The following is a 69,826-nucleotide window of genomic DNA, read 5'->3' as shown; positions in this document are numbered from 1 at the left end:
AGGGTTCTGCAAACTTGCAGCTCATCTCTGTTTGTGCTGGTTGAGATATTAGTTTCTCCCATTTTCCAAATCCTGTTGAAGGTTTTGTGGCTTTAAGCTGCTGAATTGAGCCCAATGGCATTCTAGTGCCTAAACACAGGTCAGATGCAAGTTGCAAAAAAGCTAGACAATATTTTAGCAATTATAATAAATATGTATTATTTTATATATCTTTGTTAGCTAAAATTAGAATTATTTTTATTGTTTATTCTGCTTAGACTTTAAGTCATTTTTTTTTCGAGATTTGTTTTCCAAAATATTGATTAATGTTTGCACCAAGTGACATACTGTAAACCTGGTGGAATAAAGATAATATAACACCCAGTTCATCAATCTGGCTTTATATATGTTGTCAATGCTCAAAACAAGAAAATATGAAACTTTATTTTTATTATTATAATTTTTTGCTCTTATAAGAATAATGTTTCACAATAAAAATGTGCTTTGCAACTTAGTCAAGTTTCCATACTTTAACAGATAAAATAATGATGTCTTGTTGGCAGTAGACCTGTAGTTCATGAGAAAGGTAAACAGCCATACAGTGCTCTGTATAGAACACCCGGCAAGACAAGATAGTATGTTTTAAAGTGGCAGGACAGGAAGAGTGAATGTGTACCAAGAAGTGTAAAGACGCCACAAAGGAGAAAGGAATACCATGGGTGCTTGTGTGTTCATGCGTACACGTGTGTCCTTGGGTTGTGCATTGAAGGATGATGGCGAGAGTGTTGTGTTTCACCGTTTTTTGCCATGATGCACTGCTTTATTATTCTGCACAAGGGGCACTTCACATGCGGAATGGGTTCTCTTTGATATCGACAGCAGCTTGAGGGAGAGAGTGCACTCAAAAACAGGCGAGGGCGAATTTATTCTGGGGGGAGAGAAAAACAGATAGTTGTGTACTTCCCTGGCAGCGGTTTCCGCACATATATACGAAGAGCCAATCGCTTTGATGCTCCAGCGGTGACACTCCACACGCTAATGAAATATGGTAATTACAGCCACATGAAAGCCCCCCTAGACACAGTTGGGGGAAATATGACTTTATCCAAAGATATCCACTGTGATTAATTTTCTTTTCATAAACATATTTTTATGTTGTTTACTTGCTACAAAGCATTGTGTGGCATCAGTTGATCCCAGAAAGTAGCAAAGGGTTAACGTCCTGTGATTAAAGACCCTATTGTTCCCATTTTGCTAGAAAATGCTTGAAAAAGCAGAAGGATGTGGAAAAAGTGTGGGGCGCTAACTGTGCTGCTTTAACTCAGACATGACTCTTTGCAGAAACTAAAATGTTTTCTTAATTAGAAATTCACCCAGTCTGGAGTCTTAAACTCAACAGGTCAAAACAGGCTCCAACAAACACCTCAAATCTCAAGTTAGTGGAAAAACATGTCAGGGTGAAAGATTTAAATTAAAGCAGTCAGTTGATCATTTAAATGCTAGATATGTATGCAGTTTGCTTGTATTTCACGCTTAAGCTTCAAAACACTTAAGAAGAAGGACCAAAGCTTAATCAGCCACTTAGAGATTGTAAATTGGAACGGTAAATTACCAATTAATAAGGAGAATGCCAGTTTGGTATGTCTGCAAGAGAAACACTGATGCACCACACTCAGGTAACTTGGTAATATATTGTAAATAAGCTTTAAAATATGTTGTATTTTATTGCTGTAGCATAATTTCCTATTGAAAATTTTAGTAGCTTTTCAGTAAATATTTTTAGTGCAGGAGAAGTTCCATGTTAGAGAAAAAAGTTTGTTTTTTTAGCTATATTAATGGGTGGAACAATTGTTCGTTTTCCTAAAAATCTCTTTAAAATAGATATAAGTAAGGTATTTTTTCAATTTAATCTTTACTTTTGAGTTGATCTGAATGTTTGAAAATTTCTAATTGGTATATGACTTTATGGCTAGGAGGTATAAATATGATGTGACACGGCCTGAACGACAATCCATATTTATCTATGGTATCTCTGCATGAATAAGTCACCATACTAACATTGAGACATTATCTACGTGCAAAGTGGAAAAAGCCTTTCCTGTTCTACCATCACAAACATAAACATGAGGAGTTTAGCAAACTCCTCATGCGTTGGTAAGATGAGACTAAAAGGCAATGCACATCAATGGCGTCAGAGTCGCATCAAATAATATGTTTCAATTATTATTTCTGAAACAACACAAACCGACCGCATGAGGTTGGAGTCCGACATTCAAAGGTAGCAATCATTTTTAGACCTGTGCTATTCGTTAACGTCCTCGCTGCTGAATAGAACAGAAACGCAAAAAGGAGTAAATTTCTGGGAGGAAGACATGAATGCTGAGAATGACATGAGCTAAGATGATCATTTATAAGGCTTAGATTTAAATATGTCTTTCCCCTGATCCGACACTGGTGGTGGAGCGAGGAAGCCAGGAGTAGATGTGAAGGAAGATGGTGGAGGTGGGGTGGAGGAGGGATGAGCTCAGCTGACAAGCGAAGATGAACACGGTAGAAGCTCCTTTAAAAGCAAGGCGTCGGAAGGTGATTGGATGGAGAATCAGACGGACAGGATGCTGATTGGAAGGCTGGTAGACGCACCAAAGAGTCACTGGAAGGTGGAGGCAGTGAAGGTGAGTCTTTCATTCTGAATTTTCGTCAAAACTCCATTTGGCAAAAAACTACAAATACAGTGGGGAGAACAAGTATTTGATACACTGCTGATGTAGAAGTCTTTAATTTTTATCATAGCTACTCTTCAACTGTAAATGATGTAATCTACAACAAAAATCCAGAAAATCAACATTGTGTGATTTTAAAGTTATTAATTTGCATTTTATTGCATAAGTATTTGATACATCAGAAAAACAAAACTTAATATTTGGTACAGAAACCTTTGTTTGCAATTACAGATATAAGACATTTCCTGTAGTTCTTGAAGAGGTTTGTATACAACAAAAATCCAGAAAATCACATGATTTTTAAGTAATTAATTTGCATTTTATTGAATGACATAAGTATTTGATCATCTAACATCCAACCTCTCCACAATGGCAGAGACCAGAGAGCTGTGTTAGGACATCAGGGATAAAATAGTAGACAATCATAAGGCTGGGATGGGCTGCAGGAAAATAGCCAAGCAGCTTGGTGAGAAGGCAACGACTGTTGCCGCAATGTTAAGAAAATGGAAGACGTTCACAATGTGATTTTTTGGATTCTTTTTTCAGATTGTGTCACTCACAGTTGAAGAGTACCTATGATAAAAAATTAAAGACTTTTGCATGCTTTGCAAGTGGGAAACCTGCAAAATTGGCAGTGTATCAAATACTTCTCCCAATTGTATGTTCTGACGCTTCCAATGCATGTTAAAGGCACAAAGAGGCTCTACAGATGTGTGTTGCCCTTAAGACTAATCTTTTCTGCAACAAGCAATCCAGGTGGGTTTGATATGAAATAAAAGATGAATATGTAGAATAGCACCTAATGCACACTGTTAAGTATGGTGGAGTAGCTGTGATGCTTTGGGTTTTTCTGCCAGAGCACCTGGGAACCTTATTATAGTACATGGCATCATGGACTCTTTAAATATTAGTACATTTTAAATAAAAATAGGATGGTTTCTGAAAGTCAATTTAAAATGGCTCAACTCCTTTAAACGGGATTTGGAGAAATTAACTAAGCAATGGTTCACCAAATACAACCTCTACCTCCTGCCATGGACTTATCAGTCCCCAGACCCAGATTCTGTAGAAAACTTGTGGGAAAACCTGAAAACGAGATAACATAGGAAGGAGCTCTGGTTGATGCAGAAAGATTGTGTAAACAGGAATGGTCAAATATCTCTTTCTGTATGCTCCACCCCTGTGAAAAGTAGAGATCTCTATTTTGTTGATGATGTTACTGTGGTCACTGATACATTTATTTTAGAGTTTTTTACACATTTACCTGCTGGTGCCATCCAGTGTGTCTGGATAAAACAGGGATAGAAGCAGAGCACATCATCACTTCAACAATGATTATGATGTTTGCAGGTCTGAATCATTAATGGCAAGGTTCCCAGCAATATAAGATATATCAGAGATTTTTTTCTGCATTTTTGAATTAAAAACAAAGTCTTCTTGATGCAGATGGATAAAATAAAGCCTTTTGCAAACCTGAGTGAAATGTGTTACATAACTCTGCAGAAAAACCATTTCTGTATTATTTTAAGCAGTATTTTTCAGGCTGTGATTGAACAAAAATGGGGACATGACCCTGATGCAAATCACATCACCAACATGGGATGTAGGGAGATGGCAGTGGAAGTGAAAATACAAGGGGTGGAGGAAGTGTGTTTGACCATCAGTGTTTAATCACAGTCAGACGGTGTAGCAGTCCCTCCATCCCACACACATGCACTCACACACTTTTGCTCCACTGACCATGGCTGTCCCGAGGGATGAAGATGGAGGTCATGGAGAAGGTGGAGGTCAAATGGGCCTTGATAAATCCTCCTAATAGGTTGCTGTGTGTCTTTGTGTGTGTTTGAAAAAGGGCTGACGGGCTAACTCGGGGCTAAAAGCTAAGCGAACAAACACACACACACACGCACAGGGTCAAACACACTGTATGCATGCATGCGCAGTCTTTAAGGTCAGAGCACAGGTTCAGAATGTTAAATGGGGAGGCTGGGTACATCAAATATTTTCCTACCCATCATTGTCTGCAAACCACCTGAAATCCTGAACTCTCATTTGTGTGTGAGAGTGTGTGTGCTGGTTTAGTTTATGAATCTGTGCACACTGAAACAGACAGATGTGCAGACATAGAGGCAGACAGACACACAGACAGGGTGTGTGTCAGTGGGCGCCAGTCAGACAGATGGAGTTTCGGGTGCAGACTGCAGCTACAGAGATAGGAGCTCACTCCCATTGCGTTTCCAACACACGCTGCTCGTTTTATCGCTCCCCTCTAGGTGTATCCAGGTAACTCCAAGGCCAGGCCGGTCTTAAAACCCTGACAGTCAAGGTAACAGGTAATTGCAGAATGGTACTCGTAAAACTGCGTGTTTGCTAACAGCTGGGCTCCGCCCACCGTGGTTTAAGCACCAAACTTGGGGAGACAGCAAACAACATTGCACATTGTGCCATAATTGATCATTTAAACTGTTTTTCACCCCTCTTTCCTCTTCCTTCGCATTCTGATTTGTTTTCACCTATTAGAATTTGTCTTACATTATCGTGGTTTGCGATTACTTTTGTCTTTTTTCTATCCCTCCTTCTTTCTCCTTCAGTGCCTATATTTCTACAATTTTACGAGCAACTCTGGCACCCTCCCTCTTTTAATGTTTGATTCTAGGTGATAAGGCAGGACAGAGAGATGAGTCTGATTGCACCATTTAATGTGGTCAAAGGTCAGAGGCTGTACGCTGGGAGCAGAGCACAAAGAAAGGAGTTTAGTCAGTGAATCCCAGTTGAAAGTGGAGCATGAGCAACTTTTAAACCGTCATCATGTCTGCACACAAGCCAAGAAAACGTAAGCAACTGTCCCTATCAGTCTGAAAAGTCATTACCTGACAATCTAACAAGATACAGATCAAGAGTTTGTATATATCTACTGTCACATGTACTTACCCTCTGAACGACGATAAGATTGCTGCTTCTCTTTGTAAACAGGTCATTAAATACAGTTCAGAGCACGAACCTAAAGACCCACACACATCGCCTTAAAAAAACATTCACAACCCTTGAATTTTTTCAGTTTGTCACCTTACAACCGCAAACTTCAGTGTATTTGAGTAGGATTTTATGCTGTAGACCAACACAAAGTAGTACAAATAATAACAATAATAAGTGCAAAAAATTATAGATGATTTTCAAAATTCCTTTCAGAAAGAAATTTCTGAATAGCATGACATGGATTCATACACAATTCCCAAATCAACCATTTTCAGAACCATCTTATGTTGCAGTTAAAGTCTTTGAAGATTCAAGTCATTCATGTCTCTACCAGCTTTGTACATCCAGACACTGAGGTTTTTTGCTTTTTCACCTTTGCAAAATAGCTGCGGCTCATTTAGATTGGATGGTGAGTTTCTGTGACATCAGTTGTCAAGTATTGCTGCAGATTTTGAATTGAAGTTAGACTTGGACTTTGACTAGATCGTTCTAACATTGCTTTGATCTAAACCATTCCATTATAGTTTTCCTTTTGGAGGGTGAACCGCCACCTGGCTAAAGCTTTTTGCAGCCTTTTTGCAGCCTCTAACAGCTTTTCCCTCTATTTATCTCTTCTATTTATCTCCTCTATATTTTTATCAGCTCTGATCAGTTTGCTTGTCCTTGTTGAAGAAAAGCAACTTCACAGCATAATGTGCTAACCACAGTGCATTCATGGCACTGTATGTTGACTTGCACCATACTCTTCCCATTTTCAGATGATGGGTTTTATTTAGGGGTATGAGAGTATAGGAAAGCTGAATATAAAGGCATGCCACACTTTTCAGATTTTGATTTGTGTAAAAGCTTGAAAACTAAGAGCCTTTACTACCCACTTTATAATTCTGCCCTAATTTCTGCTGTTCTCTCACATACATTTCCAGTAAAATACACCTAAGTTTGTCGTTTGTGGTGCGGCAAAGTGTAAGAAAGTTTAAAAGGAGTGAATACTTTTTCAAGTAGCTGTAAATGTATGTGAACTGCAGCTCAATGGATTCAGTGGACATACAAAATGCTAAAAACAAAACCTTACACACATGCATATTGTACAGTTTACTGTCAAACAAAGTCACAGTTCATCTCCTCTCTCTTCAACAATCTCTTGTTTGTTTCAGACCACAAACAAACAACACACTTCCCCACAACCGTGGTCATTGACACAGACTGAAACTCAATCGTCCTCATGCTCTTCACTCCACCCTCTCCTGCTCTATCCTAAACACCCCCCAACCATTCTTCTCCCTCTTGCTCCCAGTTCTCATCTGATTTCACTCCCTGCTATGATCTGGCTATTATAAATTCATTGTGTGCTGTTGTGGCTGATTGAAGTGATGGGCTGATTCCTCAGGGCTTCCTGCCTGATGGAGGGTGCTATAGCAAATAGCCCAATGGGTCTGTTTAGATAACACTGACCTCTCGCAAACCACTGCCACATCTGCTGTAAGGGGGTGCTCTGTGGGAATCGCTGTCACAGTGAGTGAAAGGAAGGAGAGTGAAACAGACGAATTGGATCAATTGAAAAAATTAATAAAGGTTGAGTTAAAGGAAGACAAAAAAAAATGAGAGGTGGGGGAGGTCACAGAGGAAAGGAGATCTTGGGTGGACAACAATTTGAGACGTATTGTAACTCCCACCTGTCCTCTCAAAGAACAAAAGTGTTAGTCATCATCAGGGCGAATTGTAAAGGGAGACAAGGGGCCGCTGCTTCGTTGGGCCGCCTGATCTGCATTCTGCCCATGGGTTACCAGGGTAACGAGTACAGAAGACAGAGGGGTGAGGAGGGCGAGGGGGGCGCATGGAGAGGGCGCTCACCCTTTCCTTGGAAATGGATATTTGCGCCTTTGTTCTGCAGGGGTTATGATTGTGTTGATTAACAAAAATAAAAATTGTTTAAACAGCCCACCCTCCCCCTGCTGGCCTCTGATATCATGAGGCTGACCAGACTTCACCTGGCCAGCATATCAGCATTCAGAAACCTGTACCCATTAGAAACAGGTTAGATAAAGGAACACACATAATAATCACAGATGAAAAAAGCTCAGTGTTGGAAGCTTGGCATAATGCTTAAAAGAGGAGGCAATCAGCTCAGTTTTCTTCCTCTGACAACCAATCTGCTTTCATCTAACTGTTCAGGCCTCTAAAGCAACAGGCGGCCCCCAAGAGTACGGGGAATGTTACACAAATCGGGTTTAAAACTGTAAATTGTTTTGTACAAGTGATACAGCAGTGGAAAATGTGCAAAACAAAACTTGTGATTCTTGATATTTTAATTGTATACATAAATGAGTGCATTCAGACTGTAGAGACTTTTTTCTAGGTAAAATATTACGTTGCTGAACAGGTTGGATGTTATTATACATATGTAAGGTTAGTTTGTCCTTGCTTAAGCCAAATAGCATACAAACCTTAAAAAAAAATGTTGACTTACCAAAAATTTTTGGGGATGTTTTTTAAAAGATGGAAACCCACTAGCAATTCGTTAGATCATTTTCATCCTCTACTCAGTCCGTATCAACTTCTGGGCTCTAGATACCAAAAGAATGTATATTTGATGTCCTTTAAACTTTCCCATCACAAATTATGTGAACTAAATGTGATTCAAGCAGCCCAGATTTAACTATTGTGTGCATAGTATTACATTTTAGTTGCATTTCTACGTTGTAATTTGTTTATAGCATAAAGGTTGGAACACAGGTGATTAGTATTAGTTGAGTTGTGGTTAAAAGGCTGCCAATTCACATTCTGTTTAGGGCCCCATGCAACCTTGTTCCGGCTTTGAAAACAGAACTCACATACTAAATGAGCAATTAAAAATAATGATCAGAAATTACAGGGTACAAGATTATAGTACATCTTTGAAAGCAAACGGCCATAAAACATCCTTGTAACTCTCTCATGTGACAAAATGTTTTACAGTCACACTATTAAAAAACATTGACAAAGCCTGGACCACACAGAGCGGTGTTAGCAACTGTACGCTCTCTTTCTTGCCTGACACAGCATTTAAAATTGGACACTCCTCGCTTTGAGGAACGCTGCTGCCCCCTAAGATAATGTTGTTCTTTAATTAAGCTATCTATGCTGTGCAGCTTAAAGACGCAAAGGAGAAAATGGGCAGTCACCTTGGCCGCATGGGTGGATCTCTGGTATATGAATACATGCTAACAATGTATTGCAAATAAGCTGAGAGAAATGTTGCTGTTTCCTATGAGCTAAAACACATCATAGGCTTAGACAAGGGATTTATTTCAACTTAGTAATGCATTTAGCTATATATCTGAGTCTAGCCTGACTGTAGCAGTTTGTCTGCAGTGGGACTGGATATTTGTCCTAATAGTTTATTTCATGCATTGTGTAAAAACACTGTTACACCAGAAAGCATTTAAGAATCTATAATCTTCTAATTTGGACTAACATTGTAAATAAAGAAGTAAAGCAATGTAAATGTTCTAAATAAACTACCGTGTGACATTTATTCATTCAAGATCATGCTGATCTTCCGTACCAAGCAGATTTGTCCACTCTGGTGCACAAACCAGCCCGATCCACATTGACAAACAGACATAGCTGCTCTAAAGCTTTATGAAGCCCTAAGCAGAATTTTATCTGGGGGCCTAACTATTGTTAACCTCACCGCAGTGCTCCTGTGTCTCCTTTTCTCCACTTGATTTACGGGTAACTAACAAGCCAACAATGAATTAAATTGACAGAATGCAATTTGCTTCAGAGTCATATCAGTCATTTCACATTAGTTAAAAAATAATCCTTGAGATAAATTGTTTATTTTAAATGGGTCTTGTTCATATTTAACTTTCGACTGTCAATCTATGAAGCTTTCCTGAGTTAAATAATAACAAAACTGGACTATTATAGTACACATGTATTTTTGTGCTGATATTTTTTTCCACTGGGGATATAGTTAGTAGTTTTTCTTTAAAGATGAAAATTCATAACATTTGATAGTGAACTGAAATATAGCATCCAGGTATGTATTCTTTCCACAAACAAATGTATGTGAACAATAAAAACACAGCTGGTTAATGAAGTATTGACTTCCAAAGCAAGATTTCAGAAAAATACAAAGTTTTTCTAAAAACCTTGAAGAAAAAACTCAGAAGAAAAGAAAAAAAAATCCTTGACTTGTATTTGGGTCGATGACATCACAAGATGCACAAGACTTTAGATGCTCTGCTGGTATTAGTAAACCCTATGGCAGACTTTTGACTTATGACAGATTATGGACATGCATTATGTAGCATTTTCTATTATTAAATAGCAAATAGAAATATTAGCATTTTCAAATATAAGTGTCAGAGCTGGTGAGATTATATAAGGCATTAGAAGAAAATAAGTCAACTTTGTTTTAATATAGCAGCTTTTCAAAGATACAATCCTAAAGTTTTTAACAAAGGCAAAGCAAGAAAATTAAAACATGATTAAAAGGATAAACAAATAATGGATTATTACAAATGATTAAAACAAATGATTACAATAATACTTAAAATACATCTAAAAAGGGAAAGTACATTTGAAAAAACATGTCTTCAGCTGCTTTTTAAATTAGTCCAGATTCTTAAAATATAGTAAAAACAAAGGAAGCTCATTCCACAGTGGTGTTGCAACAGCCTGGAAAGAGCGATCCCTTGAGCTATATACCTGATTCTTCGGCCAACGAGTTGATTTTGGTTTGAGGACCTGAAGGCTTGAGTTGGACTATGTGGGTTAAACAATTCGGTAATATAGGAGGAAATTTAACCACGCATGACCCTAAAGGTTGAAGTCAGACTTTTATAATGAATTCTAAAGTGAACTTGTAACCAATGAAAAGTCATTAAAACAGAAGTAATATGAACTGATCAAGTTGTGAAGGAGTTCGGCATCATCATCGGTTGCTTCAGCTCTGCCATTCATGACAGAATCCATCATAGCTACTGGATCATCTGAGTAAACTCTAGCTTAAACACATAAGACTGAACACATTGCATTACATAGCATGAATATGTCTCTGATTGAACTTGTAAGTGAGGAAATTTCAAAATGTATAACGCACATCTGTAATTTCTTGTTTAAACTCTTTTATTTCTGGATAATGTGAAAAAGACAATACCCCTGTAGGAGATAAACTCCAATGAACCAATTACAGACCGTTTTTTTCTATTGCCACAAAGAAAAACTTTGATAAAGGTTTAGAATCTTTTTTTAGAAAAACTATTTTTTCAGCGAAAATCATTTCGGTTTTAGATTTAAGACAGTCAACAGCACTGGCAATACTAGAAGCCATTGAACAAATAACCGCTATTGACAATAAAGAAAAAAAAAACTTGCTATTGGAATGTTTGTTGACATTAAAAAAGCTTTTGATACAATGAATCATGATTTATGGATAAAACAAAACCTAGAACTGTATTATATTGGGGGGATGTTCTGCAATGGTTTAAAAGTTAATTGACAAACAGACAACCATATATAGTGTTGAGAGCTGTGTTCAAAATATTTGGACATTGCTTGTGGGGTTCCTCAGGGGCTGTTGCTGGGTCCCAAGTTCTTTATATTGCATGTGAATGACTTACATTAAATCAGAAGTAATGAAACTGGTATTTTTTGCCAATGACACAAGCATTTTCTGCAATGGATATGATATAGAAAATTTACTGAATTATGTAACTAAAGAAATAAGCTAACTAAAAATGTGGTTAATTGGGAACTCAGTCTACAGATAAATGGGGGGAATGTTGAAAGAGAGTATGCAAATCAATTTATTGGTGTCATTATTGATGATTAACTCAACTGGAAACCTCACATTATATATATTCAAAATAACATTTGCTGATCTATTTGACTCTGCACATTAGTCGCCAGATTCCACCACCACCTCAACCCTCCAAGAGCTAAGTGGGCATACAATATGGATGAATAGATTGATGGAGAAAATATGACTGCTGCTCCTGTATTTCCTTCTGCAGGCACAAGGAGGAGGTGTGAAAGAGGGTAGATGAATCCAAGCTGCAATTCCTCTGCAATGCCCCTCAAAGCACCTGCATCTGCAACACAGAAACATGTCAGAAAGATCTATCAAAGTCTAGATAAAACCAAAAAAGTTAGGTTAAACTCAATCAAGTCCTGACATTGACTTCTTCAACTCTTAGCCTTCATAATGAACCTGCTTAATGTAGTCTGTAATGTATGTTAATGCAATTTATATCATCATTCATAAATATTAATACAAATCAGAGATTTAAAAAGCACTATATCTGGTATTTTCCACCACACTTAAGGGTTCAACCAGTGGCAAAAAGTATGCTCAAAAAATTAATCGGGTGAAGTGGATTCAAGCGGCAGGGCTGAGAGAAAAACGTTATTTAGGATTCAAGATTTTCCATTTGGCCACCTGAAAGAGACTTAACGCCAATTGTTCCGCTGGTCATCTCACAGGATAGAATGCAAATGCGGGGGTCCATATAGGGCCTGGTGCAGGGAAAGCCATTGATTTGAGATGAATACAGTGGCTACTCTCAAGCTCTTCACGGTTATTAGGACTAATGGAGAAACATAAAATAGTGAGCGAGAGAAGCAGAGATCTGGCACAAATACTCTAAATAGCTGGCTACTTCACAGGCCTCTTGGAGAGTTTGGCTTGCAATTTGCATTCCTTTGTGCGACAACTTGTAATCCTCCCCTCAGCATGCCAAGAAACACACAACAGATTTATTGTCCCAGCCAACAAATCGTTTAGGTCATCCCGAACCTATTACTGCCTAATGCAGAGGGAGACCCAGCCCCCCCCAGACTCCACAACCCACCCGATCCTCCACATCATCTCCACCACCGATCGGAGACTTTTGCAAACACAGCCCCCTTTGCACAGCTGGGGCCCCCGATGCTCCATCGCTTTGTTGGGGCCCCCAGCAATCCATTCAGACTCCATATCTACTTCTGGAGCAGAGCAACGAGTTCTGTGCAAGTCTGCTTGGGAGGTTGGGAGGGACTGAGAGCGGTTGAGGCTCGGATAGTTTGCAGCGCTTTTAAGACATGAGGTTTTCACCGCTGCAGGCCCACACAGGCTGCGCGGATATTTCACAAGACACGACAAAAAATAAGTGCAAGTTTGTCGCTTTAAAATAACTTAAAATCAGAGACCCTATCTTCACTAACATTGGATATCTAGGCTAAATAAGAAACAAACAAAAAAACGCAAATCCAGCTGAGTATAATTATATAATTTTTTGCAAACACTGTTGTCTACATCCAGATATTGTGACTGTTTTTCATATGATTGTTTATATTATCACTGTGCAACAATTTCCCAATTTTAAAGTGTGGCCAGGAGCTTAAGTAAATCATGAAGCTTCATATTGTTTTTGGATAAGATGTCCCAAGCGTGACAGTTAGGCGGTCCTGTCATTATGTTTGATGGAGCACAACCACATCCTCTGTGTGTCAGCAGGAAAACCCAGAAACACTGTATTTTTGTCTGCCTGGGTGTCAGGATGTTTTATTGATCTTTTTTCGGATAGATAGATAGATAGATAGATAGATAGATAGATAGATAGATAGATAGATAGATAGATAGATAGATAGATAGATAGATAGATAGATAGATAGATAGATAGATAGATAGACAGACAGACAGACAGACAGACAGACAGACAGACAGACAGATAGATAGATAGATAGATAGATAGATAGATAGATAGATAGATAGATAGATAGATAGATAGATAGATAGATAGATAGATAGATAGATAGATAGATAGATAGATAGATAGATAGATAGATAGATAGATAGATAGATAGATAGATAGATAGATAGATAGATAGATAGATAGATAGATAGATAGATAGATAGATAGATAGATAGATAGATAGATAGATAGATAGATAGATAGATAGATAGATAGATAGATAGATAGACAGATGTAATTTAGACTGAGACTAAATCAGAGATGGTGAAAGCCTGAGAGGCGTCACAGAAGGAGACTGCAGCCCATCTGTGTGTGTCGGCCCCACTCTGCAGGACTCAAACAAGGGGTCAGCGCACAGAGAAGCAGAGAGACTAGGGGTGGGAGGTGATCACCCCCTAGTCATCTTCCCACTAACACAACGGGGCTTTGATTCGTTTGTTTGGACTCACACACTCGAGTCTAATCGTTGTTTTTCTTTTTTAGCTTACTCCCACAAGGCGCACATGCATTACGCAGGACAAGCAGCATATGGCATCTGTACTCCTTGCAAACCACACCAGACGCAGTGTGCGCATGCAGGACTTTCACTGTATGCAGAGAAGCGGTGCTCCGCGCTTGTGGCCCAACAAGCGTCACTCTTTCTCCACATACGGAGATCAACAAGGCCATAATTAAAACGCATGGGATTTCTGTTTGAGCGCCAGTTCCAAATAATTCCCATCTGCAAAAATAAATGAAAGTATCTGCAAAATGGTGCAATTTCAAAGGCAAAACTTGATTTTTTAAATTAAAATAAATAAAATTGTTTAAATTTTTTTCCTCATTGTGTCATCAGTTTGATTTGGTAGCCATAGAGAGCAGATGATCTGATGTGAGTTGTGTGCTCTGCTGCACCAAATAACACACACTTGTTAGTAATATAATCCAATCTATCCAATACAATTGGGCCTGACAACATCTAGTATCCATGTCCAAGTTCTGTCATTGATTCTTTCTTGTTCTTCTTCTATTCAGATTTTTTCTTTCTAAATGCCATCCATTCTAATACATTGGAACATTATGCAGTTGAACGAAGGGGTTAAGAAAATGATTCTTCATCCCTGGACCACGTGACGGGATGAAAGCTGCATAATGCAGTTAAAGCGGATACACATGTTCACCATTTCCACACACTTTGAAGAAGCTGTTGTACAGTGAAGGATGACATTAATTACCTAGAAAAACAAGGGAACATTTTAATTTATTTATGTATTTATTTATTAACATTAATTTGTTATTGTTTTATAGTAAAAATATAGATAATTTTTATAAACATGCCCTTCATAAATGTAAATATACTACTACTTCTAATAATATTAATAATATGTATTATTATTATTATTATTATTATTATTATTATTATTAATAATAATAATAATAATAATAATAGTAGTAAATATTTAAGCTGATTTAAAAAATCATAAATACTTTCTAAACATAAAAATGAAAACAAATAATACATAAATGTTTCCTGTAATTAAAAATAATAACAATAGGTTTTGCACCATAAATAATCCGGGAAGCTGAATTTGCATTGTTTGATAACTAGGATTAATGGATCAATCAGTCATATGTATTTGATTTGGAATCTGTATGATTCAGTTAAATTTACTTTTTTTTGTAAAGTGCCTTTTGACGATAGGTGTTATGATTTGGCGCTATATAATAAAACTGAATTGATTTGAAAAAAATACGGAATCCAATCCTACCAAAAAAAGAAAGTGAAAAGCGCTGCATAGCTGACACGTTTTACAGGGTCTTCGCATCCCAGCAGAACCAGTTACATGTCGCTGCAGCTGCACTCCTGTTGCAGTGGCGCGCTGGTATTAATTTATTTTGTCAAATTGAATTTTCTCTCGGAGTGTGTCAAGGCCAATAGAGGCGAATAACGGGGGGATGTTTGCAGTGCTTGGCAGAGAAAGCAGGCGACTCCTCAAGACTGCAGTGTCCCGCCGTTCAAAGACAACTTTCATGATTTTATTACATTTTGAAGTATCATTTATTTTCCCCTGAGCTTTGCAGATTTTTTTGCACAGGAGCCCCTGTATGTATGGACCAGAACATATTGCGAGAAAATAATCAGATTTCAAAACTGCTCATGGAATTAATCTCATTTGGTTTTGTAGAGCATTTTTAGAAAGAAAATTTTATGCAAAATATTACAACAGTAGATTGCAAACAAAGGACCACATTTAAATGCGATTAAAGAGGTCACAAATATGAGAAATCTAGAGGTCACAGCAAGAGCGCCTCGTTAAGAAGAATAAAGGGCCCCAATTAAATACAGCCACCTTAGGCAAACCATGAATTTTGTGTGAATACATTTTCTGGCCGCACAGCTCTCTGCACATATGCCCTTGGTTAGGTTGTCTCCTTCTGCGATTCCCACAGAATCGCTGGTAACCCTATCTGGCGACAATCTATTCCTTGCCAGGAGCTTATTGAATGTATGAATTATTCAATTGTTTGGAACACACCTTACAGGACTCATTTGTTTCTGTCATTAGCGGAGGAAGTTCGGATGTGGCCACATTTGAAATTAGTTGGAAAATAAATGACATCAAAAATCGAAACATATAGATTAATTACACAGTGTTTATTTTAGTTAATTTTTATGATTATAGCTTACAGCTAATGAAAACCCAAGGTTTCTCAGAAGATGCCCATGTACTACAGTATAATGCTTCAATACTTCAGTTAAGGCTCCTTTTAAATTACTGCATTAGTATAGCATGGAGATGATCTGCTTATGGCTTTGCTGAGACGTTATGGAAACCCGGGTTGCTATTTGTCTTTAGCAATGCTAAGATGTTTCTGACGTTGTCTTTGGTTGAGAAATGACTTGACTCAAGGAACAAGATAATTGCAGACCATTTGCTGGTGGATATTGACTACATTTCAAGCCCTATGAATTTGACCAAAACTCTTCAATAGGCTTTGCTTCACAATCTTCCTAAGGGTGCAGTAATCCCTGCTGCTTGTGCACTTTTTTAGACCCCATTTTTCCCTCCAATCAACTTTCCATTAATAAGATGGATACAGCACTTAGGTTGCAAATGATTGTCTGCTAGACAGCAGTATTTTCCATGACTGCTGACCATAACATGGCCTTAACATAACATTTCTGCATTAAAACTTCTTTTTAAAATTCAGTCTTATTTAATATTCAAATTTTCTTAGAAACTGAATTATGTGTTTTCACAATCAGAACCATTAATAAGAAAAAAACACTTTCTCTGTGTAATGAAGCTACATAATATATATGTTTTACTTTTTGAAGTAAATTACCAAAACAATTAACCTTATGCAAATACTTTATTTTGTTGAGATACACCTGTAAAAGCCAATTGAGTGCTTTAGCAGAGCAGGCGGCTTGTCATGGTTGACAAAGTCCAACCAATTTAAGGACAGTCATCCTGCTTCACCATTCTGTAGCACTTGCATCCCCTCCTGTCTCTCTCCTCTAACCTCCTCCTTCTCTTCCTTTGGGGGCCTGTGATCAAAGCTGGCCTCTCTGCCACAGCTGCCCATCAGGGGGCTCCTCACCCTCACCTACAACAACACTGCCTGCTGGGCTTCTCTCTCTGATGCACACAGCCAGAAACATACAGGGGCAATCGCTGGAACCCACACACAGGTTCACACACACTTCAGGCCTCCCAGAGTACTCCTCCCTTTCATAATACCATTAATCTGTAAGGTGAATGCAGATGAAACCCTAAGCGCAGTGCAGATTAAGCTGTAAACTCAAGATACCACATATATATTTTGAGGGATGAGAGGCTACAATCGTGCGTGTGTCATCATGCCAAGGTTTGCACGAGGCTTCACAAATTCATACCATGTTTTCAAAAACCAAAAAGTAGAAGTGCAACACTGTATGGGCAACCCTTTGCATGAGCAAACACATGATGCAGTGGCAGCAGCATTTTGTACATACCGGCAACAGAGTAAACAAGCTCCACAGCTATGCATGTGCAGCACTGTATTAGGTTCCACCTGTAGGCTTTTATCTGATGGCCTGGTACCTAAGTTACTTCCTCTTCTGTGCTTGACCTCACCACTCCTCTCATTTGGCATCTGTGCTCCCAATTACACACACGGCAAACACTTTGGCATACTTCTAAGAGGCACTAAAAGCATTCTGGTGCAGAATCCTTAACGGCTTTCTTTTGCTCCTTATGCCAGTTTGTTGACTCCTTCTGTCTTTTGATGAAACAAGCTGAGGGTTTCACTTTGAAAATCCACCGCTCCACTCCAGAACTGGAAGTAATCCTGTTGAAACATCTGGAGATGACTCAGGCTGCGTATCAGATGCAGATCACATGTGATTCATTATCCTGAGGTTGGACTGTCCCGGGCAAATTGGACTTTGTATATTTTCAGACAGTCCCATACATATACATAGGACTTGGGTGTGATGACACATCGGCCCGATGAAAGTGTTTCCAGTGTTTCCTGTCCTAGTTCAAAGGGTTGATGGGAAACCTTCACCGGTCATGTGACACAGGAAGCACCTTGGGCCTACCCTCTCCACTCTCACCTGTGCCCCCAACCCTTCCATCACCCTGTTATCCCAATCCCCCCTCAGATAGCGGGGTCAGTTACCTAATTAAGTACCCATTAAAGCATTATCTACTTCCTGAACGTGGTGAGGTAGCACTGGAGTGGGACATGGATTAGGTGGCACTTTTTATGGCCTACAAAATAGTAGAAGAAGAGAACAGACCACTGCGGTGAGACAGGATGACTTCAGCGTATTTAAAGAGCCATTACTTCACAGTTGAAGCTTATAGGGAAATAAAACAGATTTTTCCAACCATTGCTCTGTGTGTTCAGCAAAATGCTCCAAGTCTTGAGCCAAATATGACTTAAAACTTGCAATTTCAAAACACATCCTATTATTGCAAACTTGATTCATTGTAAAACAAAAAAAATAACTTTAAACTTATAAAACTCGTTCCATCTTTTTATGGTCTTATAATCTTTTGGTGAAGATTTACAGATTAATCCAGACAAAATTTAGGCAAAAAGTCAAAAAAATCATAGAATCTGTGTTTCTTTGGTTAACTTTATGATAGTTTGTGTGCTAAACATAAGGAATGCACTCCATGACCTAAAGTTTTTTAGTGCTCCAATTTTTACATATTTCCATGAAATGAAAAGATACAAGGCCATGACAAAAGGTTTGGTAACTTTTGTTCCCATCTTTCATAACTATTTGACAAATAATCATGCCTCTAAAGTCCATGTAGCTGGCAATTTGATTTGTTTAGCTAATTTATTATGCTTTATAAGCCATGCCAAACTTTTTAATTAATTCATTATTCTTTTTAACACTGGAATGTGCTATGAGCTACAACACAAGCCTAAAGCAGTACTGTTCAATTTCCCCATAATAATTCTTTATCCTTACCTTCTCCCAGTTGTTCTGTTTGAACTTTATTTCATAATTCTGCAGATTTCTCTTGATGTTCATTTGTCGGCATCTGTTGCTGAAATATTTAATTTTGGGGTGAGGCACTGGGAGAGGTTTTCTACAGACAAGTTTTGTATCTTCAAACAGGAAAATGGCTGATCTTCCAGGTAAAATGAAAGCAGATGATTTGATTTTCCTTATAGTCAGTTTATTGACTGATTGTTCTTCAACAGAAAAGTATGTAGTGTATGAATTTTGTCTCTGACTTAATTTATTTAGGAGATACATTACTTTACTTCGTACTCGTACTTGTACTCGTCATCTTCCGCTTTCTCCGGGACCGGGTCACGGGGCAGCAGACTTAGCAGAGACGCCCAGACGTCCCCCTCCCCAGATACCTCCTCCAGCTCCTCCGGGGGGAGCCCAAGGCGTTCCCAGGCCAGCCGAGACACATAGTCCCTCCAGCGTGTCCTGGGCCATCCCCTGGGCCTCCTTCCGGTGGGACGTGCCTGGAACACCTCCCAAGGAAGGCGTCCAGGAGGCATCCGGTATAGATGCCCGAGACACCTCAACTGGCTCCTCTCGATGTAGAGGAGCAGCGGCTCTACTCCGAGCCCCTCCCCGATGGCCGAGCTCCTTACCCTATCTCTAAGGGAGTGCCCAGCCACCCTACGGACGACGGTAATTTCAGCCGCTTGTATCCGGGATCTCGTTCTTTCGGTCATGACCCAAAGTTCATGGCCATAGGTGAGGGTAGGAACGAAGACCGACCGGTAAATTGAGAGCTTCGCTTTTTGGCTCAGCTCTCTCTTCACCACAACGGACCGGCACAGCGCCCCCATTACTGCGGCAGCTGCACCGATCCGTCTGTCAATCTCCCGCTCCATTCTTAACCCCACTTGTGAATAAGACCCCGAGATATTTAAACTCCTCCACTTGAGGCAGGAACTCCCCTCCAACCTGAAGAGGACAAGCCACCCTTTTCCGTTCGAGAACCATGGCCTCGGACTTGGAGGTGCTGATCCTCATCCCAGCCGCTTAACACTCGGCTGCGAACTGCCCCAGCGCAGGCTGTAGGTCTTGGCTAGAGGGGGCCAACAGGACCATGTCTTCTGCAAAAAGAAGAGACGAAATCCACTGGTCCCCAAACCAGACCCCCTCCGGCCCTTGGCTGCGCCTAGAACTCCTGTCCATAATAGTTATGAACAGGACCGGTGACAAAGGGCAGCCCTGCCGGAGTCCAACATGCACCAGGAACAGGTCCGACTTAGTGCCGGCAATGCGAAACGAACACCTGCTCCGCTTGTACAGAGACCGGATGGCCCCTAGTAAAGGGCCCCCGATTCCATACTCCTGGAGCACCCCCCACAGGGCATCACGAGGGACACAGTCGAATGCTTTCTCCAGGTTCACAAACCACATGTGGACTGGTCGGGCAAACTCCCATGAACCCTCGAGTACCCTGTAGAGGGTATAGAGCTGGTCCAGTGTACCACGGCCGGGACGAAAACCCCACTGCTCCTTCTGAAGCCGAGGTTCGACTATCAGCCGGACTCTCCTCTCCAATACCCTGGCGTAGGCCTTACCAGAGAGGCTGAGGATTGTGATCCCCTGTAGTTGGAACACACCCTCCGGTCACCCTTCTTATGAAGGGGGACCACCACCCCAGTCTGCCAGTCCAGAGGCACTGTCCCCGACCGCCACGCAATGTTGAAGAGGCGTGTCAATCATGACAGCCCCACAACATCCAGAGACTTGAGGTTCTCAGGGCGGATCTTATCCACCCCGAAGCCCTGCCACCGCGGAGCTTTTTAACCACCTCGGTGACTTCAGCCTAGGTGATGAAAGAGTCCAACCCCGAGTCCCCAGCCTTTGTTTCCACTAGGGAATGCGTGATGGCAGGATTGAGGAGATCCTCGAAGTACTCTTCCACTGCCCGATAATGTCCCCAGTCGAGGTCAGCAGCTCCCCACCCCCTCTGTAAACAGTGTTGGCGAAGCACTGCTTCCCACTCCTGAGGACGGTTTGCCAGAATCGCTTCGGGGCCAACCGGTAGTCCTTCTTCATGGCCTCACCAAACTCCTTCCAGGCCCGAGTTTTTGCCTCTGCCACTGCCCGGGCCGCGGCACGCTTGGCCTCACGGTACCCGTCAGCCGCCTCAGGGGTCCCACAAGCCAACCACAGCCGATAGGACTCCTTCTTCAGCTTGACAGTGTCCCTTACTGCTGGTGTTCACCACCGGGTTCGGGGATTGCCGCTGCGACAGGCACTACAAACATTACAGCCGCAGCTACGCGCGGCAGCATCGACAATAGATGCAGAGAACATGGTCCACTTGGACTCTATGTCTCTAACATCACTCGGAATCTGGTCAAAGCTCTCCCAGAGGTCAGAGTTGAATACATCCCTGGCCAAGGGCTCCGCCAGACGTTCCCAGCAGACCCTCACTATGCGCTTACGCCTGCCAAGTCTGTCCGGCTTTCTCCTCCTCCAGTGGATCCAACTCACCACCAGGTGGTGATCAGTGGACAGCTCAGCCCCTCTCTTCACCCGAGTGTCCAAAACATGCGGTTGAAGGTCTGATGATACGACAACAATGTCAATCATTGACCACCTGCCTAGGGTGTCCTGGTGCCAAGTGCACAGATGGACACCCTTATGTTTGAACATGGTGTTCATTATGGACAATCCGTGACTAGCACAGAAGTCCAATAACAAAACACCACTCAGATCGGGGAGGCCATTCCTCCTGATCACGCCTCTACAGGTGTCACTGTCATTTTCCACGTGGGCGTTGAAGTCCCCCAGCAGAATAATGGAGTCCCCGGGAGGGGCACTATCCAGCACCCCGACAGGGACGCCAAGAAGGCCGGGTACTCTGCACTACCACTCGGCCCTTAGGCCGAAATGACAGTCAGAGACCTGTCCCCAACCTGAAGGTGCAGGGATGCGACCCTCTCATCCACTGGGGTAAACCCCAACACGAGACTGAGGTGAGGCTGAGTTGGGGGGCAACAATCAAACCCACCCCAGCCCGCCGGCTCTCCCCATGGGCCACTCCAGAGTAGAAGAGAGTCCAGCCCCTCATGAGGAGATTTTTTCCTGAACCCACGCCGTGCGTGGAGGCAAGCCCGACTATTTCTAGTCAATATCTCTCGACCTCCCGCACAAGCTCAGGCTCCTTCCCCCCCAGCGAAGTAACATTCCATGTCCCTAGAGCCAGCCTAAGCATCCGGGGATCGGGCCGCCCAGGTTTCCACATTCGTCCGCCGCCCAATCCTCTTTGCACTGGTCTCTCATGGTTCCCTCTGCAGGTGGTGGGCCCACTGGGGGATGGCCTCGCGTGTCTCGTTCGGGCTTGGTCCGCCCGGGTCCAACGAGGAGCAACCCACCCACCAGGCGCTCTCCGACGAGTCCCGACCACAGGCCTGGCTCCAGGGTGGGACCTTGGCTCCGCCGTACCAGGCGATGTCACATTCCTTGATTTAGTAGTCGTCATGAGGGGTTCTTGAACCGCTCTTTGTCTGACCCGTCTCCTAGAACCTGTTTGCCATGGGAGACCCTACCAGGGGCATTTAAGCCCCAGACAACATAGCCTCTACGATCATTCGAGCACTCAAACCAATCCACCACGTTAAGGTGGCGGTTCAAGGAGACTTAATTTATTTAGGAGATACATTACTTTACTTCTAGCCTGTTAAAGTATACCAAATACTTTTTTTCACTTCAAGTCTGTCTGCGTTCTACCTCATAGGACATATATTGTAAAAGCTCTGACTCTGAGTAGTTTTCTTTCTGATATATTTCTCAGGCTTGAATGTGGACTGCATGGTTAAAGTTGTCAGGTGAACTGAGAACTGATGAGGTAAGAGGATAAGAGACCAGAAAATTCTCCTGAGGGTTGAATAAGGATTAATAATCTGAGTAGTATTAAAGCTCTATATTCCTTGTATTGACAAAAGCAGATATTTTACAATTAAAACAAAATACAGTCTGCATTTATGCTTTACTTCTAATAATCAATGCAGTGAATTTTATGTTCTGGTTTTGTCTTTTTCTGGCCTTTGATGGTACGCCTGATCCACTGCTTGTGTTTAGCTGTGTCTCTTTTCTTGTTAAAGCCATAGGTATTTTTGCCATAAACTATGTACTCTCCTAGATTTTCTTTCCCAGGTACTCCTGCCCCAGCTTTTGTGTTTAGCTGTTTTACTTTCTTTGATAAAGCTATTGATGGAGATAATAATGCCAATAACATTTACTTTTTTTCTTTCCCATAGAAAATGCTGGTGGCTCAGTGTTTAACAGTTTAGTTGTGTTTATTTACTCAACAAAGTCATTAATTAATGTATTGCTGCCATTCATTCTGTACCCTCTGATTTCATTTTTGATAAAAAGTACTGCTGGCACAGTAACCCTGTATTTAGTTGTGTTTCCTCAAAAACTATGATGGAGGCATTGAAGCCATTGAATATATGTACTCCCTTTGCTGCTGTTAATATGTCCACTTTTTTTTGTTTTTCGAGAAAGCATTCCTGGCACAGGGTTTTCTGTGTTTAGCTGTGTTTCTTTCTTGAAAAAGCACTTCATGAAGTTAATGCAGCCATTAACTTAGAGATCCTCTGTTTCTGTTTTCCAAGGAAATACTCCATGTTCATTGCCTTTATGTGTAACTGTGTTTCTTTCCTCGATATGAACCCACTGATGGAGGCATTGCTGCCATTAACTCTATATACGCAATTTTCCTTGTCCTGGCCCAGTGCTTCTATGTTTTCTTCAATATGTCTCCTCCATCCCTTTTAACCACAAATTCTACCGGATTATAATTTGGATGTTATTGGACAGTATGGTGGATCTTATCACATGGTAAGTGGATCTGAATCTAAATGTATGATGAGATTGCACTTGAGTTAACTAGCAATGGAATGATGATTTATTGTTTTGAATTTGGATAGAATTTTACTCTTGTTAGTTAGATAAAAAAAGGACCTTAATTTAATGTAAACTTAATCAAACTGAACTGAATAAATTACAATAAGGAATCACTTACTTTTACTTCTGATTATTGAAAACAGTCACCATGTGGTTGTTTTTAACTTTTCATTTAAAGAAAATCTATACTGTTGATTGACTCTTTGCAAAAATAAGACTCAATCCTTTATTGTTCATCTCAACTGTCAACCTTCGTCCTCTCTGTTATAGTATGTGTAACTGTTGGCTCAACACACTTCTTACAGGACCAGTTACTGACTTTTTTTCTCCCCTTCAACAGGCAGTGTCCCCAGCTCCCCCTCACTCTGCTTACTCGGGCTGGTTGCCACCTCCCTTTCAGCAGGTTCACAAAGAGTTCTGGGCCTTTTAGCTGGCCGAGTGATGCCTCCATCAAGAAATCACCTCACCGTGACAAAGTGCAGAGCGTACCGTCAGAATCACTGTAGCCACACAGAGCAAGGCAGCAAAATGTGGATGGCTCTTAGATCTTTATTAAGAGGTAGTAAAAAATTAGGATGTGGCTTTTTGGTGGAACACATGAGAAAAACAAAATCAAATGAACGACAAATGAAACATATCAGTGGTAAAATATTGTCAGAGATCATGAAAACTAAATGATGCAGTTCAAGTCAAATGAGCAGGTTAGGATTGGAGGTGTAATCTTTCTCACATTCTCTACAGTTTATAGAGACAGGGGGATAATTGATGAGCGACAAAAGTTTTCATAAGCTCTGTGGCTTTCAAGGCATTCAAACAAGTGTTATGTGAGACAAGAGGAGAGGGAAACAGACACCATGGGAGTGAAGTCTGCGAGGAGGAGTGACACAGTAAGAGTGAAGACAAGGAGTTGAGTGGAACCTCCACAAGAACACAAGACAAAGACTTAACCCAGAATCTCCAACTGTTACACATTATTATCATTTTGCAAACAAAGATATTTCTGCAATGCACAGAAATGCACATATATATTTATAAATACAGACACATGGAGAATCCATGGAATGCTGACAGGAACTGCAGCTTATGTGCCCTTTGAGTTGAGACAGAATCTGAGGAATGGTACAAGGAGGAATTTCAGATCTCTAAAGCCATCTTTCACTTTCCTCCTAGTGAAGGAATTTAAGCTCTTACCATTTTTGTGAAAGCAGAGCACTTAACATCTGAGTCTTATCCATCAAGTAACACTGCTCATGTGTTATTGTGAATCAATACCTCGACTCTACTGAAAACAAATGTAAATGCTTCTGTTCTGCAAGACACAGGCCATGGGTTAACAGTTAAACCTGCAGTCTTTTTAGTGAAATATTACTCCAGCCCTGCTCTCCCTCCATCTTTCATTCTTTTCCTCTAATCTCTCCTTCGCTAAATGTTTCTGTTGGAACCGAGCTCCCCTGCCTGTGTGCATCAACAAACACAAGAGGAGAAACCAGCAACTGTATTAACAGATGGCCAGAGTCAATAAAACACACACAAATCAAGCGCCGGACACATCTGTTGGACGTAGAGGCCGACTTATCTTTCTGTGTGGCTCAACGGGAGTGATGGAATCACAGCAGCTCAGCCAGATTAGAGGTGAACGGGGCAGATCACCCAGGGGAACCCCTAGGAGCTTTGTAATGGATTACAGCATGGAGAGAAAGCACGACTAAGGCTCGGAAGGGGGGACGACATACGATTTAGTCAGATAAAGAAAGTAGCATTAAAGGAGCAGGAAGTAAATGTAACATCATGCATCTCTAACTGCTTTGGGGGTTCTGGTTTAGGTTGCTGCTTTAACTTGGATGTTTGGATGAGTAGATGTAAATTTGCACCATCTCCTTTGGCATTTTCATTGACATCCAAGCCAATACACAACACGTGTGATTGAATTCTAAGCAGCATATTAAGCATAAAGTCTTGTTGGGGTAACTCACTAATTTAAATCTTATCTGATCTAATTATAAAACTAGTCACATGCTTATAATTTCTGAATAACAAAAAGAGAGACCAGTGTCCTTTCAATAATTTCCAACCAGGTTGCTTTTAATTCAGATAAAATTGCCCATCTTTAAACATCCTTTAAGATACAACTTCAATTACCGTGAGTTGTTTGGTGGCTTATTTGGGACATCTTACCAACTGTGTGAATCAGGAAGGAATATTTGCTGTTGGTTTATGAGAAAAAGTGGAAAGAACAGATCTAAAAACAAACAAATCTTTTTTACACATTTGGAAATGCTTGTATTGTATCTATATTAAAATATATATTTCTTTTATGCTATTGTACTTGATTTATTCACTTACTATATTAAGAACAAGCATGGGCTGGTTTTAGGAAATAGGGTAATCAGAGTTTTTAAAAGGTGGTTTAAAAACCACAGACATTTTCCATCATACCTTTCCTAAAATCTTAGCAGATGACAGACAGACGGATAGACAAACAGAAAGACCCCCCTCCCCCACCTGTTGCTGCACTCTGTTGGTAAGATGACTGAGAGAAGCCTACACTTTGCTTTCGCTTACAAGAAAGTCTCATTAATATTTTTTATCACTTGGACAGTGATTGTCTTAATTTATTGTTGTGTGCAAACATTGACAGGATTTAGAACTTTATATTTAGAGAAGCGAATGTAATCAGTTAGATTTTTAATATAATCATACTACAAATACGTCTGCCCTTATTAGGAAATTAAACAGTACCACTATGATCTAATTAGAAATAAGGTATCAAATAACCTATGGACAGCTGTAGCTGGGGATATGTAACAGCATGGTTGACTTAATTTGTTCAAAAAAATAAAAAACATAACAAGAAGTGTATTCTGATGAGCCTGCTGAAAAATAATAAACGCTGGAGAAACAAAAGCACCAAACATCAAACAGATGTCATCTGATGAGGTCAGTAAGCATCCGAGCTCAGTTAATTCCCAACAAATTAACTAATCCAGATGTTGCACTCTCAGTGTAAACACAGTGTCCTGCAGAATCATAAAACAAATAACCATGAAAAAGGTTTAAAGTTTCAAACAGAGTCTAACCCCCAGACCGAGACTCTTGCAGAGGGAAAAAATGAAAAAGGAAAGGAAAAAAAGCAAAAGCAAATCCACAACACACACTCCCACTTTGCTGCCTTTTTGAAACAGGAAAATATAAATATGGTAATATTTAGCACGTGTTTTAAAACAGATCGGTTTTCTCAAGCAGGGAGAAGCTGAGAAAAAAGGAGCAAGAGAGGTTCAGACGAAAAGGAATGGAGATGAAAAAAAGTGGCCCACACACGTTAGAAGGCCTCCCCACATTTGTGTGTGTGTGTGTGTGTGTGTGTGTGTGTGTGTTTTCCAGCCTGTGCGATGTGGACCGGCGGCAGCTTCACACTTTCCACCCAGTTCTCCGGCTCGCTGGTGATGGCCTCAACATGCTGCAAAACGCCAAACTGGATCTGTCACACTATGAGTCTAGAGAGTCAACAACAACTTAACAATAAGAAAACACCACTCCAACGGGTCACATCATCCATCTGTACGGCACAGCCATTCTTCATGAACAGGAAAAATGAGAGAAGGAGGATAAAGGAGGAGGGGGTAAAGAGAAAGAGAAAGGGAGACAGCAGAGGGAGGAGGAGCAGAAATGGAAACATGCTAGACATATGGATGTGTTTAAGGACCACCAGGGAAGGGAAGCTCGCGCATTTTCGCATAAACCCTGATAAACTCCAAATATGTAATTACATGGGATTTAGGGCTTGTCTGTTGCCGATTCATTCAGGAATTTCTGGTTACGTCTCTCGGAGAGTTCGCCTTAGCGGGGCTCTTTATCGTTCTCGAGTGGTGGATCTGCATGGCTTTTGCAACAGCCCAGCCTTCTACTTACCCTAAGACCTTCTCGGGGTTAGAGTGCCATTGTCTCCCACCCACACCCACACCTATTTAACAAGGCGGTGTGCAAAAGAAGAAAGCAGTGAAAAGAAACACCTCCTACATAAAAAAAGGCAAATGAGTGGGATTCTTGTAAAATACCTGCAGCATGTTTAAAGATTTCATCACATAGCAATATTTATGGTTCTTCTAGTCCTTGTCAGTGTTTGTAGCCAATTTGTTGAGCTCCAATAAATAGACTGGCCTATTTATCAGCAGACCACATGGCAGCCATTTATGGCACCTAACAAGAGGCAGATGTGTTTTGTATATGTTTTCACATGCAGGTTTGACGCGCTGACAGGCCGAGACAGATAGCCGGGATGCACAACCTCTGTCCCGACTGCAGGATGGGCCGTAAACATCAGCTCTGATTAGACCGTGGAGAACACAAACAGGCCTCTCTGACCATCCTGGAACCTTGTTTGTCTTCCCATGACAAAGATCTTTGATTCATAAACAGGGTACGTCACTTTGACTGCGGGCAAGACATGCATGCACGGAGCAACTTTGCAGCACTCCTGCTGCCTGTGAGGCCTGTGCGTGTGTGTGTGTATAAAGTCTATTTCTGAGTGTAAACACAATGTGTAACTACCCTAACTGTGTGTACATTTAAAAGTGTCTTTTTCTTTGTACTTCCTCATATTTTGTGTGTGTGTAAGTGTGTGTCTGCATGTCTGAATGTTGCCAATTACCCCAGCTATAAATACAAAGATCCCCATCCGTCACAGAGTTTCTGGGTGGCTGCAGAGCCGCCATAATTGGTTTCAGATGGTCACCAAGATCTTTCTCCTTCTGCTGCAGCACCATCACTATGGCTGTGTGTGAGAGAAAGCCGCAGGGGAGAGGGAGGTGGGGAGAAGGACCAAAAAAAAAAAGATGAGTGACAGAAGTGAATAAATACAGAGCGAGCACAGGAATAAACAAGGAGACACTAAATGTTTCTTTTGTTCTGGAATGTTGGTCAGCCAGTGAGTGGTGAGCAGGGATGGAGAGAAGTTAACTTGTTAACTTAGTAAGCACTCATGGAGTTTTAAGCACTGTTTGCATTTTGACGCAATACATAGGAATCAAATGAGATTTTAAAGACAGGATATTTGGACAAGACCTGATATGTTTTTAATCCATCAAAAATAAAAGTGGAACTGCAAAAGCAAATTAGTTTTGCATGACATTAACATGAAAATTTCATTATAGTTCACACCGGAAAATTCCATAATCACTTCATAGCACTTATAACTTAGCTTTAAGAATACAACAGCTTGTTCATCTAACTGAGATTCCTGAAATGTGTTACTTAATGGTGTTTACATCATGTAATGCCACTTGGCAACTTAGTTAAAATCAGCTTAAGTGATGTCCAGTCCCAGAGGGAGTGTGATCAATGCACATATTAACAATAAATTAGCTGGCTATGGGGCTATTGACTACTTAAGCAGAAGGCACAGTCAGATTCAGTGACAGCTGGTTAGGGGGTCAGCTTAAAAGGTTGGATCAAAGAGGAGCAGACAACAGAAACCATAAATTATTCCCCTAAAATCAAAGCTTTATCGACAGCAGAACTAGCCTAACAAGATGGTCTCATGAGAAAAAGAGGGAGTGTACCACCTAGCTGCACCCAAAATGAAATCACATTACACCATCTAATAAAAGCTTTTTTTATCTGTTGGAGATTTCCAAATTAATCCCAATAAATATTTATTCATATGCATCATATTTTGCATTTATTGGTCATAACTTGTTACACACATATAGGGGAATAAACTGGCCATTTTAGATACGGGTTTTTGACTGAATTGCAAATTTTGACATTTTGATTTTTCAGGGTAAATGCAATAAATAAATCAAGGATGAGTTCTTCTATACTGATACTAAATTGTCTAAAAAATGTTACTTAACCAGACTGCAGGTGCTTAGAGCCACCCAAACCAACAGGGGGACCCCAAGAGTGCAGAAATTGTTGCAATCATCATAGATCTCAAACTTTCTCCAAATTTGTTTGTTGACATTTTGCTTTGCTTTGCTTGTTTGCTTTGAGGGTAGCTATATTGAAATACTTTATATCATTTGAAATTCAAATTTTAAAGAATTATATTTCAAATATGGACAAAGAATAATAGTAATAGTTTAATAGCCATGTTAAAATAGTTGGAGTTGAATGCTATGTGTTCTGCTATTTGTGTAGGACTTTTGGCAAACACCTCTCAATGAATAAATGCCAATATTCTGTGGTTGCTTTTAAGTCCAGAAAATAAATTTGGCTTCTTCTTCCAGATTCAACCAAAACTGCATTTAAACACTGATAGTTGTGGCTGGTGGGTAAGGGGCTTAACAGGAAGCGGGCTTCTGCATTGAATGTTGCTTCAGGCCCCATATAAGCTTAGGCTGGCCCTGCCCTGCAACAGACCAAATTCTGAAAAAAGTGTTATACAAGCAAAAGGTATTTAACACACACCTCTTAAGCATGCAGCTGATAAACTATTGAATATATCACAACAAAATTGTCATTCTTTGGATATGCTTTATGATTTAACTCTTATTTGTGAAATTAGTTATAAGTAAAGGATATGTTATTTGCAAATTCCTTTTTGGGAAAGTTTAATGATGGACCTTTGTTATATCTTTCTAAATACTATGCACTTTACATCTAAATTGGTACTAAATTGGTAACATGCATACAAAAATTTCAAAAAGTGCTCAAAGACTCCATTATCTTCTTACTTAAACCCATTTCCAGAGCGCAGCATCTGATCTGCTGTAAACTACCTGTATCCCTCCGTGGGAAAGAAGTGGAGATGCATGTTTTCCTATCTTTGGCTCGTGTTTACGATGGAGGCGGCTCACCAGTTTATTACAGAAGTTACTAGTTGGCGAACCCGACTGAGGCTGCGGACCCACAGGAATCCTCCGGCGCTATAAATCCATTACATCCCCTCTCATCACAGCGCGAGCCTCGTCACGGCAAGGCGCGGACATGTAACTGGGGCGCGTGCAGTTTCTCACAGTGGGTGTCAGCGTGCCCCCACGCGCACAATTCGCACTGAAGCCATTACCGGCTTGCTGTGGCTTGAATTGCCCAATTTAACTCACAAAAACAACATCATGGGGAGGGGACAAGTCACGCTCTTTAACTAAATGCTGGGAAATAGTGTAAGCATTCATCATATTCTTTACTTAGGAAGCCTGAATATTATAGAGAACAACTAACAGTCCTGCTTAAGTAGTTCGAGTTAAGGTGTGCAGATTTATTCGTATAGCCTCATATTAGTCAGAGGCGACGTTTGGCTTGTTTAGGGGTGCCCAGGTACTTCTGAATCCCATCTCAGCTTCTCTCAAAATACAAGAACGTATCATCAGGATTTGTGGAGGATGCCTAACGACTTAAAGTAAATGGCAACAGACCCAAATAAACCAGTGAAATCAGGGGTAAGATCCTTCTCTTATTAGTATTTCTTAATTGGAAGCAAAATGTGTGCTGAAATCATGTCATGCTCTAATTTTGTTAGCTGGCTTTTATTTTGAAAGCAAGCAGTTTAGTCTTTCCGTTGTGGTGTACACCAATATGCAAGATATCCCAGGAAAAGTTAGAAAACGCTTAAAGGAATAAAAATATATACAGAAGTATTGATGTAGCATGACATAAAGGTTTAATTATTTATTATATTAATTCACTACAATATTTAGATTGTAGTGAATTATTGGTTTTCTAAAAACTCAGCTGATATTTCCAGACTAAACAAAAAATGCAACAGGATCAGGCACACATGAAAGCTCCTGTTGTTTTTGCAAATATTCTAAACTTGTGTCATTTTCAAAATAAGACTGCTAGAAAATACATCAGCTATAATTGTATGACAGTCTACTATTGTAATCATGTACAAAAATGTTTTACACCGTTATCAAATATATTTTGAATACTTAAGTACATGCAGGCCAAATTTGCAATGGCCTTCTACAATAAGTGGAACTTTATTTATAAGTAACTTTACTTATGGGACCATTTAGGAAAAATAAGTGATCATCCCTAAGTTTAGTCCATGTTAAATGTTAATGTTCCTTAATGTAGCAATTGTATTGAAGGAGTTGGCCTATTAACAGTAAGGCAACTACTTTATTTTGTTAAAACTGTTAAACATTAGACTGCATTATGTTTCTTAGGCTCCTTCTATGAAGATGATTTACAAAAACCTTTGAAACCTCATGAATAGCTAACTAAAACAGTGGGACAGAAAATACCATCACATTATGGAATACCATTACATTTGATTAACAGACTTGCAAGCCTTTGGTTGACAGTATAGTTTTTTCCAAAGCAGAGGGGTGACTCGGTCTTGTGTTGTGAGCCAGAAGAAGGGAGGCTAGATTTTAGGTTAAGGTAAACCAGTGTTAAAACATCTTTAATTTTTTTGTCTTTTACTTTTATTCAGGGGCCATTTTAAGCTTACCTGGTCTTACGCCTGTTTAAAAATAAACAAACAAAAGAAACAACTGATTTATGTGATGTTGACTGAGCTGTAAACAGTTTTCTCAGATAGTTGATTCTTTTGGTTAATTTGGGTAATACCCAGAGTACCTAACCAACTATATTTATCGGAATATCAAATGTGAAGAGTCTAGTGGTCTTTGGATCATGTGCTCCCTTACCGCCAAAACACCAGCAGCCCATTTAATGAGAGCCAAAACATACAACATTTTATTAATCATACATAATATTAGCTATAATTACCCTGAAAAGCACTGTGATTGAACTTTCTTAATTTACATGATCTTATATTTAGGAACTAATGTTTGATTCTCTCAACCACTATTTTCCTTTACCCTCAGCTTGGTTGCCCATAGACAAAATACACAAAGCCCATTCTGCAAAACAAACCTAACATGTAAAGTGATTCAGAGCTTAAAAAGATTGATCTGGTTATAGATCTAGACTGAAGGATAAACAGAACAAAGGTTTTGATAAAACTAGAAATCCCTTTTCTTAATAAATATTTCACAAATTACAAACTGTTCTAAAGCATCCACTATTAGTGTGGCATAATGCTGTCCAAGTTTGATCCGTCTTTAAATTTTGCAATCCGGACTCCAAAAAGAATGCCATAATAACCCATTAATTTTGATCTGAATGGCAAGCCAAATTTGCGGCATTCGCTACATAGCCAAATTTACAAAGAAAATGGTGAATAAGAGACAAAACCCGAAGTTGCTTGAAGCAAATTTCCAGCATTTTAAGAAATTTAGTATTTTGGTTCCATTAAATCATTGAATTTTACCACATATTCCCGTATTCACAAAAATTGTCAGAGTCCTCTTAGATAGCCTAAAAATTCTTGGAAAGGACTCCTAGCTTAAGAGTGATTAACTTTGGTGACTCTGAGCAAGGAGATGACAAAAATTCCAGTCTTAGTGAGGAGGTGTGGTTGACCCGGTTGCTAGGTATGATGCTGTCTCCTGATAGCTGAGATTGGTCATTTTAAAGAAACAAACAAAAATGCGCTCCTAGTAATCAATGGAGAGAAATTAACCAACAATAGAATTTAGACTTGATTCACAAATGTGTAAATCATGATGAAAACTCAGCAATATTAAATTCATTGTCACACAGCATCAGCATGTTTGAACGTAGCTTCTTTGCACACTTGTCATTATTTTGATTTGCTTATTATCATGTTTACTCACCATGCTGGTCGTTTTCATACTGCATCTATATCATGAATTCATTTCATATTATTAAAATTCAGCATTTTACTATCATTGTCTTCTTGTATGATGAAGTTTAGTTTAGAACAAACAGGCCTTTCCAAGCAGATCAATGCGTCGTTCCCTCTGCTTTCAGCACCAGCCTGGAATGTGAGAAGCTCTGGTTCCTGCTGCATTTAGAAACTAGAAGATAGCAGCACACCAGAGAACGTCTCCACAGACAAGGAGTGTTGTAGATGACCATATTTAGGCTGAGGCTACTGACATCATCATGTACAACACAGCAAATACTTTTTCACCTCATTTACATCCTCCTTCTATGTATATAATGCTTAGATTATTGTACTGTATCCAATTTTTTCTAAATTTATTTTATGAAAGCATTTTACATTCTGTAAATATTCAAATAATTCTGTACTATATTGTTTGTAATTTTGTTCACTTTTTATCTTTATTTATCTTTCCCAACATTACCTTTGAGTTAAGGGATGGAAAGAGCATTTGGATCTCAAAGGATTCAGCAGTTTTTGGTTTGCGGCAGTTGGAGAGCAGGCAGGCAGGTGACTACTGAGAATGCCGGAGCTGCAGGGGACGGCCGTGGAAGGAGTTCCAGAAGGTTCTGTCACCAGAAGACTTGCTTCATTTAAGCAGGTTTGGATAGAAGCCAACATAAATATTTCAACCTGGAAACACAGAAGAAACAAGTAAATGCACAAACAGACTTAGAACATTTTCTAGGAATACAGTATTGACTTGAGAGCTACTATTCTGCAGCTTTTAGATGCATCCCTGCTTCAACACACCTGAATCAAATGAATGACCCATTACCAGGCCTCTGCCAAGCTTGATGGCATGCCAAAGAGGTCCTTCAGCCATTTGATTTAACTGTGTTGGAGCGGGGCTGTATCTAAAAGTTGCAGGGCAGTAGTTCTCGAGAACTGGGGTTGGAGACCCCTGTTTTAGATGCTTCTTTGCTTCAGCACACCTGATTTCCATTGATAGCTGATTAACAGGCTTTGCTGAACTGAAATGATCTAAATCAGGTGTGTTAGGAAACATCTAAAACATGCAAGTCAGTGTGCCTTGAGGACTGACTTCGGACACCCCTGTCAATCTAAACTGAATAGGAATGAGTTAAATCAAGCCTAATTGTCAGTCATTTTCTACCACTTATTCCATAGTGGGTCACGGGGGAGCTGGTGCCTATCTCCAGCAGTCTACAGGCGAGAGGCAGGGTACACCCTGGACAGGTCGCCAGTCCATCGCAGGGCAACACACAAACAACCATGCACACACTCATTCATACACCTAAGGGCAATTTAGAGTGACTAATTAACCTAACAGGCATGTCTTTGGATGGAAGCCAGAGTACTCGGTGAGAAACCACGCATGCGCAGGAGTTTGCAGAAAGACCCCCGGCCAGGAATTGAACCCAGGACCTTTTTGCTGCAAGGTAACAGTGCTACCAACTGCACCACCATGCAGCCAAGCCTAATTGTATTTAACTGAAATATATAAGCATATATAAGCATGCTTAAGATGTGCATAAGATGTACATAACTACATCTTAACCATACACTGACCCTACAGGGGATGGATGGATTTATTTTCTGTTCGGTCAGAATAATCACTCTGGATAAGCCTAGAAGCCCGACATGAACTAACATAAACACAACTTAATTTTATTTCAAGGTAAACACAGCCATTATTACCTTTAAATTGATCAACACTGTACCAGTCTGGCTGTGGGCTAAGAGAGCTTTCTTTCAGGAGACCTATAACTGAAAGTATTCTTTTACAAGGAGCAAGAGCAAAGTGAGGTCCAATTGAGTCCAAGGCTGTTTTACAGTATTATTCTATTTCCTATAATATAATATGACACACTCTTATTTTTTATTGCTCAGCTGGAAGGCAATGTGAAACAGGATGCTAAAATAACAAAGCCCACATTTTTGCCTGAGCAAATTTATTGCAATTCAAAACATTTAACAGGATCAGAGCTCCATTTTAAAATAGGAAAGAGAGTTGTTTCTATAATACAGTGGAGCCCTGAACTTAATTTATATAGAAGTCTATAAATCTCTGTGGCATTTTCAACAGTGTCAGCTGAATCTTGTTTTTCATGGTACACTCTACACTGTCAGCAAGTGACACATCTGTGTCAGAGGGGATTAGGGCACTGGGGCCTTACATATCCAGTCTTCTAGTGAATATTTTGATATTTTACATTTGAGAACTGAATGGGATGGAGTTAAGGACTTGACAATAGATGGTGAGAGTTCATGCAAAGTAGAGGGCAATAGTAGCAAAACGAGCAAGGAAGATTTTGTTGGAAATGGAGAGGTGGTTTGGAAAGTGAAAGGAGGAAGGCAGGGAGGTGAAGGAGAGGGCAGTAGACACTCATCAGTAGGAGAGCTTGGAGGGAAACGGAGGCCACGGCTTGGAGAGCAGGCCCTTGTGTAAATGGAGATGTACCTAAACCTTTGCTAACCTGGATCGCCCAAGATTAAATATTTATATATGCTATTGTGTGACAGAGCACTGGGCTGAGTAGAGCCTTAATTTGTTTTTCTCCGGGGTAAATTAATTCCCTCCCCATCATCAGTGGAGTGAACCAGCAGTGATTACTGCACGGTCTCCTGGAACAAGCACTTGAAAGATTTCAGTGGTCAAAGTCCACCTTACAATTATACTTCCTGTGCTCCATACATTTCCATAGATTAAAGGTGAGACAGAAACACTTGAAGCAAATGAACATTGATTTATTGTCGCTTTGAAGCTCCCACTTTGTTTCAATTTTTTTCTCAACCATCAGCCCTTTCTTTCTGAACACCCATCATATTTTCATCCAGCGTGCTGGTCACCAAAACAAGAGCTTCAACAAGGTGCGAGCAGTTGATTGTGTATCTCTGAGATGTAAGTGGCAACACTGTTTAAAGTTTATATTTACATGGAGGAATGCACATTGTTAATAACTGTGTATATGTACACAGTACATTGTGGATCTTCGTAAAAGATCAAACAGGCCAAATATGAGTATGCTAACCATATGTAAAATGCAGAGTCAAAGGACACACAGTGTGAACAACATTTGAGCCCTGGACAGATTGACACTGATTGTGATGCTATTACAGGCAAATAGCAACACTTGGTCGGCCGTTGACAGGGCATAATCATGTGTGACTAACAGCGATGAAGAGAGAGCTACAAAGGGAAGGCGAGATGGTGGAGGTGCAGGCTCTTTGTCTCCCCTGCCATCTTTCCTGTCTCTGAGTAGCCTGGAGGGGCAAGCAGAACAGGAGATGATAAGAAGATAGAAGCCACTCAAAGTTCAAGGCAAATATGCACTTTCATCTGTTTCAAGACAATCATGTTGAGTTCTACATGTACATTATTGCAAACTATCAATCCTTGCTTCCTTCACAAGGAGCCAAAGGCAGGGTGAAGTTAAGAGGTGGTGGCACAACTAACTCTTGAATAATACTTTTTGCTCATAACCTTGGTGGTTCTGACTAGAGAACAAGTTCTTAGAAATAAGTACATTAAGTGCTAAATTCATTTTATTGTTTTCATCGTATAATTTTATTTACATTTGCAGTCTCAGATAGTTTAATGAGAGTAAACTTTTTTTTTTCCTTTTTACAAACTCAACTTGGCTGCACGGTGGCGCAGTTGGTAGCACTGTTGCCTTGCAGCAAGAAGGTCCTGGGTTTGATTCCCAGCCCAGGGTCTTTCTGCAGGGAGTTTGCATGTTCTCCCCGTGCATGCGTGGGTTCTCACTGGGTACTCTGGCTTCCTCCCACAGTCCAAAGACATGCCTGTTAGGTTAATTGGTAACTCTAAATTGCCCTTAGGTGTATGAATGAATGTGTGCATGGTTGTTTGTGTGTTGCCCTGCGATGGACTGGCGACCTGTCTAGGGTGTACCCTGCCTCTTGCCCATAGACTACTGGAGATAGGCACCAGCTCCTCCGTGACCCACTATGGAATAAGCGGTAGAAAATGACTGACAAACTCAACTTTTTAATTTTCCTTAGGCTTTTGGTTACATTAATTTGCATGTCTGAAGAAATATATACAAAAACATCATCCTTGAGGATCCTTGAGGATGTTATGTAACTAACTCTATGTGCTCTCTTTCAGACTCTAACCTTGAAAACTGACTCAGAGTTTATCTGTTCTTTCTTTCTAGGTGAAACGACGAAAGGAGCTACATCCAATAACATTTACTTTTCCTTCCCATAGAAAGTACTCCTGGATCCGTGCTTCTTTGTTCTCTTTGTGTCTCTGCTCTGTTCTCTCAAATCCCCAGTCGGTTGTGGCAGATGACCGCTCACACTGAGCCTGGTTCTGCTGGAGGTTTCTTCCTGTTAAAAGGGAGTTTTTCCTCTCCACTGTCGCTACATGCATGCTCAGTATGAGGGATTGCTGCAAAGTCAACGCCAGTGACTGTCCACTGTTGCTACATGCTCATCTAGGAGGAGGGAATGCTGCAAGTCACTGACTGGATGCAATCTGCTGGGTTTCCTTAGATAGAAAAACGTTTTATCCAATTTGAATAAATAGCTAACTCCGACTGCACTGTTTAATTGTTAGTATTAATTGGAATGTATGTACCTTACTGTTGTGAAGTGCCTTGAGACAATATGTGTTGTGAATTGGTGCTATATAAATAAACTGAATTGAATTGAATCACCTAACTCAGGCAACAGTGGATACTGTTTTATGATAGCAGTCTCTATAATTAATGTGAGTTCAAAGGCTTATTTAGGGACTTGCATTATACAGATCTGCATGCTACCAAGACATGTAAAATCATTCTGTGGTGGTCCTAGTCTATCTGTAATTTGCCTGAATGAATAACTGCTTAGGATAAAACAAATATTTGGATAGCATTCAGGTAGACATTGCAATTTGTTCTCTGGTTCTGACCAGTATTTTTTTTTTATGCAGAACAACTTTCTTTATTTCTTTGTTTTAAATAACTGTGGCACAACCTGGAAGCAGGTGAATGGAAACTAAAAATCTCACTTTTCTACACATAATCAGTCTGTGTTTTACCTGTTAAGGTTTTTATGTTACAATAATATAAAGGTCTGTCACACTCTAAACGTGCTCTAAACCTAAAGTAAGTTTTACACAACCACGTTGTGTTGCCCTAAAAAGTCACTATAAGACAATGCTACACATAAAGAATGAAGTTGTTGCTGCAAAAAAATAATATATGTCAAATTATCCAAGAAGAAGATTTGAAGAAAGGGATTATTGATTGATATAACTAGAACTGTGAAATTCAGCAGTCTTTTTTTAGTGACAGAGGATTCAGAGAAAATCAAATCACATTTTCTTACCCGTGAAACATTGTGCTCACGAACAACACTGACAGCTGCCTCAAGGGTTGGGTTGCTGACTCCCCTAAGGCTTTCTGTCATTGCCGTAATTGTGATGCGTCCTTGTCTCTAAACCTTGGGCTGACCCTTCCCTTGAAGCAGAAATTCTGCAAAGGATTTCAGTGTATTCTAGTCCCTGAGCAAAGGAGCAAATTTGAAATAGAGAATGTTTTTTGTTCTTTTTATGGGTGCAAAACCAACTTATACAGGTCCTTCTCAAAATATTAGCATATTGTGATAAAGTTCATTATTTTCCATAATGTAATGATGCAAATTTAACATTCATATATTTTAGATTCATCGCACACTAACTGAAATATTTCAGGTCTTTTATTGTCTTAATACGGATGATTTTGGCATACAGCTCATGAAAACCCAAAATTCCTATCTCACAAAATTAGCATATCATTAAAAGGGTCTCTAAACGAGCTATGAACCTAATCATCTGAATCAACGAGTTAACTCTAAACACCTGCAAAAGATTCCTGAGGCCTTTAAAACTCCCAGCCTGGTTCATCACTCAAAACCCCAATCATGGGTAAGACTGCCGACCTGACTGCTGTCCAGAAGGCCACTATTGACACCCTCAAGCAAGAGGGTAAGACACAGAAAGAAATTTCTGAACGAATAGGCTGTTCCCAGAGTGCTGTATCAAGGCACCTCAGTGGGAAGTCTGTGGGAAGGAAAAATGTGGCAGAAAACGCTGCACAACGAGAAGAGGTGACCGGACCCTGAGGAAGTTTGTGGAGAAGGGCCGATTCCAGACCTTGGGGGACCTGCGGAAGCAGTGGACTGAGTCTGGAGTAGAAACATCCAGAGCCACCGTGCACAGGCGTGTGCGGGAAATGGGCTACAGGTGGCGCATTCCCCAGACCTGGGCTACAGAGAAGCAGCACTGGACTGTTGCTCAGTTGTCCAAAGTACATTTTTCGGATGAAAGCAAATTCTGCATGTCATTCGGAAATCAAGGTGCCAGAGTCTGGAGGAAGACTGGGGAGAAGGAAATGCCAAAATGCCAGAAGTCCAGTGTCAAGTACCCACAGTCAGTGATGGTCTGGGGTGCCGTGTCAGCTGCTGGTGTTGGTCCACTGTGTTTTATCAAGGGCAGGGTCAATGCAGCTAGCTATCAGGAGATTTTGGAGCACTTCATGCTTCAATCTGCTGAAAAGCTTTATGGAGATGAAGATTTCATTTTTCAGCACAAACTGGCACCTGCTCACAGTGCCAAAACCACTGGTAAATGGTTTACTGACCATGGTATCACTGTGCTCAATTGGCCTGCCAACTCTCCTGACCTGAACCCCATAGAGAATCTGTGGGATATTGTGAAGAGAACGTTGAGAGACTCAAGACCCAACACTCTGGATGAGCTAAAGGCCGCTATCGAAGCATCCTGGGCCTCCATAAGACCTCAGCAGTGCCACAGGCTGATTGCCTCCATGCCACGCCGCATTGAAGCAGTCATTTCTGTAAAAGGATTCCCGACCAAGTATTGAGTGCATAACTGTACATGATTATTTGAAGGTTGACGTTTTTGTATTAAAAACACTTTTCTTTTATTGGTCGGATGAAATATGCTAATTTTGTGAGATAGGAATTTTGGGTTATCATGAGCTGTATGCCAAAATCATCCGTATTAAGACAATAAAAGACCTGAAATATTTCAGTTAGTGTGCAATGAATCTAAAATATATGAATGTTAAATTTTCATCATGACATTATGGAAAATAATGAACTTTATCACAATATGCTAATATTTTGATAAGGACCTGTATATATCAATTATCTATGTAATGAAAAACATACAGATTGTGTTTCATTAATATTTCAAACTTTTAAGACTTTTAGAGTTTTCTTGACACATACTGTATATATATATATATATATATATATATATATATATATATATATATATATATTTGATCAAATATGCCTTTTACTGTGATCAACACAATGTAGTTTTTTTACTCCGTGACGACTTGTACACAATATCTCTAATTATTTTGGCGGTGTTTAACTCCTGGGATGAGTTTTTTGACAAGTTTGTGTTTATATGTGCATGTACATAAGATCGCCAAGACCGCTTTCTCTTGAACAGCAAAAAGACTGAACTAGGGAATAATTTAAGGTGGCACAGGTCCAACACCCATAGCTGGCATACAGAGTATCTTCATGTGTTTAAATTTTAAATCTATAATTTTATGACTACAAATGATTTAACACTTCATATTTATTTTTGTTTTGCTGTCTGTTTACCCCACCTTTGCTAGGTTTAGCTACCTAAACACCTTGGTTAAGTTTTAGCAATTAAATATGTGATTAAATTGAGCCATTATGTGGTAAGGTTATCATGTACATAATCTTTGTTTTTGACACAAAATGTGACTATCTCATAACACCAAAACATTGTAGACTGCTTTCAGTCTTACTCAGGTATAACACAAAAAAAAATTTATTTGTTTGTTACCACCCAAAATGAGTGCTGAGGAAATTGAAATTAGGACAAAAAGTAAGAAGTGACTGATGATTTTCAGGTAGACTCTTGCTTGCCTTTAGACCCCCTAAAACTTGTTGATAAACACGAACTGTTGAAACACACTTCCTTAACCAGAATGATAGACAGAAACATTAAAGTGTAGAGCTCTTCTCCAGGCACTGGACAATTTTAATAAGATGTTCTAAGATTTTTTCCCTTATAAAGTTTAATGTGGTGTGGTATGTGTTTTTATTTCCTTTTCGACAAACTGAGAAAGAGAGAGCATTATAATAGATGCGCACAAACAAAAACAGTTCTTGAGTAATTCACATATTTCCTCTATTTTACAGATATATATTTGAGTGTCCCCTTTACAATGTGAATGTTATGATTTTTAGGTTTTGGGTTTTTTGGGTTTCTTTTGAGTCTCTGTTTTCATAATTAGTTTATGTTCTCCAGGTGTTGCCCTATTAGTTCCTTTCCTTTTCGTTTGGTTTCTTAATTTATTCTTGTGTTCTGTTCTTTCCACGTTGAATTATTTCTGTTAGATCTCTGTTAGAGTTTTGCCCTTGGTTGGACAATAAAACTGAAACACCTGGTTTTAGACCACAATAATTTATTAGTATGGTGTAGGGCCTCCTTTTGCAGCCAATACAGCGTCAATCCGTCTTGGGAATGAAATATACAAGTCCTGCACAGTGGTCAGAGGGATTTTAAGCCATTCTTCTTGCAGGATAGTGGCCAGGTCACTACGTGATACTGGTGGAGGAAAATGTTTCCTGACTCGCTCCTCCAAAACACCCCAAAGTGGCTCAATAATATTTAGATCTGGTGACTGTGCAGGCCATGGGAGATGTTCAACTTCACTTTCATGTTCATCAAACCAATCTTTCACCAGTCTTGCTGTGTGTATTGGTGCACCGCCTTCAGGATACAATGTTTGAACCATTGGATGCACATGGTCCTCAAGAATGGTTCGGTAGTCCTTGGCAGTGACGTGTCCATCTAGCACAAGTATTGGGCCAAGGGAATGCCATGATATGGCAGCCCAAGCCATCACTGATCCACCCCCATGCTTCACTGTGGGCATGCAACAGTCTGGGTGGTACGCTTCTTTGGGGCTTCTCCACACCGTAACTCTCCCGGATGTGGGGAAAACAGTAAAGGTGGACTCATCAGAGAACAATACATGTTTCACATTGTCCACAGCCCAATATTTGCGCTCCTTGCACCATTGAAACCGACGTTTGGCATGAGTGACCAAAAGTTTGGCTATAGCAGCCCGGCCGTGTATATTGACCCTGTGGAGCTCCCGACGGACAGTTCTGGTGGAAACAGGAGAGTTGAGGTGCACATTTAATTCTGCCGTGATTTGGGCAGCCGTGGTTTTATGTTTTTTGGATACAATCCAGGTTAGCACCCAAACATCCCTTTCAGACAGCTTCCTCTTGCGTCCACAGTTAATCCTGTTGGATGTGGTTCGTCCTTCTTGGTGGTATGCTGACATTATCCTGGATACCGTGGCTCTTGATACATCACAAAGACTTGCTGTCTTGGTCACAGATGCGCCAGCAAGACGTGCACCAACAATTTGTCCTCTTTTGAACTCTGGTATGTCACCCATAATGTTGAGTGCATTTCAATATTTTGAGCAAAACTGTGCTCTTACCCTGCTAATTGAACCTTCACACTCTGCTCTTACTGGTGCAATGTGCAATCAATGAAGACTCGCTACAAGGCTGGTCCAATGTAGCCATGAACCCTCCCACACTAAAATGACTGGTGTTTCAGTTTCATGGTCCAACCCCTGTAGTTTCTTTTTGTGTCAGTTCAGCTCCATCCATGTCATGTTAGTCTCCTACCTCAGTCTACCTGCTTACCTTCTGCCTCAGCTACTCCACATTATCTCCTGATTAACCCACCTGCTTTAGGCATCATTCTCCACACCTCCCTTAGTATCTAAGATCCCCAGGGTTCATAGTTCATTGCTGGATTCTTCTGTCACCATGCCCGTCCTCTGCCCGTGTTGTCCAGTTCTCCTTGTGGTCCCCTGTAAGTTTTTGCTTTTTCTTTATTAATAAATTGTCACCATGCTCACCCCACTCTCCTGCCTGCGCTCGGGTGCACAGAATGTTAAAAACATTTCCGGTAAGAGAAACTGTTTAATATCAGTAAGGTAAAAAGCAAAATATTAAAGACATTTAAGTGATTGGTATTTTCTTTATTTATATCCATACTTATACATTTGTGTTTTGCATAAACAGCTTTGATATTTTTTAAACGGGCATTGTTTCAAGCAGGTAGAAAGACTTATTGGACTTGTCATTAGCTTCACCCTCATGGACCAACTAATCTGGATTTATAACACATGACGATGCCAAGAAAGTTATGTTCTGCATGAAATGTATTTACTACTTCTATGCTTTTCTGTGTCAAGGTTATTTTTTACTATGACTACTTTGACAACAAAGACTAAAAATCATGAAAAATTTAGGAGATTGTTCTCAGTTTGGGCAGCATGGGTTGCATTTGGGTTGCAACTATAATATTGTAGAAAGAAGATCCTGGGTTCACCTCCTGATGTCAGACCTTGTGTTATGCTTCTTATGTTATTCCTGTTCTCTCTGGGTACTCCAGCTTCCTCCCACAGTCCAAAAACATGCATGTGAGATTAATTGGCCACATCATATGAGTGAATGTATTTGCATGGATGTCCTGTCATTTGGCAACTTGTCCAGGTTATAACTCGCCTCGTATCGGCGCCAGCAACCAGATGGATGTTCACCTTTTTAAAACACTAAAGTATGGTAACATTAAATAATTGCTACTTTAGAATAACCTTGCTTTGTTGAAACATTCTCAATGTATTCATACACACACTGTGTGTCTACTTCACATGCTGTAAATTACAACGCTGAATATAATTGATTCCACAAAGCAAATTATCCCCTTTCACACTTCATATGTGGTGGTCATATTGATGTAGCCCTGGTAATATTTTTTATTGTGGTTTACACATTAAAGCTAACAGAAAATGTAATTTTATTCAGTTATTTCACTAAAAAGTAAAAGTTATTTCTCTAAAAGTTAGATGTTGTTTGTAATTGAATTATTTGTAAATCTGTTTGGAATAAAAAAAGAAGGTGTTTTTACTCTGGACCAGTCTTCTTCAAGCAGCTACTCTCTAATGCCTGTTGAACATAGTAAAAAAACTATTACTGATATTGTTGCAATATTCAAGCCTACAAGGGAAGATTTCAGACAGGTTGAGGATTTCACTGTAAGGTTCACTTTTCTTCCATACAGACACTTTTCACCAATGGCTTGTAGATGGATGAGCACAGTGAAAATATTTATTGAAAAATACCTTATAAGCTGTAAAAAAAAAGAGACCATAGCGATGGACACCAACAGAAATAAAGGATTATTGAACTTTATAGATATCAAAACATACACCAACATAAAAAACTACAGAAGAAGACAATTATGTCAAAGGAGTCCAAGACCAGACGTAGGAACTGAGAGACACTTACTTGTTTACTACAAGCTTACAAACTTTATGGTGGGTTGTCTTATGAAATGCTTTGACAGATGTTACATGTTTTAATGTTTAACAACTGACAAAACAAAATATGTTTTGAATAAATGATTTAAGGTTTAATACTCAAAATTCAGAAAGTTATATTACATTAATTAGGTTATGATTTACCAAATATCATTTAAAAAAAATACAGACTGAAAAAATAAAAACCATATTACTGTTTGTTGATTAAAGGTAATTAACAGTCTGCTACAGTAATTTCCTTTCTTGGATATCTTTTACTGTTTCCATTTTACAGGTTTTACTGTAATGTTTACGAACAACAAACGGTAGGCCAGTCAAGGTTCCAGTAAGACCTCAGCAGCCCAAGCAATGATTGTCACATCTTTTAGCATTTCCTATGTTTTTCTTCTACCCTGGTGGGCAACCGCAACTGGAAAATTACAAACACTAAGCCCAATTTCCTCTCATGCACCAAGTCAGTATATCTCTAATTTTAAGAGCTGTTTTGATGCTGCTACAAGAACCAGAACCACAACTGGAACTGATGAACAATTAACGTCATCCATAATTAACCCCAGTGAGTGCTGCAGTGCAACTTTCATTAGAGAAGTATTATTTCCTGTTACGTATCCTGACCTACTCTTTCATTAACCTAGGATATGAATTTTGTTTTTGTTTGAGCAAATTTCACATCATGATTTTTGATCTTCCAGTAATCCACCGGGGCCATCAGATCAGTGGACCAGGTCGACCGGGAGTCAGACAGCACCCCAGCCAGCTAGCAGTCAGACAGTAAAAGAATGTCTCTGCCATGCAGTCTGATAATGTATGCATTGCACCCTTACAGTGGAGCAAAAAGGCATGGTTTAATTAACGTAACCTGAGCTTTTTCTTAAACAAACAAACTGAACTTGTGAAGAGAATCTCCGCATCACTCTTTCCTCTTCTCTCAAGAAAATCCCTTAGAGCTACAGTTGAAGCCAGTCTGAATGGCTCCCCTCCATATCTGTAATCTTTCAAGTTGCCATTTTGCATATTTTTTCAAGGAAACATTAGGAGTTGCCACTGATGCATTTTGCCCTTTTAAAGAATTTAGATGAATGACCTAATTGATTAGTCTTGACTATCTGGAAAGTAAGACCCTTTTAATGTAAAGATTACATGTTTTAACACAAAATTGTTTTTCTTTGTCCATCACTCCCTTTTTTAAAACGTCCTGTATTCTTACCTAACAGCTCCAACTAAACAGAAGAGTGTTTGATTTTTTTTAACTTAAAAAGCCAGAAACTGACTAATGATCAAAATAACAAAAAGGCTTTGTTTTTAAACTGGTCAGTACCTCATTAAGTAGAATGGTGGGTACTTGTTTTGGAATTCTGAAGACATTTTCATGTAAATTGCAATTTACATGAAAGGCTCCCACATACTTGGGTGTACTTGACTCTGTTCTTATTGTTTTTCCAATGCTACAAGGCAAATAAGCTCTTCCTCCTTGCATGATGAATCAATGGCAGAAAGTATGGTAAATATAGGAATTTGTTTCCAGAAACTCAACTATGAAACCTCTAATATCCACAGAGAGTGCGAGTGGACTCAACGCCGCTCACATTACTCCAACTCTGTGGGAGCCTTTAGTTTACAGAACAGAGTATTGCTAAGTGAGACTAGTGCACTAAAATATGAGTATTCAAGTTTTTCTCTGTATTTTTGTCCACATTTGTACTTGTACTGTTGTGTTAACTTGTAACCTGTATGGCTGTGCTAAAATCCCAGGCTGTATGTGAGAACATTGCAGAGGTTTGCAAATAAAAAATGCATGTTAGTCATCTGTGATAAAGACCAAGACAGACTGAAATGGCCAGATTTTGATATCAAGAACCAAAAATATATACTGCCAGGAACTTGGCACATTATCCACCACAACTGTTGATAATGATCGCCAAGCACACACACTTATGATGGATCCAGTTGAACCAGTTACCTCTAACCAAGACTGAAACATACATTAGTTGCAGCATGTCATATGCATTGTTGTGGGTGAACGAGAGGACATTTTGACCACAGCACCCAATTCAGTTATGAACAGATAATGAGATTGAGTCCTCTGCTCTGTTAACTTGCTCTGAAGGGTTCTTAATGTATATTGCATTGGATTTGTATGTTATTTCACTAATCTACTAGTATATAATATGACTAGAAGAACATGATCACATGTGGCGAAGATGTTCAGAAATCAGTCATATAAAAAAACTACAAAAAGAAATATAATTCGGGTCAGAGCAAATTAGGTTCTGAAGATGATCATTATTGTCCACACCACTTGTTTCAGCCTCTGCCTCCACAATAGCATTTATCATGGATGTGGATCATTGAAGTCATTTTCTAGTTCAACAACATTGAACCCCTTGCAGCTTGTTTGTCGTGTTCTCTTGCATGTGAGTTTCATTCTTTATAGAAAAGGTCAGTCAATATTGATGAGACCTCCATACCAGAATCTGTCAAATGTTGCTCATCCAACATAGTGTTTAGTACTGCCAACAAATCACCCTGAAACTCACATCTTTGTCTCAATCCTCATTGAATGTTACTATTCGCACCATCTAGTTTCTACCCTTAAGAGCATTTGTGACATGAGTGACCTGATGTTCACTAATCAAAAATAATTCCGGATTTGGGAATGTATATTTTTTATTGTGCTGCCTTTTTGTTAATTAATTGTACAGTTTTTAAGGAAATTAATCTCTTGCCATTTGCTTTTATCCCTCAGATTGTACATTTTTGTTTCGAATAAAAATGGGACATGGTGTTACACCAGCAAAAATAGAAATACAAGATTCCTGCTAAAACATGATTTTTGAACATTTGCCAGGGTTACCCCGAGAAAAGGTTACCCTGTCGCTTTGGAAACCTTCTGTGTGTGTTTTACCTCAGCTGCCCATCAAAAACCAATATCCTTAAATTAGACGGTGGTGTTGTTGCTTAAAATTAAAAGAATCTGTGTGTAATGCAGTTAGACAAACCCGGCTGCTCCATGAGATCCCTGTCTCCTACTCACTCTTCTTCATCCTCCTTGCTCCCCAGCAGCTCCCTTTTCAGCCGGTGCTGCTGGTGCCGAGGAGAAGACCCGAGATTCAGAGACCTACAAACCCCTTTGGGTTCCCTCCCTTTCCCACTGCACAAATCTCCTGCTCCTCAGTCCCCTTTAGCCGCTCCTTTTCACTCTCAATATTGTTTTAAATATAGTAACACAATCTTAGGGAAAGCTGATATAATCTTTTCTAAACTATAAATGTCAGTCACCCAGAGAAACATCTGCATGGTCAAATTTAAAACAAACTGTCAGGGAGTCTGGTGTCCCCATAAAGAGGGAGCAGAGCAAAGCAGAGGGGAGAGGGAAGGGTGTACAGTGGAAAATAAAGGAAGAGGGAATTATTTTTAAAGGGGGGGATTTATTACTTTTCACTTACATTACATTAAAACAAACCTCTCCCATAGGCTATGCTTGCACAGCAAAGTTAACGCAACAAGTAATGCTACTAGTTTTTTTTATGACAGAATTATAAAGTGATAGTCACTGTTTTACAGTCTCCTGACACCAGAGACACATTTGTGAAAGTGTTCAAGGTTGACATCTTAACAGGCTGACATGAGTGCAAAGTGAATGTTTAGGTTTTGTGGTCAGAGAAAAAGTTTTCAGAGCCACAATTACACAGCAAAGTCTTACTTCTTTGAAGGTCATATTGACAAAGTAACATGTTACAAATAGCTAAATAAATCTGAGTACGAAGCACAATCATTCATTTTCATTTAACACACAGCTGAATTGATCTAGCACAGTACAGAAGGAGCCTTTTTATAACCACATTCATTAGCGCTCATGTTAAAATGCTTTGAAGGTGACCTATTATACTTCCTTTTAAAAATTTGGGATAGGTCTATGGGCTATACAAAACATATTAATTATATTTTTTACCTTACAGATTTCACCTCCTCAATTGCCCCTTTATTGAGCTCCATTCAGAATGAGCTGTTTGCTCTGTCACTTTTATGCAATTTGCTGTATCTTAGTGTCGGGGTCATGGCCAGCACTTCGCACACGTGAAAATGGCCGCCAGCATATGACAAGCACGTTCAAGCCAAACAGCATTACAGAACTTAGAAGACACAATAAAAATACCTACATTTCTGTCATCTGCAGATTTGCCACAAACAGTAGGGATTGAATTTTTCTTCAGTCTAAGTCTTTCTGCAAATCCTGACGTGCACTGATGTGAGCTTTCAAACCAGTCCGCGGTGAAGTGATTCGCACAAACTAGTACTGTCTTCGGCAATGTGACTGAAACATTGCCCTCAAAAATAGAATAAAGCAACGAACCTCTATTATCTAACAGCAGGAGAATGTGCATGGACACATGTGGGTCTTTGCAGCCAACAACAGAACATCTGCCTTTGAGGGTAGCTATTGTAAAGCATGTGTAAGGTACAACCAGACGACGAGAGGTCATCCTCTACTGAAAATATAGTGGGTGGAGCTCCGCTTCAGTTGCTAGTCAGGGACTCAGGTAACGTTGCTAGGTGCCAGTGTAGGTGCCAGCGTAATTGTGATGTCACAATTACACAGCTTTTTAAAACCATGCGTTTTCTAAAAAACATTTATTGATAGCCAAAACACGGCTGAATGTTTTTTGCTTTTTTTTTTTTTTTTTTTTTTCACGTTTGGACTGTTTGGAGAAGCATTAGAGACCCAAAGAGACCCAATCAAAACTCAATTGGAATGTTTTACAATTAAGGAAAATGTGTTTTGTGACAGGTATTTGATGATAAGATAAAGGTGCTCTTCAGTATTGGATTTGTTGTGAGAATGATTTAGAGTTTTAAACCAGAACCAAAACATAGAAAATATTTACAGGTAAAGTCAGTCAGTCAGTCATTTTCTACCGCTTATTCCATAGTGGGTCACGGGGGAGCTGGTGCCTATCTCCAGCAGTCTATGGGCGAGAGGCAGGGTACACCCTGGACAGATCGCCAGTCCATCGCAGGGCAACACACAAACAACCATGCACACACTCATTCATACACCTAAGGTCAATTTAGAGTGACCAATTAACCTAACAGGCATGTCTTTGGACTGTGGGAGGAAGCCGGAGTACCCGGTGAGAACCCACGCATGCACGGGGAGAACATGCAAACTCCATGCAGAAACACCCCAGGCTGGGAAAAATAAAATAAAAAATAAAATAATAAAAGATTTTTTTTTACAACATAAAATCCTGAAAGCTAAACCTGATGCAATGGTGTTCATGTATGTTAATTTGACACACAATATTTACCTGATTGTAAACCAAGTAAAAAAAGTGAATGCTAGACCAGATTTTGACACTGGTTTTACTATTATGTACTTACTATTGACTTTTATAGTAGGTAGTTACTCTAAAAGCACAAATGTTCAGTGTTTCACAGATCATAGGTCTGTGAAACATATTATATGCTGTTCTGCATATAATTGTTAGGCTCTGTGTAAGTAACCACCAAACGGAAAAATTAAGGCAGTTTAAAGGTTGATAAAATAGGATTTCCATGTATTTCCATGACATTTTTGAGATCAGAGTTGTAGTAAGATAGCAGAAGAGTGCTTTGGTGTTGGCCCTTCATACTAGCATAAAGCTTCTGCCCCCAGATATAGCTAATGAATGATGTCAAGACAGTTATGATTGCCTGTAAAACGACAACTTGAAATTTTTTAACAGAACCTCACTTCCAAAAGCCTGATCTTTCTTAAGCACTTTAGCCACATAATTTAGTTAAAGCCCCTAAAACAAAAAAATATATATTCTTTTTTCATCACTAACTTTTCTGGGATTTAAAAAATTTTTTTAAGGTGCTTTGTTTACAGCCCTTGTAGTCATTTATGTAGTTTTTGTTGCTATGTTATTGTACAAGTTGTCGTTCTGTATGTATTTTATATGACTCTGAATCTCACTATATGGTTAAACAAAGCACAAAAATGGTGGGCTAAATTTATGCAGCAGGAAGTGAACAGGTTTTGTTCACAGACAATTAACTATAACTGCATTGAAATATGTTAATGAGTAATTTAAAGACAAAGAGCAAACATGCTGCTGTTCTGCAAACTACTCTAAACTACTTACATTCTAATTTGATCAAACAATGTAGTAAAATTCGGTTTATTATTCAAACCTGTAAGTTTCTGCCCTGCAGAAATTACAGTTGGAACCAAAAATATCTGCTGCTTTCAGGAAAACAATGGATAAATGAGAGACTGCTGCATCCAGAATGTAAGAAAATAGCAATATCGGAAGGATAGCTGGGTTCGAATTCAGGGTGAGTGAAGACCAAAATAACATTTTGCTAAAATGGTATATAGTCCTCATTTCCCCATGTTCAACTTCTCAAATATTTTGTAAATGTCAGTCAGGTTTTTTTTTTTTTTTTTGATAATCTTGTCTCCTAATGTACTAAGAATACTTTTCAGCCAAATATGAGGAATCATGAACATAGTAAAACCATAATATGTGTGAATCACAGTATGTGTGAAACAGTTCGGTACACAGACTTATTAAAAATAAGACACTAGTTTTATTCAGTTTTTTTTTTTTTTACTAGACATAAATGGCAGTTGTGCTTCCAACTACAAACTGGACTCATCTGTACTGCCTCAACAACAACAACAACAACAACAAAAAAAAAAAAAAATCAGATTGGACATATTGTTATTCTTATTCATCTTAAGGTCTCAAATGTAAACGAGCCTCTAGAGAAAGCATTATCCTGGAGTGAGTATAGCGAAACAATCCAACACAGTTCATTCCAATTTTCATGGGTTTTAGGTTAGAATGCCACTGAAGTACATGCTGAACGAGAGGGGGGCACGGTGCCTTGCTCTGCTCTGCCCCATCTGTTTTAAGCCGAGTGTTGGATTGGCTTAATTGATTTAATGGGAGTGCATGGTGTCAAAGTGGGAGATGGGGAACAAGGGATGCTTTAGGAAAGTCAAGTGTGTTGCACCACCTCAGCTCGATCTTAGGATGCCCGTGTCAGCTGCCAGAGACAGCCTGATGGTAATGATACGCGGGGGTAAACACAGCAGATGTGTGAAGTTCCCTTTTTGAACACACAGAAATGTATACACACTTGTTCCAATCCCAGAACATTCTGCTCCCTGCTAATGGTTTGAATAACACCCAGAGTGCTCTGGTAATGTCTGAGCACGAGGTTGGTTTGTGAGAGTGTGTGTGAGTGTGAATGATTGTTGTGTGTTTGTTTTCACACAAGGTGTAGAGGACACAATGACAGGAGCTAATGCTGCTCTGAATGGTGTGTCTAATTACTTGGCCTACAGATAGCTTTTAGCTAAATCACCTCACCTTCTCAAGAGCGTATAACAACAGTGAGGAGGGCCTGGACAATTACATTAGCCCTCTCCCCATCCATGGGGTCCAGCACTAACAATCAGTGGGATTTGCGGCCGCTTCATTGTCACCCCTCTATCCATAACGACAGTGATGTTTTCCCTACTGGATAGAAAAACAGGAAGAGATGGAAAAAACAAAAAACAAAATGCAAAAAAGGTTCAATATAAGAAAAGAGAGAAACAGGCATGGAAAGAATTGTCAGTAGAGGGCTTACTTATGCTAATGTTTTTCCTGCAAGTGTGTTAGCCGGCACAGAGAGCCAGAGAAACCTGGGTGACAGCCACAAGTGGACTGAGCTGGTAGGATTAATTGCCCGGTGAGAGGGGTCCTCTGGTTGGATGGCTCACCATCCCACTGTTCACAATACTACCACACACACATAAAACTCAATTTTGCCAACAACATTAACCTCCACAGCACAACAGCTCCAATTCACATTACAGATCAAACAAAAGTTTCCGTCAGTTTTACTTAGTGGCTCATACATTTACAATAGACTGGGTAAGGGAGAAAAATGTTTCCTAAGAGCCCTTTACCTTTGACTGATGAATATTATAGCTTTTTTTGGTTCTAATATCGAACTCATTTTTATTCAATTCACATGTCTTGGCAAAAAAAGACACATAAAACATAAAGTGAATAAAACCGTCTACATGAAATTGGACCTTTCCTCTTTATTCAGTTGAAGCAAATCAAAATAACACATTATAACAGTAATTTTGCACTATGAAACTGCTTGTTTCATAATGCATTTGAAACATGCACTTTAACAAGATCCCCAAGGCCTTTTGGAGGAGAAATACCCCACAGTATTACAGATTGTCTGCCATACTTAAAAGCGAGCATGAGGTGCTTTTTACACACATCCATCCTTTGTTTCATGCCAGGCCCACCGGGGTGTTGCCGAATAGCTCTTTCTTAGTCTCATCTGACCAAAGAACACAGTTGATATCCCAGTAAAGCCACATTTCTACATTTGTGTTTTACTACAAAACAGCTGGTTGGAATGTAGAATGTGTCTAATGGTTGATATGGGTAACTTGGTGGCCCCAAGATGACTCTCTTTGCTGCAGAGTGAGGTTTGGAAAGGTTTTTACAGTCCAACCTAGAGGCCAGAAGCTGAAACAAATGATCTGCTGTGTCATTTCATACTTCTCTTGTTCACAAATCCTTGCAAATAGATTTTGAATCTAAACTAAATTCATCCTGATAAAATAAAGGATATTTAAATTAAATTAATAAAAACAAATATTTAGATTATTTTTCAAAACAATGTTATAGATCACTGAATAGAAGTTCCAAGAAACTCTGATCAAATGAAAAAGTTTAAATGTAAAAAATTCTTCTATACTTACTAAATATTAAATCATTTTTCATATTATAATTATTCCACCAGTTCCACCAAATATAGGTTGGATTTTTCTTTTTTTTTTTTTCAGATTTTCTTTTCTGTGTTGTGATGGCTTGACACAAGAAAATGACTATGTTACGGGAAGAAACATTATAAAATCTTAATGTAGCTAAAAACCAAATTGGTTTGACAAGGAGCATCAATAGACCTAGAAAAACCCTGAGCCCTAGCGTACAGACACTATGAGGAGCTGAGTGGTGCCAAGTGGGGTTGGATCACTCGACAAAAGCCTGTCTTACCCCATTACCCTCGGAGCACCCCAACTCCATCCCACAGCCCCCTATCTGCTCTGTGAGGTCATACCACCAGTCGCACTACAATGACACCATCGTCGACTCTTTTTCTGTGAATGGAGAGAGGGACTGAGTGAAAGAGGGAGAAGAGTCTGTGGGTTCCTCTCCATGTTGAGGGCTTTACAATTACTGTGCATATTTTATAGATGCATAATGGCATTGCAACAGATTTCCAGGGGTGTCATTTCCCAAAAGTATCATGTTGTAACTGTGAAAAACATTATATGTGTAGTAAAAACAACTCTCAAAGTTATATGTTAATAAAGTAATGTGTGCACATAATCAAATAAGACCAGATGTGCATTTTATACAAATAGAATGATAATATGTTAGGTATGTATGCATATAACATCAACATTATAGACCTAGTGGATCTGTGTGCAGTCTGAGAACACTCTACTTCTTACTTGAGGGGAAGAAACAAACATTTTCAACACAATGTAGGAAACTGCCCAAGTAAAATAGAAAAAATAGACAAATGACTAGACACACTATGATAAAAATGTATATCAAAGTCTGATATATGTTTCAAGTTGACTCACCATAAATAGTAGAACAATGGAGAAGGGTAAGCAGATAGAATAGGGGCCTCAAGAGGAGTTAAAAGTAGAGCACTTTTAGAACACGCTGCATCCCGTGATGTTAAGGAGGTGCTCCCAGAGGTCTAACACAATGGTACCAATCAACAAGAGAGGTTAGCCAGCCTCTCTTTTTGTCCCATTTCTCTTTCCATCAGCCTCAGCACCTTATGTATGGGATACAGAATGGAAAAGCGAGAAGCAGTATTTTTAATGCTGGTGAAAAGAGGCAGGGAGGAAAAATACACACAAAAACATATTTAAAAAAACATGAGCATACAAGCCACGTAAACTACATACCTGATAAAAATCCGTAAATCGTTCCGTTGTCCTCCAATGAAATGATGAAAGATGCTTGAGATGATTAGCTGGTATAAAATAAGCTGGTGAAAAATAAAAAAGATGGTTCACATTTTTTTATCGTATTTTATTTTTATTTGGGAGAAATTATTCCACCTTGCTCTCATTTGTGGTTATACAGTAGAGTGCCCTCAATAATGAAATACACCAATATTTAATCTCAAAAACAGGGTCCACTATATTACACATCATGTGCTCACACTGTGCATTCCAAGTGTAATTCTGCTTGGACTTTATTATTAAATAAACCATTAAGCTTTAAAGTGACAATAGTGAAAATAATTGTCTAATTGGTTGTGTGAGCTACAACAACACTTAATTTCCCTTTGGGATTAATAAAGTATTTTTTAATTGAATTGAATTGTTTCAATCCAGATTTGAGACTATTTTTGCTTTTTGACAATAATATTTGGACTATATGTGAATTCAACCTGAAAAGACTCACAAATGAGAGAAACAGAGATGGCAATTAGAGACATTTATTAGCTGATGTTGGTTTTCTCTTGGCACTCGGACCACGGTGGAAGACATGGATGCTGATAATGACATGAGCTTGAATGAACATCTTAGGGTTAGAATTAGAGAAGTCTTCCCCCGGGATCCTGATACCGGTGGTGGAGTGGAGGCCTGAGGAAGTTCGGAAGGAGCTTGGATGCCAGATGGTGGAGATGGAGTGGAGGAGGATTGAAGCGCTGAAGAGCAGAAGATTCTGCGTATGAAGGTCTTTTAAAGCAAAACCTTGAGGGATGATTGGCTGAAGAGGAATGTGGACCAGAAGCTGATTGGTTGGAGCGGAGAACGTAGTGGAGTAGTAAGATGGAGCCGGATGTAGAGGTGAGTCTTCCAAGTTGAATTTGTTGAATCCATTAACAATTATGGGAAAATAAAGTATTTTAGTGCTCGCATTTTATATATCAGCATATCTGGTCTTTAAATGTTCTAAAACAATTGCAAATTATGAAATATAGGTGGTGGCGCTATTCTTTTCAGAGGCTTTATCCTAGCAGCCTTTCCTTTTAGTGTAACCAATAGTTGTTGAGGTCAATAGAGTGAGATGTAAGCTCTTGGGTATTTTTGAGCATTGCACAGTGTAAACTAAGAATTAGGTGAAATGTCCTGCAGCTGTTTTAAAAGTTTCCCACATGTAAATAACATTTACCCAACAACAGTGGGTTTCAAAATGTTAATCATCTTATTACCTTTCTAATGTGCAACAGTGGATTTGATTTAGCTGTGTATAACTATTTATAAATGCCAAAGGCAACTGTTAACAAAGTTAGTAATTTAAATAAAAATTAACAAGTCGGGCACCACCTTTTATCGGGAATTAAAAGCCGAACAGCCCTCAGTCTCTGACAGTTATTGTTTTATGAAAACCTGCCTGATGAGGTGTGGTATTATAGAACAATAGATGGAGTGAATTTGCACACTGGCGTTCTCGAACAGCTAGCACTACACCCATATACAGAATAAACACAAATAACTTAAAAGAATATATTAACTAAAAAAATACTTCAACTTCAAGTTAAAATGCTTCAGTCAACAAACTCTTTAAAAAAGCTAGTAACATTCAACTAAACTACTGAGTAAAAATGAAAAAAATAAGGAAAACTAATAAACTACAAAACAAATTGTACTAAGAACGAAAAGGAAAAATAAAATAAACCAATAAAACAATGCAGTGATATCATGGTTCAGTGTTTCTTTTGAGGAATATGTAATGAGGCCAAATTAGCTTTAAAAAGTAACAGAGAATGACAGTGGCTAGGTCTTCAAACAATGCAAAGCAAAAGAGTAAATAAAACATTATTTTAATGAAATAAAACTTTAAAAATCGTTGTCGTTTTCCGCTTATCCGGAACCAGGTCGGAGGGCCAGCAGACTCAGTCAAGGCACCCAGATTTCCCTCTCCCCAGAAAACTCCTCCAGCTCCACCGGGGTGTTCCCAGGCCAGCCGAGAGACATAGTCCCTCCAGCAGGTCCTGGGCCATCCCCTGGGTGGGGGACGGTGGGACGTGCTCTCGAGGTAGGAATTCAGGAGGCATCCGGTATAGATGCTCGAGCCACCTCAACTGGCTCTTCTCGATGTGGAGGAGCAGCGGCTCTACTCCGAGCCCCTCCCGGATGGCCGAGCTCCTGAAGAGGACAAACCATTCTTTTCCAGTCGAGAACCATGGCCTCGGACTTGGAGGGGCCGATCCTCATCCCAGCCGCTTCACACTCAGCTGCGAACTGGCCCAGCACATGCTGTAAGTCCTGGCTAGAGGAGGCCAGCAGAACCACATCATCTGCATAAAGAAGAGAAGAAATCCACTGGTCCACCCTACGGTCACCCTTCTTATGAAGGAGGACCACCACTCCGGTCTGCCTGTCCAGAGGCACTGTCCCCGACCACCACGCAATGTTGAAGAGGTGTGTCAACCATGACAACCCCACAACATCCAGAGACTTAAGCTACTTAGGGCGGATCTCATCCACCCCCGAAGCCCTGCCACCGTGGAGCTTTTTAACCAACTCTGTGACTTTGGCCTGGGTGATGAAAGAGTCCAACCCCGAGTCCCCAGCCTCTGCTTCCACCAGGGGCGCATGAGGGCAGGATTGAGGAGATCCTCAAAGTACTCCTTCCACTGCCCGATAATGTCCATAGTCAAGGTCAGCAGCTCCCCACCCCCACTGTAAACAGTGTTGGCAAAGCACTGCTTCCCCCTCCTGAGGTGCTGGAAGGTTTGCCAGAAACGTCTACTGGTAGTCCTTTTCCATAGCCTCACCAAACTCCTCCCAGCCTGAGTTTTGCCTCTGCCACAGCCTGGGCCGTGGCACGCTTGGCCTCATGGTACCCGTCAGCCGCCTCAAGAGTCTCACAAGCCAACCACAGCCGACAGGACAGGCATAGCATACCTTACGGCCACAGCTACAGACGACAGCATCGACAATTGACGCTGAGAACATGGTCCACTTGGACTCAAAGCTCCCCCAAAGGTGAGAGTTGAATACATCCCTGGCCAAGGGCGCCGCCAGACATTCCCAGCAGACCCTCTCTATATATGCTTGGGCTTGCCAAGTCTGTCTGTCTTTGACCTCTTCCAACGGATCCAACTCACCACCAGGTGGTGATCAGTGGACAGCTCAGCCCCTCTCTTAACCCGAGTTTCAAAGACATATGGTCTGAAGACACGACAACAAAGTTGATCATCGACCTCCGGCCTAGGGTGTCCTGGTGCCAAGTGCACTGATGAACACCCTTATGCTTGAACATGATGTTCATTGTGGACAATAATTTGCCAGACAAATAATTTGCTGAATTAGAAATCAGTAACCATTTGGACAACTGATTCTTAAGGCTGCAGTAGAGAGTTCTGAGAAACTTAAACAAACACTTAAACAGACACACCTTACAGGTCCCTCCTCCATACTCTTGGGTGAGGGCATGGAGAAGGGATGTAAGCAGTGCATGATTGACGCTAAGACATTCCTCCTGGCTCTAATTGGTTATTTCTGACCAGGAGCAGTGTATTTCTGCAAATGGCAGTAGAACCACTGGGAAGGGCCAGAGGACATTGATTTTACAGATTATCTGTCTAATATACTACTGTCAGAACATAGTGACAGTTTTAACAAATATGTAAAAAATAGATTTTTACCAAAGTTACCTACTGGAGCTTTAATGTGTTAACTAGCTATCACAGTGACTGATTGTGATTGAATGAGGTAATGGACTACTAAGATGGCAGAAAAAAAACATTTATTGACTCACAAGATGGGGAATGAACGGATGGATGGCGCAGTGAAGTCACATCCAGAATTAGCAGTTCAGCTGACAACAAAGAAAAATAGCAACTGCCGCACCATTTAGCAACCTCTTTAAGTCTAACATGTACCAATAGTACCAATATTAATGTGTGTATGGGCGCTAGTAGCAGGCTATGTCTGATTGCAGTTCGAACAGAGTGACATGTATCAGAGCTTTAGCATTAGGGATAAATAGATACAATTTAGCATGTGGCTATTTTTTATGGAGGGTTGTGAGAGGAGATGAAGAGGAAACATGTTAGATGGAATAAGCTCACGTGATACAGTAAAGTGACTCTTTGCTAGTCATCAGCTTTTTACCATTAGACTCAGTGGTCTGCTAGCAGTTAAGCACCACAAACAAGGCAAAACACAGTGAAATAAACAATATTTTAATTATTTTATCCAAAACCAGTTTTCTCTGCCCAGACAATTAACTGTTCCTCTGACATGAACAGTTCTGATGAACAGGAGGATGTCCTATTAGGCCATCAAGTTGCGTGGCAACTCTTGGTCTAGCAGCTGGGACGAGTGCTTGCTCAGACTGGCTGAGATGAACTGCGGTTTCAATGCCATCTTCTACAGGCAGTGGAGTGAAAAGCTCTTCACACACATAGGGACACTGTGTCTTCTTGGGGAATCTATAATTCTTTCAGATTTTTTCCTGCAGGAGATCAGACAGACAGGTTGAGGCAGCTTGTCTTAATTTCAGCTGGGCTACAGTCACCGGATACACTAGCAGCAGACAGAACTTTACTTTGGATCCAAGGTTTCTTTGAAAATGCAGTCTTTTACTCGGCTAGTGAGACCAAGACGTTCTCCCGATGCAACCTTTGGGGAGCTGCAGGCAAAGAGGAAGAGATACTGTTGCATCTAGAGTTTTGTAGCTCCATGTTATCAAAAGGATTCCAGATGTGACTCCTCCTTACTGGGAGTTGTGTATGAAAATGAGTTAAAACTGTGCACCCTGGATTTTACATGACTCTTTTGTTTTGCTCTGTGTAGTTCAGTCCTTTGTTGTTCCTCTCAATGCTGGGCCCAACTCTAACAATTTACTGTCTGTCATTGCTGATATCTTTCCTTTAGGAAACTGTGGTAACACGTACCTCTATGCTCCAAAACAGGAAATTGACACAACTCCTGCTTTAATAGAAGTGGTCACACTTGTTGATCATCAGTTGATCAAGTTCTTTTGATCAGCCGATGGCTGCTACTGTCACACCTAAATCCTGAGGAAGAGTGTACTCAGTTTTTCTCATGTGGAAAGTCATGTAAACTGCCTTGTTCCCATGACTGTATGAGATATTTTTCTCTGTGTAATTTAACTGATCTGTACCCTTATTTCTGACTTCTAAAGCATAAATTAAAAATACTCCACAAGTTTCCTGGGAGGTCTCAGTGATAAACTTACTTTATGATGTTTTTCATGAGGTAATCTATCTTTGGATGAGTTAAATATACTATATTTATTCAAACTATCAAAGGAACACTGAGTAGAGTACAGTTGGCAACTTATGTAAATTTGAATGTAGACTGTTTTCCCCCCAGTCTAAAGGTTGAGAACAGTATCACACCATCAAGCAGACAGGACACCCACCATCCCACCATTCCCACCACTGCCCGCTAAACCCCACTGTTTACTCTGTTTTGTTTTTAATCACAGCAAGCCGAAACTCTAGATGTAATTTTCCACTCTGCAAACACCTAAACACAAACACAGACACATAGAAAGATACACACACACACACACATACACAGGGGCTCACACTAACACATACAGTACGTTAAACTGGGCTCCACAATTACCCCTCAATTAGAGATAATAACATGACCACTTCCTGACCAATCACCTGCAGCCTCTCCATGACTCAGTGTTGCGCTACAATCTCTCTCTCTCTTGCTCTCTCTTTTTTCCTCCTAAACAGACACACATGCACACACAAACACATACGCACAGTCAGATGGCCCACAAAGTTATTGGTAGCTGTAGAAATCATTGGTGTTTTCGTCTGACTGCTGTACTTTATGATTTTCTTTGTATCAGGCAGGTGGAGCAAAACCATTTCCTCATTTTATGGAGATAAATGTTAGCTTTTTGTGGTTTCCTGCATATATTAACTGCTGTCAAGACACACACCCATACACTCACATGTGCACACACACACCTACTGTATATATACAATACCGGACACATTTCCTGGCAAACAGAATAAAACTTTCTTTTATCCCTGCCTGTCTCATGGATGAGTGAGAGACCAGTCTTTTCCCACACCATTACTACCACAGCAAACCTAACATTTCCTTTCCTCTCCTTTCCTTCCCTTTCCTTATTTTGCCTCTTCTTTCTGTCCACTAGCTAAGTAACATTTTATTTTCCAACAGCAAAATATAAGAAATTCAACAAAAGTACATTTTATGCTGTGCACTAAATGGTGTACTCATGTATATTGCATTTAATACCTGAATTAACTGCAAGCATTTTCAAGTCACCATCAAAGACATACCAGATGGAAATATAAAAATATCTACACAACAATGCTAAATGCAACAAAGCATTTATCCACACGAGTAAACAATAATTCTCCTGAAAATTATTTATACTTCACATAAATGTTACTGTTGTTCTAATGTTTACCGTGTTTCCACAAATTTTCGGGTTTGGTCCTGTAGTCTCTTTATTTGTTCCAAAATGCTGACTGGTTTGAGCTTTTATTCTAGGTGTGTGGATGCATTTTTTAGATCAAAGGCTATACTACTGTTTTATTTTGTCTCTGTCTTCTGCCTTATTTCTCTGCTTAATGCATATAAACTGTGGTACTTTTCGAGTCTGCTCTCTCCAGCAACAATTTTGTTTTTCTAAATGAAAGTGCACTGCGTGCACTCCAGCAGAACACGTACACACAAAACTTTTCACTTCCTTTACTTTGTAGTTTCAATTACTTTACCCAATGAGCTATCATATTTTTTTATAATTTAGAAATTTGTCATTTATGTGCTATAAAAATGTATTTACTCCCTTATAGAGTTTCCTCTTTTTATTTATTTTTTGTCATACATACATCTTTCAGATCATCAGAATCAGAAAAGCTTTATTGCCAAGTACGTTTTTGGACATACAAGGAATTTGTTTTGGCGTAGTCGGTGCAATACAGTACAAATTAAACAGTATAAACCTATCTGCAATATAATATAAATATATGTGCACAGTTTTAAGTGAGTGGGAGTAAATATAGAGCAGTATAAGATGCAAGAGCAATACAACAGTGCAGATGATCAGTGTGCAAGTATCATCAAACACATTTTAATATAAAACAGAGATAACCTAAGTTGATGCCAAAACCGGCTTTCAAATTAGTTTTTCATTATCCAAACCAGCATCGTTCTATGTAAAAAAGTGATGTTAACTATGACTAATTGGAGTTTCTGGGTCATATACACCCAGTCTGTATATTAAGAATCAGGAAATCCCTTTAATACAACCTGTCTGACAACAGGGAGTAGGCTAAAAGATTTCAAAAAGGAACACATCATGCCCTGATCCAAAGTTTATTCATACAGTGGGAGTTTACAACAAATCTTAAGGCACTCATCCAATTTATGCACGTCAATTCAATTTGGTCATATAGACAGATTTAAAGTCAATTCAAATATGATCCTAATTATCAAACAACACATTCAACTTAATTTTATTATTCATATTGGTAAAAGGTTTTTAACCTAAGGAAATTCATCCGCTTGCGTTAAGTCGTTGACTTTACATCAATCGCTCATACTGAGCATGCATGTAGAAACAGCGAAAAGAAAAATTCTCTAATAGGAAAAAACTTCCAGCAGAACCTGGCTCAGTGTGAACGGCCATGTGCAATATCTGACTAGGGTTTGAGAAGACAGAGCATACACACAAAAATGCAGAATCACTGGTCCAAGAGTACCTTCTACATTAAATAAAAAGTAAAGAGTAAATGGCAGTAGTAGCTACTTTAGTGGCTTTATTTACTAGAGAAACAGAAAACCAAATAAGCTCTGAGTGTCATGATTGTTTGTTGTGAAGGACTCAAACGTAGATGCAGACTGTGGTTAAATAAGTACTTTTATAATGAGAATAAAGAGAACCTACAGGGGGAATCGCCAGAACAGGACTTGAAACACAGGCAGAACACGGAGAAAGTTATAGGAATAATGGAATGACAGGCTGTCTAGCGGAAGGATCCAGCTGAAACAAAAACAACCAGAGATGTAAAGTAATTATCTGCTATACCTAGTAGTTGCCCTCAACTACTTGGTTTAGCAGGTAATTACTTTACATCATGGGGCCAAGTTTGTTTATATAGAATTTTTGTCTTTAATATATTAAAACATCATTTGAAAATGGCATTGTCTTGATCTAATATGAGCACTTCTTTCATGATCTGAAACATGTCACTGTGACAAAATCAAAAACACACAAGGAATCTTTCCAGTGAAGATTTTTTCATAGCACTATGCTCATGTTGATGCAGATAGCAACATTGGCACGTTAGTCATATAAGTCATATATATGTGTGAGGATCAAACAATGCGCGTCAACACAACATTAACAAAGACATTAACTGTGTGATGATAAGAAATTAATAGAAGAAAACCAACCTTAACTAAACTAGTATTTTTACATATGGCATATAAATAAACAAAAAACATCTGATACAGCAAAATCGGTCAAATGCCAACTGTCCAACTGTTTTGTTGGTCAAAGCAGCACATTGCCTAATGCTTACAGTCCAATTCACTAATAGAAAATTTCAGTCCTCTGCTGTAGGCTCAATAGCACATTCACTTTGAAACCTTCATACTTACACACAGAACATCAGTGCAGAATGAAGGAGTATCAATACGTATACACAAAAAGTAAATCTGACACCTAGATTTGCTGCACAGCCCACACTTTGCCGGTGATAAGTGGAAACACAATATAACAATGTCAAGACAACAATAACACTCCATACGATAACACTCCATACATCTGCCCTTTATGAAACAGTGGTAAAAAGTAACCATTGCTGAACCAGAGCCATAAGAAGTCCTGTGTGGGGTTTGCCATAAGCCATGTTGGGGAAATGGCAAATATGAGTAAGAAAGTGAACTTTTTGGCCTGCGATTTAAAACCCTCCTCTATGTGTCGTGAAAAATTACCGATGTACATCAACTTATACACACCATCCCTGTGGTGATACGTGGTGCTGGCAGCATCATGCTGTGGGGATGGTTATCTTCAGCAGGAGAAGGGAGCAGATCAGAGTTGACAGGAAGATGGATGGAGTAAAATACAGCGCAAGCGTGGAAGATGTTAGAGGCTATGAAACCTATGAAATACAACAGTAAGGTTCAGAAAAGGGAAAGGATTTTGGATCTGGATGACCTGGATGAGGTTATGCTACAGTATAAAATCATTATCATCAACCTTCTGACAGTTAGGAAAGAATTTTATGATTAATTTGCTAGTCAAGCAACCAGCCGTAATTTGGTGTGTGGTGGATTGAGCTTTACTTGCTGTGTGTCTTCTCAACCTAAGTACTGTGTGCTCTTATGGTAGCTCAAACCTGTAAGATAAGTTTCAATAGAGGCCCACCTTTGCTTAATGGAGGAATGAAGTGGAAAAGAGTGGCTTAATGCAGCCCCTATAATTGCCTACTATGAAAAAGGATTTATAGCTTTGGTGGAAAAGAAAGCTGTTGTAGTGTTTTCACCTAAGCATGTCATACTTTTCATGAAAACTGAACTGAAATAAGAGATAGCATTAGCTAGGATATTTCATATAAAAACATCAAACCTGGTCAACACCATTCAGCACATTAATACACAATCATACCCAGCAGCAGCAGCATCAGAGGTCAAACACATGTATATCCCTTCCAGTGACTTATTGAGAGCTGTCTCTCTTACTCTCATGGGATCATACAGAGTCCAATATAAAACATTAGCAGATTGACACTATCACACCAGCTATCCAGCAGAACCCCTTTCACACATAATTACAGGCTATCATTTACCCTGCCAGGAGAACAGGTGCAGGGGGGGAGCCCAGGTCGGCTGTCTCCTTGGGCTTAGGGTTTTATCCTGGCTCTGAGAAGCCAGCATTGACAGAAACAGAAGGGGACGCAAGTGCCAATAAATCACGCAAACATGTAAATGCCAAGGAACTGCATTCCACTAAACAACAGGAGGCCAAATGGCTACAAGCCCCTTTCTGTTTCTGTTGTTTTAAGACTCTCCATCTCCTCCTCCCACTTACCCACACACATATTATTCATGCCTGTTTTTCCCCCCTCCCGCCATCACTCTCTTGCTTATTCCTGCTCTCTGCTCCCTAAAGCAGCTAATAGCATAATTTGAGGAGGAATGTTCCTGAAGTTTCCTGTGAATTCTGCCATTAGTCATCCGAATGACCTTTCTGTTCCTCCCCTTTCACTTCCGTGTGACGAACGCAGCACAGCTTTGGAACGATGGCCGCCTGGGGAAGAGGAGGGCAAATAGGAACCAGAGATGAACGTAGCATAATTCTCCAAAAAAAAAAAAAAAAAAGCACACCTATGTACACTGGATTTTAAGGTTAAGAGTAAATGTGTTAGGTATCTGTATGTTTTAATGTCTACCCCTAATAATGAACTCACTTCTGTGAGTGTAAAACAAAGGTAACTGTGTGTGTGTGTGTGTGTGTGTGTGTGTGTGTGTGTGTGTGTGTGTGTGTGTGTGTGTGTGTGTGTGTGTGTGTGTGTGTGTGTGTGTGTGTGTGTGCGTTTAAAGGAGAGAGAAAGTGACACCATGGAGAAAGTTTAGAGGTAGGCCCCCAGTACTTACCCCTTGACACAGAGCTGTTAACATGGAAAAATAGAGATGAACAAGAAGCAATAAGTGTACTAGGACCTTTTATGCCTGCCATGTCTAAAGGCTTTGTTGCAGATAAACTGTTGGACTCTGTAACTTGAAGTGGAGTATAAACTCAATGTGGCTCCAGGTCAATTCACCTCTTCCCCTTTTTGACTAATTTTTAGTTCTCCAAGTAATACTATTTTTCGAGACCTGCTTTCATTTTGGATCTGTTTTTTTTATTGGGAGGTAAATAAGACAAAAACAAGGTTAGCAAAAGTAGGTGAACAGAGATAAATATTATTAAGTTAAAGAGTCCTGTGTATTCCATTATCTTTGCACAGTGTGTTGATTTATAATGGTAAATAAAACTAAATCTAGTAGTCAGGTATAAACTATGACAACTGCAAAAAAAATTCAAAATATTAAAAAAAGCTATGCAGTAATATCAATCATGATAATTATAATAATCATAATAATCAATAATAAATATTGAACAACAATGGTAACAATAACATTACAAAGAATGAGTGGAAAAAATAAATTAAACAGTAAATCAGTCCACAGGTAAATAAACAAGTAAAAAAGTTAATGAATAAATGGGGAGGGGCAATTTTATTAAATTACAATTTACTTTTAACCACTTGTAACTCTTGGCTCCAGAGCAAGCCACCAAAGGCGTGGAGGATGCAATGCAGATACCCCAGGGCACACCCCAAACATCCTCCAAATACAGAAGCATCCATTAAACCCATATCAACCAACACTGACATGTCTGCCTTGTTCGTTTGCGGTTATATTAAAAGTTTGTTGTACTTTTGGCACCCCTTATCTTGTGTAATGCTTTACAAAAGACATAGCAATGTGGGATGTGAATCCCACCTAAAGCATGTTTATCCTTTCCTTTATCCTGTTGAGATCTCGTTATTTATCATGGTCTGTTCAGGTTTTTAGACAAATAATCTTTAATTTCCTCAAATTTCAAATATGATCATTCAATTTGATTTTCTGAGAGACATACCCCAAAATACAAATGGTTTTACAAATATTCACTGAAAGTTGAATGTGACAAAAATGTGAAAAAGTTCAAAGAATATGAACAGATTTGCATAGCACTGTTGTGGATTGATCATGGATCATGGTCCCAAGTCTAGGTCCTATTTTCTCTTCCACTCATTAAAGTTAAATCATTCCAAGCAATTTATTGTTTCCACAGTACAGCCTACTGTGGTAATGTGTCTATATGTTATTTATTTAAAAAAGGAGGCAACAATAAATATAGACAACGGGTCTGCAATTTTCAGCAGTCAAAAATAAGACATATCAGTGTCTGTCATTTATGAAGACTTTTAAAAAGAGTTCTTTCATGTAATGTGCAACTTTGTCTTGTTCTGACAAAAAAAAAATCCCAATAAAACTAATTCAAGTTTGTGGTTGTAATATGACTAAATGTGAAAATGTTTTCAGGGGGATGGAAAATTCTGCAAGACAGGGCATTTGATTTTGAAATCTAACACCAGTTATTAAAAAAAGCAATTTAAATTCATGTCATTGTGTTTTTTTTAACACTCTTGGCCACATCAGTGTTTGATTTATATATTTTAATCCTATTGAAAACTTCTAGAAATATAAATAACCTAAAACATCTGAAGAAAATGTTCTATAAAATGTTAGAAATAAAATAGGATATCTACACATTTATTCCCACTTAAAATGGCTTAAATTACACACAGGTATATCACATCAGGTGCATATAATTAGAAACACTGTTACTCGGGTTTTTTTTACTCTGGAGGTTTGCTCAGATAAACCTCAGACATTTAGTGTGGTGTGCTCCAGACTGCTGAAGAGAGAGAGAACACCATTGTGATAAAGCTGTCTGAAACCTTCAGATGAAAGATTGTAACACCGTATGAGTCCTAAGAGATTTAAGAAAGATCAACAATTCCACCCTGCGGTAAATGGTCTACAAGTGAAGGACATTCATAACAACTGGCAACATGCTCAGATCTGTCCATCCAGTCAAATAGTCCCTGAAAACAGACCCCAAGACGTTAAAATTAGTCCCTAAAATGTCATATCGGGACCTAAAGCAGGCTCTTGTTACTGTTGATGGAAACTATATCTCTATATCAGGAGAGAACCGTCCAAGTTTACCTTTCATTGGAGGTGTGCAAAACGAAAACATTTAAGAAAAATATTAGGGAGGATGGAGACACAGGAAACCACAGTGCAGTAACCCTACTCATTAGGATAATTAGTAGGTTTCTCAGCCCTACCTATCCTGTATTCCTTCAGTCCTCCATCCCAACACCCCGAGCCTCTGTACCTCCATTCTCCATCAACCCCCCCACATCAAAGGCCATCAATCTCCCACAGTACAGGGGGAAAGGCAAATATTTAGAGAAGAACTGAACCCCCATAAATCTGTAGTAGGAGAGAGAGAGAACTTGATACCCGCCCTATTCCTCTAAAACTTCACCCTCACCACAATCGTCAAGGTCCCTGAGCAGTCCTTCATCTTCATGGCTGTAGGAGGCCCTGGGAGGCCACAGGAACCAGAGAGGAAGAAAGGAGGATGTCTCTCCAGTGAAAAGGACGATGGAGATTAGGAGATTTAAGGATCGAAAGAACATCTAATGTCACTCAAAGGAAAACACACTCTCAAACACAAAAACAGAGCGCACAGAGACACACGGGCGCAGTGGTGGAACTCATCTTCTTAGGGTTTGATTTATTCCAACTCTCGGTTGCACTCAAGTAAGATGCTTGAATATCTGCAAGTATTTATATTCTTTCTCATTTGAAAACAATATGACTTAAAGCAGTAAAGAAAGGAACACTGCAGTGATAGAACAGGGGTGGAAGGTCACTGAGAGAGTAAATTGGGGGTAAAATAAAATAAAGCTTGCTCCTTCAAAACTTGCTGGATAGAGAATGAAGCTAATTGCTTCTTAGGCACTTAAATAGCAGCTAAAGACAAATAGAGCTAATATTTTACTGTGGGTTGTGAAAGTGTTCATTATTCTACAATTTGTACAGATTCTATCAAATTAAAACCTCAAACTTTAATATATATTTTTTAAGGTTGCATTTGGTGATGTAACTAAGGGCCAACCTGGTTTGTTAGAAAGTAGTAAACAAACAACATCATAAATTCAGCTCAGAGAAAAAAGATGTGGAGACGTTTAAAGCATGGTTTGGTTATAAAACAATAGCACAATGCAAAGAAAACCTCAGAAAGTAATTTAACTAAGAGGCTGGACATGGATAGCACTATTTAGAGGAGCAGCCTAGAGAGCCCATTGTAACTCTGGAGTAGCTGCAGAGATCCACAGGTCAGGTGTCAGAAAATGATGACAACAGAACAATTACTCATCCACTTCACAAATCTGGCCTTTACACAAAAGTTGGAAAACAAAAAAAGAAAGCCTTAAGAAATCCTGTTTACTGTTTGCCACAAGCCACATTGTTACGCTACATGCAAGGCAGGACAGGTTGTGGGAAAACTAACTCTGCACATCACTGTGTACACATTATACACACGGTGAAACATTGTGGTGGGAGCATCATTCTGTAGGTATGTTTCTCTTCAGCAGGTGTAAGGAAAGCTGTTTAGAGTTAATGGGACGATTGATGGTGCTAAATAAAGGGCAGTCCTGGACTGCAAAATACCCTAGAATAGGGAGGAGGTTCAACTTTCAGCAGGACAAGAACCCTAAACAGACTGAGCTGCATTGCAATAGGTTAGATCAAGACATATCTATGTGTTACAATGGCCTAGTGAAAGTCCAGACTTTATGCGATAAAAAATCTGTAGAAGGATAAGTAATGTTCATAAATGCTCTCAATCCAATCGGACAAAGCTTGAGCTATAAAAAAAAAAAAAAAAAAAAACAGACAAGAAAAAGCTGGTTGACATACCCCCAAAAGACAAAAGTAAATGTGTTAGGTATCTGTATGTTTTAATATCTACCCCTAATAATGAACTCACTTCTGTGAGTAAGTGTAAAACAAAGGTAACTAATTGTGTGTGTGTGTGTGTGTTCCTGTTTTGGCATCACAGTGAGAACCATTTTCCCGATTTCACCATCAAATTGAGGACCGTTTTTACCAAAGTGAGGACATTTTGCTGGTCCTCAGGACCTATATTGCTAACGGTTAGGTTTAGGACTGTTAGGAATAACCTTTATTGATATGCTCATAGCTGTTTTTCCCTTTTATACAATAATGAAGTAAAGTATAAGTTCTAATGTTTCCCTTTTGTTACAAGAGG

General features: G+C 39.6%; 1 long non-coding RNA gene across 1 annotated transcript; it reads right to left on the bottom strand.

Annotated features, from left to right (window-relative positions):
- Window positions 1–9,479: 9,479 nt before the first annotated feature.
- On the bottom strand, window positions 9,480–30,745 carry LOC124874188. Its single transcript, XR_007039718.1, has 3 exons — window positions 30,581–30,745; window positions 28,432–28,554; window positions 9,480–11,755 (listed from the first exon to the last, which is right to left on the bottom strand). It is a non-coding gene; the product is annotated as an uncharacterized LOC124874188 (long non-coding RNA).
- Between the last annotated feature and the right edge of the window lie 39,081 nt (window positions 30,746–69,826).

The sequence above is a fragment of the Girardinichthys multiradiatus genome, chromosome 9, assembly GCF_021462225.1.
Source record: "Girardinichthys multiradiatus isolate DD_20200921_A chromosome 9, DD_fGirMul_XY1, whole genome shotgun sequence".
Classification (NCBI taxonomy): Eukaryota; Metazoa; Chordata; class Actinopteri; order Cyprinodontiformes; family Goodeidae; genus Girardinichthys; species Girardinichthys multiradiatus.
The sequence above is the reverse complement of the archived record's forward strand: the minus strand, read 5'-3'. Positions and strand labels throughout refer to the sequence as shown.